Here is a 72,089-nt window from a genome sequence, read left to right as displayed (position 1 = left end):
TGATGGGGTTGTTTTGTGTTTTCATGTAAATTTGTTGGAGTTCATTGTAGATTCTGGATATTATCCCTTTCTCAGATGAGTAGGTTGCGAAAATTTTCTCCCATTTTGTAGGTTGCCTGTTCACTCTGATGGTAGTTTCCTTTGCTGTGCAGAAGCTCTTTAGTTTAATTAGATCCCATTTGTCAATTTTGGCTTTTGTGGCCATTGCTTTTGGTGTTTTAGACATGAAGTCCTTGCCCATGCCTATGTCCTGAATGGCATTGCCTAGGTTTTCTTCTAGGGTTTTTATGGTTTTAGGTCTAACGTTTAAGTCTTTAATCCATCTTGAGTTGATTTTTGTATAAGGTGTAAGGAAGGGATCCAGTTTCAGCTTTCTACATGTGGCTAGCCAGTTTTCCCAGCACCATTTATTAAATAGGGAATCTTTCTCCATTTCTTGTTTTTGTCAAGTTTGTCAAAGATCAGATTGTTGTAGATATGTGGCATTATTTCTGACGGCTCTGTTCTGTTCCATTGATCTATATCTCTGTTTGGTACCAGTACCATGCTGTTTTGGTTACTGTAGCCTTGTAGTATAGTTTGAAGTCAGGTAGCGTGATGCCTCCAGCTTTGTTCTTTTGGCTTAGGATTGACTTGGTGATGCGGGCTCTTTTTTGGTTCCATATGAACTTTAAAGTAGTTTTTTCCAATTCTGTGCAGAAAGTCATTGGTAACTTGATGGGGATGGCATTGAATCTGTAAATTACCTTGGGAAGGATGGCCATTTTCATGATATTGATTCTTCCTACCCATGAGCATGGAATGTTCTTCCATTTGTTTGTATCCTCTTTTATTTCCTTGAGCAGTGGTTTGTAGTTTTCTCCTTGAAGAGGTCCTTCACATCCCTTGGAAGTTGGATTCCTAGGTATTTTATTCTCTTTGAAGCAATTGTGAATGGGAGTTCACTCATGATTTGGCTCTCTGTTTGTCTGTTATTGATGTATAAGAATGCTTGTGAATTTTGTCCTTTGATTTTGTATCCTGAGACTTTGCTGAAGTTGCTTATCAGCTTAAGGAGATTTTCGGCTGAGACAATGGGGTTTTCTAGATATACTATCACGTCATCTGCAAACAGGGACAATTTGGCTTCCTTTTTTCCTAATTGAATACCCTTGATTTCCTTCTCTTGCCTAATTGCCCTGGCCAGAACTTCCAACACTATGTTGAATAGAAGTGGTGAGAGAGGGCATCCCTGTCTTGTGCCAGTTTTCAAAGTGAATGCTTCCAGTTTTTGCCCATTCAGTATGATATTGGCTGTGGGTTTGTCATAAATAGCTCTTATTATTTTGAGATACGACCCATCAATACCTAATTTATTGAGAGTTTTTAGCATGAAGGGTTGTTGAATTTTGTCAAAGGCCTTTTCTTCACGTATTGAGATAATCATGTGGTTTTTGACTTTGGTTCTGTTTATATGCTGGATTACATTTATTGATTTGCGTATATTGAACCAGCCTTGCATCTCAGGGATGAAGCCCACTTGATCATGGTGGATAAGCTGTCTGTTGTGCTGCTGGATTCGGTTTGCCAGTAATTTATTGAGGATTTTTGCATCAATATTCATCAAGGATATTGGTCTAAAATTCTCTTTTTTGGTTGTGTCTCTGCCCAGCTTTTGTAGCAGCATGATGCTGGCCTCATAAAATGAGTCAGGAAGGATTCCCTCTTTTTCTATTGATTGGAATAGTTTCTGAAGTAATGGTTCCAGTTCCCCCTTGGACCTCTGGTAGAATTCGGCTGTGAACCCATCTAATCCTGGACTCTTTTTGGTTGGTAAGCTATTGATTATTGCCACAATTTCAGCTCCTGTTATTAGTCTATTCAGAGATTCAACTTCTTCCTGGTTTAGTCATGGGAGAGTGTATGTGTCGATGAATTTATCCCTTTCTATTTTTCTTAATTTTTTTTCTTTTTCTCATTATTATTATTATTATTATTTTTATTATACTTTAGGCTCTATCGTACATGTGCGCAACTTGCAGGTAAGCTACATATGTATACATGTGCCATGCTGGTTCGCTGCACCCACCAACTCGTCATCTAGCATTAGGTATATCTCCCAATGCTGTCCCTCACCCCTCGCCCCACCCCACAACAGTCCCTGAAGTGTGATGTTCCCCTTCCTGTGTCCATGTGTTCTCATTGTTCAATTCTCACCTATGAGTGAGAATATGTGGTGTTTGGCTTTTCGTTCTTGCGATAGTTTACTGAGAACGAGGATTTCCAATTTCATCCATGTCCCTACAAAGGATACGAACTCATCATTTTTTATGGCTGCCTGGTATTCCATGGTGTATATGTGCCACCTTTTCTTAATCCAGTCTATCGTTGTTGGACATTTGGGTTGCTTCCAAGTCTTTGCTATTGGGTATAATGCCGCAATAAACATACGTGTGCATGTGTCTTTATAGCAGCATGATTCATAGTCCTTTGGGTATATACCCAGTAATGGGATGGCTGGGTCAAATGGAATTTCTAGTTCTAGATCCCTGAGGAATCGCCACAGTGACTTCCACAAGGGTTGAACTAGTTTACAGTCCCACCAACAGTGTAAAAGTGTTCCTATTTCTCCACATCCTCTCCAGCACCTGTTGTTTCCTGACTTTTTAATGATTGCCATTCTAACTGGTGTGAGATGGTATCTCATTGTGGTTTTGATTTGCATTTCTCTGATGGCCAGTGATGGTGAGCATTTTTTCATGTGTTTTTGGGTTGCATAAATGTCTTCTTTGGAGGAGTGTCTGTTCATGTCTTTCGCCCACTTTTTGATGGGGTTGTTTGGTGTTTTCTTGTAAATTTGTTGGAGTTCATTGTAGATTCTGGATATTATCCCTTTGTCAGATGAGTAGGTTGCGAAAATTTTCTCCCATTTTGTAGGTTGCCTGTTCACTCTGATGGTAGTTTCCTTTGCTGTGCAGAAGCTCTTTAGTTTAATTAGATCCCATTTGTCAATTTTGGCTTTTGTGGCCATTGCTTTTGGTGTTTTAGACATGAAGTCCTTGCCCATGCCTATGTCCTGAATGGCATTGCCTAGGTTTTCTTCTAGGGTTTTTATGGTTTTAGGTCTAACGTTTAAGTCTTTAATCCATCTTGAGTTGATTTTTGTATAAGGTGTAAGGAAGGGATCCAGTTTCAGCTTTCTACATGTGGCTAGCCAGTTTTCCCAGCACCATTTATTAAATAGGGAATCCTTTCTCCATTTCTTGTTTTTGTCAAGTTTGTCAAAGATCAGATTGTTGTAGACATGTGGCATTATTTCTGACGGCTCTGTTCTGTTCCATTGATCTAGATCTCTGTTTGGTACCAGTACCATGCTGTTTTGGTTACTGTAGCCTTGTAGTATAGTTTGAAGTCAGGTAGCGTGATGCCTCCAGCTTTGTTCTTTTGGCTTAGGATTGACTTGGTCATGCGGGCTCTTTTTTGGTTCCATATGAACTTTAAAGTAGTTTTTTCCAATTCTGTGCAGAAAGTCATTGGTAACTTGATGGGGATGGAATTGAATCTGTAAATTACCTTGGGAAGGATGGCCATTTTCATGATATTGATTCTTCCTTCCCATGAGCATGGAATGTTCTTCCATTTGTTTGTATCCTGTTTTATTTCCTTGAGCAGTGGTTTGTAGTTTTCTCCTTGAAGAGGTCCTTCACATCCCTTGTAAGTTGGATTCCTAGGTATTTTATTCTCTTTGAAGCAATTGTGAATGGGAGTTCACTCATGATTTGGCTCTCTGTTTGTCTGTTATTGATGTATAAGAATGCTTGTGATTTTTGTCCATTGATTTTGTATCCTGAGACTTGCTGAAGTTGCTTATCAGCTTAAGGAGATTTTGGGCTGAGACAATGGGGTTTTCTAGATATACTATCACGTCATCTGCAAACAGGGACAATTTGGCTTCCTTTTTTCCTAATTGAATACCCTTGATTTCCTTCTCTTGCCTAATTGCCCTGGCCAGAACTTCCAACACTATGTTGAATAGAAGTGGTGAGAGAGGGCATCCCTGTCTTGTGCCAGTTTTCAAAGTGAATGCTTCCAGTTTTTGCCCATTCAGTATGATATTGGCTGTGGGGTTGTCATAAATAGCTCTTATTATTTTGAGATACGACCCATCAATACCTAATTTATTGAGAGTTTTTAGCATGAATGGTTGTTGAATTTTGTCAAAGTCCTTTTCTTCACGTATTGAGATAATCATGTGGTTTTTGACTTTGGTTCTGTTTATATGCTGGATTACATTTATTGATTTGCGTATATTGAACCAGCCTTGCATCCCAGGGATGAAGCCCACTTGATCATGGTGGATAAGCTGTCTGATGTGCTGCTGGATTCGGTTTGCCAGTAATTTATTGAGGATATTTGCATCAATATTCATCAAGGATATTGGTCTAAAATTCTCTTTTTTGGTTGTGTCTCTGCCCAGCTTTGGTATCAGCATGATGCTGGCCTCATAAAATGAGTTAGGAAGGATTCCCTCTTTTTCTATTGATTGGAATAGTTTCTGAAGTAATGGTTCCAGTTCCTCCTTGGACCTCTGGTAGAATTCGGCTGTGAACCCATCTGATCCTGGACTCTTTTTGGTTGGTAAGCTATTGATTATTGCCACAACTTCAGCTCCTGTTATTAGTCTACTCAGAGATTCAATTTCTTCCTGGTTTAGGCATGGTAGAGTGTATGTGTCGAGGAATTTATCCCTTTCTTTTTTTTAATTTTTTTTCTTTTTATCATTATTATTATTATTATTATTATTATTATTATACTTTAGGCTCTATGGTACATGTGCGCAACTTGCAGGTAAGCTACATGTGTATACATGTGCCATGCTGGTGCGCTGCACCCACCAACTCGTCATCTAGCATTAGGTATATCTCCCAATGCTGTCCCTCGCCCCTCGCCCCACCCCACAACAGTCCCCGAAGTGTGATGTTCCCCTTCCTGTGTCCATGTGTTCTCATTGTTCAATTCTCACCTATGAGTGAGAATATGTGGTGTTTGGCTTTTCGTTCTTGCGATAGTTTACTGAGAATGATGATTTCCAATTTCATCCATGTCCCTACAAAGGATATGAACTCATCATTTTTTATGGCTGCCTGGTATTCCATGGTGTATATGTGCCACGTTTTCTTAATCCAGTCTATCGTTGTTGGACATTTGGGTTGCTTCCAAGTCTTTGCTATTGGGTATAATGCCGCAATAAACATACGTCTGCATGTGTCTTCATAGCAGCATGATTTATAGTCCTTTGGGTATATACCCAGTAATGGGATGGCTGGGTCAAATGGAATTTCTAGTTCTAGATCCCTGAGGAATCGCCACAGTGACTTCCAAAAGGGTTGAACTAGTTTACAGTCCCACCAACACTGTAAAAGTGTTCCTATTTCTCCACATCCTCTCCAGCACCTGTTGTTTCCTGACTTTTTAATGATTGCCATTCTAACTGGTGTGAGATGGTATCTCATTGTGGTTTTGATTTGCATTTCTCTGATGGCCAGTGATGGTGAGCATTTTTTCATGTGTTTTTTGGCTGCATAAATGTCTTCTTTGGAGGAGTGTCTGTTCATGTCCTTCGCCCACTTTTTGATGGGGTTGTTTGGTGTTTTCTTGTAAATTTGTTGGAGTTCTTTGTAGATTCTGGATATTATCCCTTTGTCAGACGAGTAGGTTGCGAAAATTTTCTCCCATTTTGTAGGTTGCCTGTTCACTCTGATGGTAGTTTCCTTTGCTGTGCAGAAGCTCTTTAGTTTAATCAGATCCCATTTGTCAATTTTGGCTTTTGTGGCCATTGCTTTTGGTGTTTTAGACATGAAGTCCTTGCCCATGCCTATGTCCTGAATGGTATTGCCTAGGTTTTCTTCTAGGGTTTTTATGGTTTTAGGTCTAACGTGTAAGTCTTTAATCCATCTTGAGTTGATTTTTGTATAAGGTGTAAGGAAGGGATCCAGTTTCAGCTTTCTACATGTGGCTAGCCAGTTTTCCCAGCACCATTTATTAAATAGGGAATCCTTTCTCCATTTCTTGTTTTTGTCAAGTTTGTCAAAGATCAGATTGTTGTAGACATGTGGCATTATTTCTGACGGCTCTGTTCTGTTCCATTGATCTAGATCTCTGTTTGGTACCAGTACCATGCTGTTTTGGTTACTGTAGACTTGTAGTATAGTTTGAAGTCAGGTAGCGTGATGCCTCCAGCTTTGTTCTTTTGGCTTAGGATTGACTTGGTGATGCGGGCTCTTTTTTGGTTCCATATGAACTTTAAAGTAGTTTTTTCCAATTCCGTGCAGAAAGTCATTGGTAACTTGATGGGGATGGCATTGAATCTGTAAATTACCTTGGGAAGGATGGCCATTTTCATGATATTGATTCTTCCTACCCATGAGCATGGAATGTTCTTCCATTTGTTTGTATCCTCTTTTATTTCCTTGAGCAGTGGTTTGTAGTTTTCTCCTTGAAGAGGTCCTTCACATCCCTTGTAAGTTGGATTCCTAGGTATTTTATTCTCTTTGAAGCAATTGTGAATGGGAGTTCACTCATGATTTGGCTCTCTGTTTGTCTGTTATTGATGTATAAGAATGCTTGTGATTTTTGTCCATTGATTTTGTATCCTGAGACTTTGCTGAAGTTGCTTATCAGCTTAAGGAGAGTTTGGGCTGAGACAATGGGGTTTTCTAGATATACTATCACGTCATCTGCAAAGAGGGACAATTTGGCTTCCTTTTTTCCTAATTGAATACCCTTGATTTCCTTCTCTTGCCTAATTGCCCTGGCCAGAACTTCCAACACTATGTTGAATAGAAGTGGTGAGAGAGGGCATCCCTGTCTTGTGCCAGTTTTCAAAGTGAATGCTTCCAGTTTTTGCCCATTCAGTATGATATTGGCTGTGGGTTTGTCATAAATAGCTCTTATTATTTTGAGATACGACCCATCAATACCTAATTTATTGAGAGTTTTTAGCATGAAGGGTTGTTGAATTTTGTCAAAGTCCTTTTATTCACGTATTGAGATAATCATGTGGTTTTTGACTTTGGTTCTGTTTATATGCTGGATTACATTTATTGATTTGCGTATATTGAACCAGCCTTGCATCTCAGGGATGAAGCCCACTTGATCATGGTGGATAAGCTGTCTGATGTGCTGCTGGATTCGGTTTGCTGGTAATTTATTGAGGATTTTTGCATCAATATTCATCAAGGATATTGGTCTAAAATTCTCTTTTTTGGCTGTGTCTCTGCCCAGCTTTGGTATCAGCATGATGCTGGCCTCATAAAATGAGTTAGGAAGGATTCCCTCTTTTTCTATTGATTGGAATAGTTTCTGAAGTAATGGTTCCAGTTCCTCCTTGGACCTCTGGTAGAATTCGGCTGTGAACCCATCTGATCCTGGACTCTTTTTGGTTGGTAAGCTATTGATTATTGCCACAACTTCAGCTCCTGTTATTAGTCTACTCAGAGATTCAATTTCTTCCTGGTTTAGGCATGGGAGAGTGTATGTGTCGAGGAATTTATCCCTTCCTTTTTTTTTTAATTTTTTTTCTTTTTATCATTATTATTATTATTATTATTATTATTATTATTATTATACTTTAGGCTCCATGGTACATGTGCGCAACTTGCAGGTAAGCTACATGTGTATACATGTGCCATGCTGGTGCGCTGCACCCACCAACTCGTCATCTAGCATTAGGTATATCTCCCAATGCTGTCCCTCGCCCCTCGCCCCACCCCACAACAGTCCCCGAAGTGTGATGTTCCCCTTCCTGTGTCCATGTGTTCTCATTGTTCAATTCTCACCTATGAGTGAGAATATGTGGTGTTTGGCTTTTCGTTCTTGCGATAGTTTACTGAGAACGATGATTTCCAATTTCATCCATGTCCCTACAAAGGATATGAACTCATCATTTTTTATGGCTGCCTGGTATTCCATGGTGTATATGTGCCACCTTTTCTTAATCCAGTCTATCGTTGTTGGACATTTGGGTTGCTTCCAAGTCTTTGCTATTGGGTATAATGCCGCAATAAACATACGTCTGCATGTGTCTTCATAGCAGCATGATTTATAGTCCTTTGGGTATATACCCAGTAATGGGATGGCTGGGTCAAATGGAATTTCTAGTTCTAGATCCCTGAGGAATCGCCACAGTGACTTCCACAAGGGTTGAACTAGTTTACAGTCCCACCAACAGTGTAAAAGTGTTCCTATTTCTCCACATCCTCTCCAGCACCTGTTGTTTCCTGACTTTTTAATGATTGCCATTCTAACTGGTGTGAGATGGTATCTCATTGTGGTTTTGATTTGCATTTCTCTGATGGCCAGTGATGGTGAGCATTTTTTCATGTGTTTTTTGGCTGCATAAATGTCTTCTTTGGAGGAGTGTCTGTTCATGTCCTTCGCCGTCTTTTTGATGGGGTTGTTTGGTGTTTTCTTGTAAATTTGTTGGAGTTCATTGTAGATTCTGGATATTATCCCTTTGTCAGATGAGTAGGTTGCGAAAATTTTCTCCCATTTTGTAGGTTGCCTGTTCACTCTGATGGTAGTTTCCTTTGCTGTGCAGAAGCTCTTTAGTTTAATTAGATCCCATTTGTCAATTTTGGCTTTTGTGGCCATTGCTTTTGGTGTTTTAGACATGAAGTCCTTGCCCATGCCTATGTCCTGAGTGGTATTGCCTAGGTTTTCTTCTATGGTTTTTATGGTTTTAGGTCTAACGTTTAAGTCTTTAATCCATCTTGAGTTGATTTTTGTATAAGGTGTAAGGAAGGGATCCAGTTTCAGCTTTCTACATGTGGCTAGCCAGTTTTCCCAGCACCATTTATTAAATAGGGAATCCTTTCTCCATTTCTTGTTTTTGTCAAGTTTGTCAAAGATCAGATTGTTGTAGATATGTGGCATTATTTCTGACGGCTCTGTTCTGTTCCATTGATCTAGATCTCTGTTTGGTACCAGTAACATGCTGTTTTGGTTACTGTAGCCTTGTAGTATAGTTTGAAGTCAGGTAGCGTGATGCCTCCAGCTTTGTTCTTTTGGCTTAGGATTGACTTGGTGATGCGGGCTCTTTTTTGGTTCCATATGAATTTTAAAGTAGTTTTTTCCAATTCCGTGAAGAAAGTCATTGGTAACTTGATGGGGATGGCATTGAATCTGTAAATTACCTTGGGAAGGATGGCCATTTTCATCATATTGATTCTTCCTACCCATGAGAATGGAATGTTCTTCCATTTGTTTGTATCCTCTTTTATTTCCTTGAGCAGTGGTTTGTAGTTTTCTCCTTGAAGAAGTCCTTCACATCCCTTGTAAGTTGGATTCCTAGGTATTTTATTCTCTTTGAAGCAATTGTGAATGGGAGTTCACTCATGATTTGGCTCTCTGTTTGTCTGTTATTGATGTATAAGAATGCTTGTGATTTTTGTCCATTGATTTTGTATCCTGAGACTTTGCTGAAGTTGCTTATCAGCTTAAGGAGATTTTGGGCTGAGACAATGGGGTTTTCTAGATATACTATCACGTCATCTGCAAACAGGGACAATTTGACTTCCTTTTTTCCTAATTGAATACCCTTGATTTCCTTCTCTTGCCTAATTGCCCTGGCCAGAACTTCCAACGCTATGTTGAATAGAAGTGGTGAGAGAGGGCATCCCTGTCTTGTGCCAGTTTTCAAAGTGAATGCTTCCAGTTTTTGCCCATTCAGTATGATATTGGCTGTGGGTTTGTCATAAATAGCTCTTATTATTTTGAGATACGACCCATCAATACCTAATTTATTGAGAGTTTTTAGCATGAAGGGTTGTTGAATTTTGTCAAAGTCCTTTTCTTCACTTATTGAGATAATCATGTGGTTTTTGACTTTGGTTCTGTTTATATGCTGGATTACATTTATTGATTTGCATACATTGAACCAGCCTTGCATCCCAGGGATGAAGCCCACTTGATCATGGTGGATAAGCTGTCTGATGTGCTGCTGGATTCGGTTTGCCAGTAATTAATTGAGGATTTTTGCATCAATATTCATCAAGGATATTGGTCTAAAATTCTCTTTTTTGGTTGTGTCTCTGCCAAGCTTTGGTAGCAGCATGATGCTGGCCTCATAAAATGAGTTAGGAAGGATTCCCTCTTTTTCTATTGATTGGAATAGTTTCTGAATTAATGGTTCCAGTTCCTCCTTGGACCTCTGGTAGAATTCGGCTGTGAACCCATCTGATCCTGGACTCTTTTTGGTTGGTAAGCTATTGATTATTGCCACAATTTCAGCTCCTGTTATTAGTCTACTCAGAGATTCAACTTCTTCCTGATTTAGGCATGGGAGAGTGTATGTGTCGAGGAATTTATCCCTTTCTTTTTTTTTAATTTTTTTTCTTTTTATCATTATTATTATTATTATTATTATTATTATTATTATACTTTAGGCTCCATGGTACATGTGCGCAACTTGCAGGTAAGCTACATGTGTATACATGTGCCATGCTGGTGCGCTGCACCCACCAACTCGTCATCTAGCATTAGGTATATCTCCCAATGCTGTCCCTCGCCCCTCGCCCCACCCCACAACAGTCCCCGAAGTGTGATGTTCCCCTTCCTGTGTCCATGTGTTCTCATTGTTCAATTCTCACCTATGAGTGAGAATATGTGGTGTTTGGCTTTTCGTTCTTGCGATAGTTTACTGAGAACGATGATTTCCAATTTCATCCATGTCCCTACAAAGGATATGAACTCATCATTTTTTATGGCTGCCTGGTATTCCATGGTGTATATGTGCCACCTTTTCTTAATCCAGTCTATCGTTGTTGGACATTTGGGTTGCTTCCAAGTCTTTGCTATTGGGTATAATGCCGCAATAAACATACGTGTGCATGTGTCTTCATAGCAGCATGATTTATAGTCCTTTGGGTATATACCCAGTAATGGGATGGCTGGGTCAAATGGAATTTCTAGTTCTAGATCCCTGAGGAATCGCCACAGTGACTTCCACAAGGGTTGAACTAGTTTACAGTCCCACCAACAGTGTAAAAGTGTTCCTATTTCTCCACATCCTCTCCAGCACCTGTTGTTTCCTGACTTTTTAATGATTGCCATTCTAACTGGTGTGAGATGGTATCTCATTGTGGTTTTGATTTGCATTTCTCTGATGGCCAGTGATGGTGAGCATTTTTTCATGTGTTTTTTGGCTGCATAAATGTCTTCTTTGGAGGGGTGTCTGTTCATGTCCTTCGCCCACTTTTTGATGGGGTTGTTTGCTGTTTTCTTGTAAATTTGTTGGAGTTCATTGTAGATTCTGGATATTATCCCTTTGTCAGATGAGTAGGTTGCGAAAATTTTCTCCCATTTTGTAGGTTGCCTGTTCACTCTGATGGTAGTTTCCTTTGCTGTGCAGAAGCTCTTTAGTTTAATTAGATCCCATTTGTCAATTTTGGCTTTTGTGGCCATTGCTTTTGGTGTTTTAGACATGAAGTCCTTGCCCATGCCTATGTCCTGAATGGTATTGCCTAGGTTTTCTTCTAGGGTTTTTATGGTTTTAGGTCTAACGTTTAAGTCTTTAATCCATCTTGAGTTGATTTTTGTATAAGGTGTAAGGAAGGGATCCAGTTTCAGCTTTCTACATGTGGCTAGCCAGTTTTCCCAGCACCATTTATTAAATAGGGAATCCTTTCTCCATTTCTTGTTTTTGTCAAGTTTGTCAAAGATCAGATTGTTGTAGATATGTGGCATTATTTCTGACGGCTCTGTTCTGTTCCATTGATCTAGATCTCTGTTTGGTACCAGTACCATGCTGTTTTGGTTACTGTAGCCTTGTAGTATAGTTTGAAGTCAGGTAGCGTGATGCCTCCAGCTTTGTTCTTTTGGCTTAGGATTGACTTGGTGATGCGGGCTCTTTTTTGGTTCCATATGAACTTTAAAGTAGTTTTTTCCAATTCCGTGAAGAAAGTCATTGGTAACTTGATGGGGATGGCATTGAATCTGTAAATTACCTTGGGAAGGATGGCCATTTTCATGATATTGATTCTTCCTACCCATGAGCATGGAATGTTCTTCCATTTGTTTGTATCCTCTTTTATTTCCTTGAGCAGTGGTTTGTAGTTTTCTCCTTGAAGAGGTCCTTCACATCCCTTGTTAGTTGCATTCCTGGGTATTTTATTCTCTTTGAAGCAATTGTGAATGGGAGTTCACTCATGATTTGGCTCTCTGTTTGTCTGTTATTGATGTATAAGAATGCTTGTGATTTTTGTCCATTGATTTTGTATCCTGAGACTTTGCTGAAGTTGCTTATCAGCTTAAGGAGATTTTGGGCTGAGACAATGGGGTTTTCTAGATATACTATCACGTCATCTGCAAACAGGGACAATTTGACTTCCTTTTTTCCTAATTGAATACCCTTGATTTCCTTCTCTTGCCTAATTGCCCTGGCCAGAACTTCCAACACTATGTTGAATAGAAGTGGTGAGAGAGGGCATCCCTGTCTTGTGCCAGTTTTCAAAGTGAATGCTTCCAGTTTTTCCCATTCAGTATGATATTGGCTGTGGGTTTGTCATAAATAGCTCTTATTATTTTGAGATACGACCCATCAATACCTAATTTATTGAGAGTTTTTAGCATGAAGGGTTGTTGAATTTTGTCAAAGTCCTTTTCTTCACGTATTGAGATAATCATGTGGTTTTTGACTTTGGTTCTGTTTATATGCTGGATTACATTTATTGATTTGCGTATATTGAACCAGCCTTGCATCTCAGGGATGAAGCCCACTTGATCATGGTGGATAAGCTGTCTGATGTGCTGCTGGATTCGGTTTGCTGGTAATTTATTGAGGATTTTTGCATCAATATTCATCAAGGATATTGGTCTAAAATTCTCTTTTTTGGTTGTGTCTCTGCCCAGCTTTGGTATCAGCATGATGCTGGCCTCATAAAATGAGTTAGGAAGGATTCCCTCTTTTTCTATTGATTGGAATAGTTTCTGAAGTAATGGTTCCAGTTCCTCCTTGGACCTCTGGTAGAATTCGGCTGTGAACCCATCTGATCCTGGACTCTTTTTGGTTGGTAAGCTATTGATTATTGCCACAACTTCAGCTCCTGTTATTAGTCTACTCAGAGATTCAATTTCTTCCTGGTTTAGGCATGGGAGAGTGTATGTGTCGAGGAATTTATCCCTTCCTTTTTTTTTTAATTTTTTTTCTTTTTATCATTATTATTATTATTATTATTATTATTATTATACTTTAGGCTCCATGGTACATGTGCGCAACTTGCAGGTAAGCTACATGTGTATACATGTGCCATGCTGGTGCGCTGCACCCACCAACTCGTCATCTAGCATTAGGTATATCTCCCAATGCTGTCCCTCGCCCCTCGCCCCACCCCACAACAGTCCCCGAAGTGTGATGTTCCCCTTCCTGTGTCCATGTGTTCTCATTGTTCAATTCTCACCTATGAGTGAGAATATGTGGTGTTTGGCTTTTCGTTCTTGCGATAGTTTACTGAGAACGATGATTTCCAATTTCATCCATGTCCCTACAAAGGATATGAACTCATCATTTTTTATGGCTGCCTGGTATTCCATGGTGTATATGTGCCACCTTTTCTTAATCCAGTCTATGGTTGTTGGACATTTGGGTTGCTTCCAAGTCTTTGCTATTGGGTATAATGCCGCAATAAACATACGTCTGCATGTGTCTTCATAGCAGCATGATTTATAGTCCTTTGGGTATATACCCAGTAATGGGATGGCTGGGTCAAATGGAATTTCTAGTTCTAGATCCCTGAGGAATCGCCACAGTGACTTCCACAAGGGTTGAACTAGTTTATAGTCCCACCAACAGTGTAAAAGTGTTCCTATTTCTCCACATCCTCTCCAGCACCTGTTGTTTCATGACTTTTTAATGATTGCCATTCTAACTGGTGTGAGATGGTATCTCATTGTGGTTTTGATTTGCATTTCTCTGATGGCCAGTGATGGTGAGCATTTTTTCATGTGTTTTTTGGCTGCATAAATGTCTTCTTTGGAGGAGTGTCTGTTCATGTCCTTCGCCCACTTTTTGATGGGGTTGTTTGGTGTTTTCTTGTAAATTTGTTGGAGTTCATTGTAGATTCTGGATATTATCCCTTTGTCAGATGAGTAGGTTGCGAAAATTTTCTCCCATTTTGTAGGTTGCCTGTTCACTCTGATGGTAGTTTCCTTTGCTGTGCAGAAGCTCTTTAGTTTAATTAGATCCCATTTGTCAATTTTGGCTTTTGTGGCCATTGCTTTTGGTGTTTTAGAGATGAAGTCCTTGCCCATGCCTATGTCCTGAGTGGTATTGCCTAGGTTTTCTTCTATGGTTTTTATGGTTTTAGGTCTAACGTTTAAGTCTTTAATCCATCTTGAGTTGATTTTTGTATAAGGTGTAAGGAAGGGATCCAGTTTCAGCTTTCTACATGTGGCTAGCCAGTTTTCCCAGCACCATTTATTAAATAGGGAATCCTTTCTCCATTTCTTGTTTTTGTCAAGTTTGTCAAAGATCAGATTGTTGTAGATATGTGGCATTATTTCTGACGGCTCTGTTCTGTTCCATTGATCTAGATCTCTGTTTGGTACCAGTAACATGCTGTTTTGGTTACTGTAGCCTTGTAGTATAGTTTGAAGTCAGGTAGCGTGATGCCTCCAGCTTTGTTCTTTTGGCTTAGGATTGACTTGGTGATGCGGGCTCTTTTTTGGTTCCATATGAATTTTAAAGTAGTTTTTTCCAATTCCGTGAAGAAAGTCATTGGTAACTTGATGGGGATGGCATTGAATCTGTAAATTACCTTGGGAAGGATGGCCATTTTCATGATATTGATTCTTCCTACCCATGAGCATGGAATGTTCTTCCATTTGTTTGTATCCTCTTTTATTTCCTTGAGCAGTTGTTTGTAGTTTTCTCCTTGAAGAGGTCCTTCACATCCCTTGTAAGTTGGATTCCTAGGTATTTTATTCTCTTTGAAGCAATTGTGAATGGGAGTTCACTCATGATTTGGCTCTCTGTTTGTCTGTTATTGATGTATAAGAATGCTTGTGATTTTTGTACATTGATTTTGTATCCTGAGACTTTGCTGAAGTTGCTTATCAGCTTAAGGAGATTTTGGGCTGAGACAATGGGGTTTTCTAGATATACTATCACGTCATCTGCAAACAGGGAGAATTTGACTTCCTTTTTTCCTAATTGAATACCCTTGATTTCCTTCTCTTGCCTAATTGCCCTGGCCAGAACTTCCAACACTATGTTGAATAGAAGTGGTGAGACAGGGCATCCCTCTCTTGTGCCAGTTTTCAAAGGGAATGCTTCCAGTTTTTGCCCATTCAGTATGATATTGGCTGTGGGTTTGTCATAAATAGCTCTTATTATTTTGAGATACGACCCATCAATACCTAATTTATTGAGAGTTTTTAGCATGAAGGGTTGTTGAATTTTGTCAAAGGCCTTTTCTTCATGTATTGAGATAATCATGTGGTTTTTGACTTTGGTTCTGTTTATATGCTGGATTACATTTATTGATTTGCGTATATTGAACCAGCCTTGCATCCCAAGGATGAAGCCCACTTGATCATGGTCGATAAGCTGTTTGATGTGCTGCTGGATTCGGTGAGCCAGTAATTTATTGAGGATTTTTGCATCAATATTCATCAAGGATATTGGTCTAAAATTCTCTTTTTTGGTTGTGTCTCTGCCCAGCTTTGGTATCAGCATGATGCTGGCCTCATAAAACGAGTTAGGAAGGATTCCCACTTCTTCTATTGATTGGAATACTTTCTGAAGTAATGGTTGCAGTTCCTCCTTGTACCTCTGGTAGAATTCGGCTGTGAACCCATCTGATCCTGGACTCTTTTTGGTTGGTAAGCTATTGATAATTGCCGCAATTTCAGCTCCTGTTATAAGTCTTTTCAGAGATTCAACTTCTTCCTGGTTTAGTCATGGGAGAGTGTATGTGTCGCGGAATTTATCCCTTTCTTTTTTTTTTTAATTTTTTTTCTTTTTATCATTATTATTATTATTATTATTATTATTCTACTTTAGGCTCTATGGTAGACGTGCGCAACGTGCAGGTAAGCTACATATGTATACATGTGCCATGCTGGTGCGCTGCACCCACCAACTTGTCATCTAGTATTAGGTATATCTCCCAATGCTGTCCCTCCCCCCTCCCCCCACCCCACAACAGTCCCCGAAGTGTGATGTTCCCCTTCCTGTGTCCATGTGTTCTCATTGTTCAATTCCCACCTATGAGTGAGAATATGTGGTGTTTGGTTTTTTGTTCTTGCGATAGTTTACTGAAAACCATGATTTCCATTTTCATCCATGTCCCTACAAAGGATATGAACTCATCATTTTTTATGGCTGCATAGTATTCCATGGTGTATATGTGCCACATTTTCTTAATGCAGTCTATCATTGTTGGACATTTGGGTTAGTTCCAAGTCTTTGCTATTGTTCATAATGCCGCAATAAACATACGTGTGCATGTGTCTTTATGGCAGCATGATTTATAGTCCTTTGGGTATATACCCAGTAATGGGATGGCTGGGTCAAATGGAATTTCTAGTTCTAGATCCCTGAGGAATCGCCACAGTGACTTCCACAAGGGTTGAACTAGTTTACAGTCCCACCAACAGTGTAAAAGTGTTCCTATTTCTCCACATCCTCTCCAGCACCTGTTGTTTCCTGACTTTTTAATGATTGCCATTCTAACTGGTGTGAGATGGTATCTCATTGTGTTTTTGATTTGCCTTTCTCTGATGGCCAGTGATGGTGAGCATTTTTTCACGTGTTTTTGTGCTGCATAAATGTCTTCTTTTGAGGAGTGTCTGTTCATGTCCTTCGCCCACTTTTTGATGGGGTTGTTTGGTGTTTTCTTGTAAATTTGTTGGAGTTCATTGTAGATTCTGGATATTAGCCCTTTGTCAGATGAGTAGGTTGCGAAAATTTTCTCCCATTTTGTAGGTTGCCTGTTCACTCTGATGGTAGTTTCCTTTGCTGTGCAGAAGCTCTTTAGTTTAATTAGATCCCATTTGTCAATTTTGGCTTTTGTTGCCATTGCTTTTGGTGTTTTAGACATGAAGTCCTTGCCCATGCCTATGTCCTGAATGGCATTGCCGAGGATTTCTTCTAGGGTTTTTATGGTTTTAGGTCTAACGTTTAAGTCTTTAATCCATCTTGAGTTGATTTTTGTATAAGGTGTAAGGAAGGGATCCAGTTTCAGCTTTCTACATGTGGCTAGCCAGTTTTCCCAGCACCATTTATTAAATAGGGAATCCTTTCTCCATTTCTTGTTTTTGTCAGGTTTGTCAAAGATCAGATAGTTGTAGATAGGTGGCATTATTTCTGACGGCTCTGTTCTGTTCCATTGATCTATATCTCTGTTTTGGTACCAGTACCATGCTGTTTTGGTTACTGTAGCCTTGTAGTATAGTTTGAAGTCAGGTAGCGTGATGCCTCCAGCTTTGTTCTTTTGGCTTAGGATTGACTTAGTGATGCGGGCTCTTTTTGGTTCCATATGAACTTTAAAGTAGTTTTTTCCAATTCTGTGAAGAAAGTCATTGGTAACTTGATGGGGATGGCATTGAATCTGTAAATTACCTTGGGAAGGATGGCCATTTTCATGATATTGATTCTTCCTACCCATGAGCATGGAATGTTCTTCCATTTGTTTGTCTCCTCTTTTATTTCCTTGAGCAGTGGGTTGTAGTTTTCTCCTTGAAGAGGTCCTTCACATCCCTTGGAAGTTGGATTCCTAGGTATTTTATTCTCTTTGAAGCAATTGTGAATGGCAGTTCACTCATGATTTGGCTCTCTGTTTGTCTGTTATTGATGTATAAGAATGCTTGTGATTTTTGTACGTTGATTTTGTATCCTGAGACTTTGCTGAAGTTGCTTATCAGCTTAAGGAGATTTTGGGCTGAGACAATGGGGTTTTCTAAATATCCTATCACGTCATCTGCAAAGAGGGACAATTTGACTTCCTTTTTTCCTAATTGAATATCCTTGATTTCCTTCTCTTGCCTAATTGCCCTGGCCAGAACTTCCAACACTATGTTGAAAACAAGTGGTGAGAGAGGGCATCCCTGTCTTGTGCAAGTTTTCAAAGTGAATGCTTCCAGTTTTTGCCCATTCAGTATGATATTGGCTGTGGGTTTGTCATAAATAGCTCTTATTATTTTGAGATACGACCCATCAATACCTAATTTATTGAGAGTTTTTAGCATGAAGGGTTGTTGAATTTTGTCAAAGGCCTTTTCTTCACGTATTGAGATAATCATGTGGTTTTTGACTTTGGTTCTGTTTATATGCTGGATTACATTTATTTATTTGCGTATATTGAACCAGCCTTGTATCCCAGGGATGAAGCCCACTTGATCATGGTGGATAAGCTGTCTGTTGTGCTGCTGGATTCGGTTTGCCAGTAATTTATTGAGGATTTTTGCATCAATATTCATCAAGGATATTGGTCTAAAATTCTTTTTTGGTTGTGTCTCTGCCCAGCTTTGGTATCAGCATGATGCTGGCCTCATAAAATGAGTTAGGAAGGATTCCCTCTTTTTCTATTGATTGGAATAGTTTCCGAAGTAATGGTTCCAGTTCCTCCTTGGACCTCTGGTAGAATTCGGCTGTGAACCCATCTGATCCTGGTCTCTTTTTGGTTGGTAAGCTATTGATTATTGCCACAATTTCAGCTCCTGTTATTAGTCTATTCAGAGATTCAACTTCTTCCTGGTTTAGTCATGGGAGAGTGTATGTGTCGAGGAATTTATCCCTTTCTTTTTTTTTAATTTTTTTTCTTTTTATCATTATTATTATTATTATTATTAATATTATACTTTAGGCTCTATGGTACATGTGCGCAACGTGCAGGTAAGCTACATGTGTATACATGTGCCATGCTGGTGCGCTGCACCCACCAACTCATCATCTAGCATTAGGTATATCTCCCCAATGCTGTCCCTCGCCCCTCCCCCCACCCCACAACAGTCCCCGAAGTGTGATTTTCCCCTTCTTGTGTCCACGTGTTCTCATTGTTCAATTCCCACCTATGAGTGAGAATATGTGGTGTTTGGTTTTTTGTTCTTGCGATAGTTTACTGAGATTCAACTTCTTCCTGGTTTAGTCATGGGAGAGTGTATGTGTCGAGGAATTTATACCTTTCTTTTTTTTTTTAATTTTTCTTCTTTTTATCATTATTATTATTATTATTATCATTATTATTATTATTATACTTTAGGCTCTATTGTACATGTCTGCAACGTGCAGGTAAGCTACATATGTCTACATGTGCCATGCTGGTGCGCTGCACCCACCAACTCGTCATCTAGCATTAGGTATATCTCCCAATGCTGTCCCTCCCCCCTCCCCCCACGCCACCACAGTCCCCGAAGTGTGATGTTCCCCTTCCTGTGTCCATGTGTTCTCATTGTTCAATGCCCACCTATGAGTGAGAATATGTGGTGTTTGGTTTTTTGTTCTTGCGATAGTTTACTGAGAACGATGATTTCCAATTTCATCCATGTCCCTACAAAGGATATGAACTCATCCTTTTTTATGGCTGCCTAGTATTCCATGTTGTATATGTGCCACATTTTCTTAATCCAGTCTATCACTGTTGGACATTTGGGTTGGTTCCAAGTCTTTGCTGTTGTGTATAATGCCGAAATAAACATACGTGTGCATGTGTCTTTATAGCAGCATGATTTATAGTCCTTTGGGTATATACCCAGTAATGGGATGGCTGGGTCAAATGGAATTTCTAGTTCTAGATCCCTGAGGAATCGCCACAGTGACCTCCACAAGGGTTGAACTAGTTTACAGTCCCACCAACAGTGTAAAAGTGTTCCTATTTCTCCACATCCTCTCCAGCACCTGTTGTTTCCTGACTTTTTAATGATTGCCATTCTATCTGGTGTGAGATGGTATCTCATTGTGGTTTTGATTTGCATTTCTCTCATGGCCAGTGATGGTGAGCATTTTTTCACGTGTTTTTTGGCTGCATAAATGTCTTCTTTGGAGGAGTGTCTGTTCATGTCCTTCGCCCACTTTTTGATGGGGTTGTTTGGTGTTTTCTTGTAAATTTGTTGGAGTGCATTGTAGATTCTGGATATTAGCCCTTTGTCAGATGAGTAGGTTGCGAAAATTTTCTCCCATTTTGTAGGTTGCCTGTTCACTCTGACGGTAGTTTCCTTTGCTGTGCAGAAGCTCTTTAGTTTAATTAGATCCCATTTGTCAATTTTGGCTTTTGTTGCCATTGCTTTTGGTGTTTTAGACATGAACTCCTTGCCCATGCCTATGTCCTGAATGGTATTGCCTAGGTTTTCTTCTAGGGTTTTTATGGTTTTAGGTCTAACGTTTAAGTCTTTAATCCATGTTGAGTTGATTTTTGTATAAGGTGTAAGGAAGGGATCCAGTTTCAGGTTTCTACATGTGGCTAGCCAGTTTTCCCAGCACCATTTATTAAATAGGGTTTCCTTTCTCCATTTCTTGTTTTTGTCAGGTTTGTCAAAGATCAGATAGTTGTAGATATGTGGCATTATTTCTGACGGCTCTGTTCTGTGCCATTGATCTATATCTCTGTTTTGGTACCAGTACCATGCTGTTTGGGTTACTGTAGCCTTGTAGTATAGTTTGAAGTCAGGTAGCGTGATGCCTCCAGCTTTGTTCTTTTGGCTGAGGATTGACTAGGTGATGCGGGCTCTTTTTTGGTTCCATATGAACTTTAAAGTAGTTTTTTCCAATTCTGTGAAGATAGTCATTGGTAACTTGGTGGGGATGGCATTGAATCTGTAAATTACCTTGGGAAGGATGGCCGTTTTCATGATATTGATTCTTCCTACCCATGAGCATGGAATGTTCTTCCATTTGTTTGTATCCTATTTTATTTCTTTGAGCAGTGGTTTGTAGTTTTCTCCTTGAAGAGGTCCTTCACATCCCTTGGAAGTTGGATTCCTAGGTATTTTATTCTCCTTGAAGCAATTGTGAATGGGAGTTCACTCATCATTTGGCTCTCTGTTTGTCTGTTATTGATGTTTAAGAATGCTTGTGATTTTTGTACATTGATGTTGTATCCTGAGACTTTGCTGAAGTTGCTTATCAGCTTAAGGAGATTTTGGGCTGAGACAATGGGGTTTTCTAGATATACTATCACGTCATCTGCAAACAGGGACAATTTGACTTCCTTTTCTCCTAATTGAATACCCTTGATTTCCTTCTCTTGCCTAATTGCCCTGGCCAGAACTTCCAACACTATGTTGAATAGAAGTGGTGAGAGAGGGCATCCCTGTCTTGTGCCAGTTTTCAAAGTGAATGCTTCCAGTTTTGGCCCATTCAGTATGATATTGGCTGTGGGTTTGTCATAAATAGCTCCTATTATTTTGAGATACGACCCATCAATACCTAATTTATTGAGAGTTTTTAGCATGAAGGGTTGTTGAATTTTGTCAAAGGCCTTTACTTCATGTATTGAGATAATCATGTGGTTTTTGACTTTGGTTCTGTTTATATGCTGGATTACATTTATTGATTTGCGTATATTGAACCAGCCTTGCATCCCAGGGATGAAGCCCACTTGATCATGGTGGATAAGCTGTTTGATGTGCTGCTGGATTCGGTTTGCCAGTAATTTATTGAGGATTTTTGCATCAATATTCATCAAGGATATTGGTCTAAAATTCTCTTTTTTGGTTGTGTCTCTGCCCAGCTTTGGTATCAGCATGATGCTGGCCTCATAAAATGAGTTAGGAAGGATTCCCTCTTTTTCTATTGATTGGAATAGTTTCTGAAGTAATTGTTCCAGTTCCTCCTTGTACCTCCGGTAGAATTCGGCTGTGAACCCATGTGATCCTGGACTCTTTTTGGTTGGTAAGCTATTGATTATTGCCGCAATTTCAGCTCCTGTTTTTAGTCTTTTCAGAGATTCAGCTTCTTCCTGGTTTAGTCATGGGAGAGTGTATGTGTCGAGGAATTTATACCATTCTTTTTTTTTTTAATTTTTCTTCTTTTTATCATTATTATTACTATTATTATCATTATTATTATTATTATACTTTAGGCTCTATGGTACATGTGCGCAACGTGCAGGTAAGCTACATATGTATACATGTGCCATTCTGGTGTGCTGCACACACCAACTCGTCATCTAGCATTAGGTATATCTCCCAATGCTGTCCCTCCCCCCTCCACCCATGCCACCACAGTCCCCGAAGTGTGATGTTCCCCTTCCTGTGTCCATGTGTTCTCATTGTTCAATTCCCACCTATGAGTGAGAATATGTGGTGTTTGGTTTTTTGTTCTTTTGATAATTTACTGAGAACGATGATTTCCAATTTCATCCATGTCCCTACAAAGGATATGAACTCATCCATCATTTTTTATGGCTGCCTGGTATTCCATGGTGTATATGTGCCACATTTTCTTAATCCAGTCTATCACTGTTGGACATTTGGGTTGGTTCCAAGTCTTTGCTGTTGTGTATAATGCCGAAATAAACATACGTGTGCATGTGTCTTTATAGCAGCATGATTTATAGTCCTTTGGGTATATACCCAGTAATGGGATGGCTGGGTCAAATGGAATTTCTAGTTCTAAATCCCTGAGGAATCGCCACAGTGACCTCCACAAGGGTTGAACTAGTTTACAGTCCCACCAACAGTGTAAAAGTGTTCCTATTTCTCCACATCCTCTCCAGCACCGGTTGTTTCCTGACTTTTTAATGATTGCCATTCTATCTGGTGTGAGATGGTATCTCATTGTGGTTTTGATTTGCATTTCTCTCATGGCCAGTGATGGTGAGCATTTTTTCACGTGTTTTTTGGCTGCATAAATGTCTTCTTTTGAGGAGTGTCTGTTCATGTCCTTCGCCCACTTTTTGATGGGGTTGTTTGGTGTTTTCTTGTAAATTTGTTGGAGTGCATTGTAGATTCTGGATATTAGCCCTTTGTCAGATGAGTAGGTTGCGAAAATTTTCTCCCATTTTGTAGGTTGCCTGTTCACTCTGACGGTAGTTTCCTTTGCTGTGCAGAAGCTCTTTAGTTTAATTAGATCCCATTTGTCAATTTTGGCTTCTGTTGCCATTGCTTTTGGTGTTTTAGACATGAACTCCTTGCCCATGCCTATGTCCTGAATGGCATTGCCTAGGTTTTCTTCTAGGGTTTTTATGGTTTTAGGTCTAACGTTTAAGTCTTTAATCCATGTTGAGTTGATTTTTGTATAAGGTGTAAGGAAGGGATCCAGTTTCAGCTTTCTACATGTGGCTAGCCAGTTTTCCCAGCACCATTTATTAAATAGGGATTCCTTTCTCCATTTCTTGTTTTTGTCAGGTTTGTCAAAGATCAGATAGTTGTAGATATGTGGCATTATTTCTGACGGCTCTGTTCTGTTCCATTGATCTATATCTCTGTTTTGGTACCAGTACCATGCTGTTTGGGTTTCTGTAGCCTTGTAGTATAGTTTGAAGTCAGGTAGCGTGATGCCTCCAGCTTTGTTCTTTTGGCTGAGGATTGACTTGGTGATGCGGGCTCTTTTTTGGTTCCATATGAACTTTAAAGTAGTTTTTTCCAATTCTGTGAAGAAAGTCATTGGTAACTTGGTGGGGATGGCATTGAATCTGTAAATTACCTTGGGAAGGATGGCCATTTTCATGATATTGATTCTTCCTACCCATGAGCATGGAATGTTCTTCCATTTGTTTGTATCCTCTTTTATTTCCTTGAGCAGTGGTTTGTGGTTTTCTCCTTGAAGAGGTCCTTCACATCCCTTGTAAGTTGGATTCCTAGGTATTTTATTCTCTTTGAAGCAATTGTGAATGGGAGCTCACTCATGATTTGGCTCTCTGTTTGTCTGTTATTGATGTATAAGAATGCTTGTGATTTTTGTACATTGATGTTGTATCCTGAGACTTTGCTGAAGTTGCTTATCAGCTTAAGGAGATTTTGGGCTGAGACAATGGGGTTTTCTAGATATACTATCACGTCATCTGCAAACAGGGACAATTTGACTTCCTTTTCTCCTAATTGAATACCCTTGATTTCCTTCTTTTGCCTAATTGCCCTGGCCAGAACTTCCAACACTATGTTGAATAGAAGTGGTGAGAGAGGGCATCCCTGTCTTGTGCCAGTTTTCAAAGTGAATGCTTCCAGTTTTTGCCCATTCAGTATGATATTGGCTGTGGGTTTGTCATAAATAGCTCTTATTATTTTGAGATACGACCCATCAATACCTAATTTATTGAGAGTTTTTAGCATGAAGGGTTGTTGAATTTTGTCAAAGGCCTTTACTTCATGTATTGAGATAATCATGTGGTTTTTGACTTTGGTTCTGTTTATATGCTGGATTACATTTATTGATTTGTGTATATTGAACCAGCCTTGCATCCCAGGGATGAAGCCCACTTGATCACGGTGGATAAGCTGTTTGATGTGCTGCTGGATTCGGTTTCCCAGTAATTTATTGAGGATTTTTGCCTCAATATCCATCAAGGATATTGCTCTAAAATTCTCTTTATTGGTTGTGTCTCTGCCCAGATTTGGTATCAGCATGACGCTGGCCTCATAAAATGAGTTAGGAAGGATTCCCTCTTTTTCTATTGATTGGAATAGTTTCTGAAGTAATGGTTCCAGTTCCTCCTTGTACCTCCGGTAGAATTCGGCTGTGAACCCATCTGATCCTGGACTCTTTTTGGTTGGTAAGCCATTGATTATTGCCACAATTTCAGCTCCTGTATTAGTCTATTCAGAGATTCAACTTCTTCCTGGTTTAGTCATGGGAGAGTGTATGTGTCGAGGAATTTATACCTTTCTTTTTTTTTTTAATTTTTCTTCTTTTTATCATTATTATTATTATTATTATCATTATTATTATTATTATACTTTAGGCTCTATGGTACATGTGCGCAACGTGCAGGTAAGCTACATATGTATACATGTGCCATGCTGGTGCGCTGCACCCACCAACTCGTCATCTAGCATTAGGTATATCTCCCAATGCTGTCCCTCCCCCCTCCCCCCACGCCACCACAGTCCCCGAAGTGTGATGTTCCCCTTCCTGTGTCCATGTGTTCTCATTGTTCAATTCCCACCTATGAGTGAGAATATGTGGTGTTTGGTTTTTTGTTCTTGCGATAGTTTACTGAGAACGATGATTTCCAATTTCATCCGTGTCCCTAAAAAGGATATGAACTCATCATTTTTTATGGCTGCCTAGTATTCCATGGTGTATATGTGCCACATTTTCTTAATCCCGTCTATCACTGTAGGACATTTGGGTTGGTTCCAAGTCTTTGCTGTTGTGTATAATGCCGCAATAAACATACGTGTGCATGTGTCTTTATAGCAGCATGATTTATAGTCCTTTGGGTATATACCCAGTAATGGGATGGCTGGGTCAAATGGAATTTCTAGTTCTAGATCCCTGAGGAATCGCCACAGTGACCTCCACAAGGGTTGAACTAGTTTACAGTCCCACCAACAGTGTAAAAGTGTTCCTATTTCTCCACATCCTCTCCAGCACCTGTTGTTTCCTGACTTTTTAATGATTGCCATTCTATCTGGTGTGAGATGGTATCTCATTGTGGTTTTGATTTGCATTTCTCTCATGGCCAGTGATGGTGAGCATTTTTTCACGTGTTTTTTGGCTGCATAAATGTCTTCTTTTGAGGAGTGTCTGTTCATGTCCTTCGCCCACTTTTTGATGGGGTTGTTTGGTGTTTTCTTGTAAATTTGTTGGAGTGCATTGTAGATTCTGGATATTAGCCCTTTGTCAGATGAGTAGGTTGCGAAAATTTTCTCCCATTTTGTAGGTTGCCTGTTCACTCTGACGGTAGTTTCCTTTGCTGTGCAGAAGCTCTTTAGTTTAATTAGATCCCATTTGTCAATTTTGGCTTTTGTTGCCATTGCTTTTGGTGTTTTAGACATGAACTCCTTGCCCATGCCTATGTCCTGAATGGCATTGCCTAGGTTTTCTTCTAGGGTTTTTATGGTTTTAGGTCTAACGTTTAAGTCTTTAATCCATGTTGAGTTGATTTTTGTATAAGGTGTAAGGAAGGGATCCAGTTTCAGCTTTCTACATGTGGCTAGCCAGTTTTCCCAGCACCATTTATTAAATAGGGATTCCTTTCTCCATTTCTTGTTTTTGTCAGGTTTGTCAAAGATCAGATAGTTGTAGATATGTGGCATTATTTCTGACGGCTCTGTTCTGTTCCATTGATCTATATCTCTGTTTTGGTACCAGTACCATGCTGTTTGGGTTACTGTAGCCTTGTAGTATAGTTTGAAGTCAGGTAGCGTGATGCCTCCAGCTTTGTTCTTTTGGCTGAGGATTGACTTGGTGATGCGGGCTCTTTTTTGGTTCCATATGAACTTTAAAGTAGTTTTTTCCAATTCTGTGAAGAAAGTCATTCGTAACTTGGTGGGGATGGCATTGAATCTGTAAATTACCTTGGGAAGGATGGCCATTTTCATGATATTGATTCTTCCTACCCATGAGCATGGAATGTTCTTCCATTTGTTTGTATCCTCTTTTATTTCCTTGAGCAGTGGTTTGTAGTTTTCTCCTTGAAGAGCTCCTTCACATCCCTTGTAAGTTGGATTCCTAGGTATTTTATTCTCTTTGAAGCAATTGTGAATGGGAGCTCACTCATGATTTGGCTCTCTGTTTGTCTGTTATTGATGTATAAGAATGCTTGTGATTTTTGTACATTGATGTTGTATCCTGAGACTTTGCTGAAGTTGCTTATCAGCTTAAGGAAATTTTGGGCTGAGACAATGGGGTTTTCTAGATATACTATCACGTCATCTGCAAACAGGGACAATTTGACTTCCTTTTCTCCTAATTGAATACCCTTGATTTCCTTCTCTTGCCTAATTGCCCTGGCCAGAACTTCCAACACTATGTTGAATAGAAGTGGTGAGAGAGGGCATCCCTGTCTTGTGCCAGTTTTCAAAGTGAATGCTTCCAGTTTTGGCCCATTCAGTAAGATATTGGCTGTGGGTTTGTCATAAATAGCTCTTATTATTTTGAGATACGACCCATCAATACCTAATTTATTGAGAGTTTTTAGCATGAAGGGTTGTTGAATTTTGTCAAAGGCCTTTACTTCATGTATTGAGATAATCATGTGGTTTTTGACTTTGGTTCTGTTTATATGCTGGATTACATTTATTGATTTGCGTATATTGAACCAGCCTTGCATCCCAGGGATGAAGCCCACTTGATCATGGTGGATAAGCTGTTTGATGTGCTGCTGGATTCGGTTTGCCAGTAATTTATTGAGGATTTTTGCATCAATATTCATCAAGGATATTGGTCTAAAATTCTCTTTTTTGGTTGTGTCTCTGCCCAGCTTTGGTATCAGCATGATGCTGGCCTCATAAAATGAGTTAGGAAGGATTCCCTCTTTTTCTATTGATTGGAATAGTTTCTGAAGTAATGGTTCCAGTTCCTCCTTGTACCTCCGGTAGAATTCGGCTGTGAACCCATCTGATCCTGGACTCTTTTTGGTTGGTAAGCCATTGATTATTGCCGCAATTTCAGCTCCTGTTATTAGTCTACTCAGAGATTCAACTTCTTCCTGGTTTAGTCATGGGAGAGTGTATGTGTCGAGGAATTTATACCTTTCTTTTTTTTTTTAATTTTTCTTCTTTTTAATATTATTATTATTATTAATATCATTATTATTATTATTATACTTTAGGCTCTATGGTACATGTGCGCTACGTGCAGGTAAGCTACATATGTATACATGTGCCATGCTGGTGCGCTGCACCCACCAACTCGTCATCTAGCATTAGGTATATCTCCCAATGCAGTCCCTCCCCCCTCCCCCCACGCCACCACAGTCCCCGAAGTGTGATGTTCCCCTTCCTGTGTCCATGTGTTCTCATTGTTCAATTCCCACCTATGAGTGAGAATATGTGGTGTTTGGTTTTTTGTTCTTGCGATAGTTTACTGAGAACGATGATTTCCAATTTCATCCATGTCCCTACAAAGGATATCAACTCTTCCTTTTTTATGGCTGCCAGGTATTCCATGGTGTATATGTGCCACATTTTCTTAATCCAGTCTATCACTGTTGGACATTTGGGTTGGTTCCAAGTCTTTGCTGTTGTGTATAATGCCGCAATAAACATACGTGTGCATGTGTCTTTATAGCAGCATGATTTATAGTCCTTTGGGTATATACCCAGTAATGGGATGGCTGGGTCAAATGGAATTTCTAGTTCTAGATCCCTGAGGAATCGCCACAATGACCTCCACAAGGGTTGAACTAGTTTACAGTCCCACCAACAGTGTAAAAGTGTTCCTATTTCTCCACATCCTCTCCAGCACCTGTTGTTTCCTGACTTTTTAATGATTGCCATTCTATCTGGTGTGAGATGGTATCTCATTGTGGTTTTGATTTGCATTTCTCTCATGGCCAGTGATGGTGAGCATTTTTTCACGTGTTTTTTGGCTGCATAAATGTCTTCTTTTGAGGAGTGTCTGTTCATGTCCTTCGCCCACTTTTTGATGGGGTTGTTTGGTGTTTTCTTGTAAATTTGTTGGAGTGCATTGTAGATTCTGGATATTAGCCCTTTGTCAGATGAGTAGGTTGCGAAAACTTTCTCCCATTTTGTAGGTTGCCTGTTCACTCTGACGGTAGTTTCCTTTGCTGTGCAGAAGCTCTTTAGTTTAATTAGATCCCATTTGAAATTTTGGCTTTTGTTGCCATTGCTTTTGGTGTTTTAGACATGAAATCCTTGCCCATGCCTATGTCCTGAATGGTATTGCCTAGGTTTTCTTCTAGGGTTTTTATGGTTTTAGGTCTAACGTTTAAGTCTTTAATCCATGTTGAGTTGATTTTTGTATAAGGTGTAAGGAAGGGATCCAGTTTCAGCTTTCTACATGTGGCTAGCCAGTTTTCCCAGCACCATTTATTAAATAGGGATTCCTTTCTCCATTTCTTGTTTTTGTCAGATTTGTCAAAGATCAGATAGTTGTAGATATGTGGCATTATTTCTGACGGCTCTGTTCTGTTCCATTGATCTATATCTCTGTTTTGGTACCAGTACCATGCTGTTTGGGTTACTGTAGCCTTGTAGTATAGTTTGAAGTCAGGTAGCGTGATGCCTCCAGCTTTGTTCTTTTGGCTTAGGATTGACTTGGTGATGCGGGCTCTTTTTTGGTTCCATATGAACTTTAAAGTAGTTTTTTCCAATTCTGTGAAGAAAGTCATTGGTAACTTGGTGGGGATGGCATTGAATCTGTAAATTACCTTGGGAAGGATGGCCATTTTCATGATATTGATTCTTCCTACCCATGAGCATGGAATGTTCTTCCATTTGTTTGTATCCTCTTTTATTTCCTTGAGCAGTGGTTTGTAGTTTTCTCCTTGAAGTGGTCCTTCACATCCCTTGTAAGTTGGAATCCTAGGTATTTTATTCTCTTTGAAGCAATTGTGAATGGGAGCTCACTCATGATTTGGCTCTCTGTTTGTCTGTTATTGATGTATAAGAATGCTTGTGATTTTTGTACATTGATGTTGTATCCTGAGACTTTGCTGAAGTTGCTTATCAGCTTAAGGAGATTTTGGGCTGAGACAATGGGGTTTTCTAGATATACTATCACGTCATCTGCAAACAGGGACAATTTGACTTCCTTTTCTCCTAATTGAATACCCTTGATTTCCTTCTCTTGCCTAATTGCCCTGGCCAGAACTTCCAACACTATGTTGAATAGAAGTGGTGAGAGAGGGCATCCCTGTCTTGTGCCAGTTTTCAAAGTGAATGCTTCCAGTTTTTGCCCATTCAGTATGATATTGGCTGTGGGTTTGTCATAAATAGCTCTTATTATTTTGAGATACGACCCATCAATACCTAATTTATTGAGAGTTTTTAGCATGAAGGGTTGTTGAATTTTGTCAAAGGCCTTTACTTCATGTATTGAGATAATCATGTGGTTTTTGACTTTGGTTCTGTTTATATGCTGGATTACATTTATTGATTTGCGTATATTGAACCAGCCTTGCATCCCAGGGATGAAGCCCACTTGATCATGGTGGATAAGCTGTTTGATGTGCTGCTGGATTCGGTTTGCCAGTAATTTATTGAGGATTTTTGCATCAATATTCATCAAGGATATTGGTCTAAAATTCTCTTTTTTGGTTGTGTCTCTGCCCAGCTTTGGTATCAGCATGATGCTGGCCTCATAAAATGAGTTAGGAAGGATTCCCTCTTTTTCTATTGATTGGAATAGTTTCTGAAGTAATGGTTCCAGTTCCTCCTTGTACCTCCGGTAGAATTCGGCTGTGAACCCATCTGATCCTGGACTCTTTTTGGTTGGTAAGCCATTGATTATTGCCGCAATTTCAGCTCCTGTTATTAGTCTATTCAGAGATTCAACTTCTTCCTGGTTTAGTCATGGGAGAGTGTATGTGTCGAGGAATTTATACCTTTCTTTTTTTTTTTAATTTTTCTTCTTTTTATCATTATTATTATTATTATTATCATTATTATTATTATTATACTTTAGGCTCTATGGTACATGTGCGCAACGTGCAGGTAAGCTACATATGTCTACATGTGCCATGCTGGTGCGCTGCACCCACCAACTCGTCATCTATCATTAGGTATATCTCCCAATGCTGTCCCTCCCCCCTCCCCCCACGCCACCACAGTCCCCGAAGTGTGATGTTCCCCTTCCTGTGTCCATGTGTTCTCATTGTTCAATTCCCACCTATGAGTGAGAATATGTGGTGTTTGGTTTTTTGTTCTTGCGATAGTTTACTGAGAACGATGATTTCCAATTTCATCCGTGTCCCTAAAAAGGATATGAACTCATCCTTTTTTATGGCTGCCTAGTATTCCATGGTGTATATGTGCCACATTTTCTTAATCCCGTCTATCACTGTTGGACATTTGGGTTGGTTCCAAGTCTTTGCTGTTGTGTATAATGCCGCAATAAACATACGTGTGCATGTGTCTTTATAGCAGCATGATTTATAGTCCTTTGGGTATATACCCAGTAATGGGATGGCTGGGTCAAATGGAATTTCTAGTTCTAGATCCCTGAGGAATCGCCACAGTGACCTCCACAAGGGTTGAACTAGTTTACAGTCCCACCAACAGTGTAAAAGTGTTCCTATTTCTCCACATCCTCTCCAGCACCTGTTGTTTCCTGACTTTTGAATGATTGCCATTCTATCTGGTGTGAGATGGTATCTCATTGTGGTTTTGATTTGCATTTCTCTCATGGCCAGTGATGGTGAGCATTTTTTCACGTGTTTTTTGGCTGCATAAATGTCTTCTTTTGAGGAGTGTCTGTTCATGTCCTTCGCCCACTTTTTGATGGGGTTGTTTGGTGTTTTCTTGTAAATTTGTTGGAGTGCATTGTAGATTCTGGATATTAGCCCTTTGTCAGATGAGTAGGTTGCGAAAATTTTCTCCCATTTTGTAGGTTGCCTGTTCACTCTGACGGTAGTTTCCTTTGCTGTGCAGAAGCTCTTTAGTTTAATTAGATCCCATTTGTCAATTTTGGCTTTTGTTGCCATTGCTTTTGGTGTTTTAGACATGAACTCCTTGCCCATGCCTATGTCCTGAATGGCATTGCCTAGGTTTTCTTCTAGGGTTTTTATGGTTTTAGGTCTAACGTTTAAGTCTTTAATCCATGTTGAGTTGATTTTTGTATAAGGTGTAAGGAAGGGATCCAGTTTCAGCTTTCTACATGTGGCTAGCCAGTTTTCCCAGCACCATTTATTAAATAGGGATTCCTTTCTCCATTTCTTGTTTTTGTCAGGTTTGTCAAAGGTCAGATAGTTGTAGATATGTGGCATTATTTCTGACGGCTCTGTTCTGTTCCATTGATCTATATCTCTGTTTTGGTACCAGTACCATGCTGTTTGGGTTTCTGTAGCCTTGTAGTATAGTTTGAAGTCAGGTAGCGTGATGCCTCCAGCTTTGTTCTTTTGGCTTAGGATTGACTTGGTGATGCGGGCTCTTTTTTGGTTCCATATGAACTTTAAAGTAGTTTTTTCCAATTCTGTGAAGAAAGTCATTGGTAACTTGGTGGGGATGGCATTGAATCTGTAAATTACCTTGGGAAGGATGGCCATTTTCATGATATTGATTCTTCCTACCCATGAGCATGGAATGTTCTTCCATTTGTTTGTATCCTCTTTTATTTCCTTGAGCAGTGGTTTGTAGTTTTCTCCTTGAAGAGGTCCTTCACATCCCTTGTAAGTTGGATTCCTAGGTATTTTATTCTCTTTGAAGCAATTGTGAATGGGAGCTCACTTATGATTTGGCTCTCTGTTTGTCTGTTATTGGTGTATAAGAATGCTTGTGATTTTTGTACATTGATGTTGTATCCTGAGACTTTGCTGAAGTTGCTTATCAGCTTAAGGAGATTTTGGGCTGAGACAATGGGGTTTTCTAGATATACTATCACGTCATCTGCAAACAGGGACAATTTGACTTCCTTTTCTCCTAATTGAATACCCTTGATTTCCTTCTCTTGCCTAATTGCCCTGGCCAGAACTTCCAACACTATGTTGAATAGAAGTGGTGAGAGAGGGCATCCCTGTCTTGTGCCAGTTTTCAAAGTGAATGCTTCCAGTTTTGGCCCATTCAGTATGATATTGGCTGTGGGTTTGTCATAAATAGCTCTTATTATTTTGAGATACGACCCATCAATACCTAATTTATTGAGAGTTTTTAGCATGAAGGGTTGTTGAATTTTGTCAAAGGCCTTTACTTCATGTATTGAGATAATCATGTGGTTTTTGACTTTGGTTCTGTTTATATGCTGGATTACATTTATTGATTTGCGTATATTGAACCAGCCTTGCATCCCAGGGATGAAGCCCACTTGATCATGGTGGATAAGCTGTTTGATGTGCTGCTGGATTCGGTTTGCCAGTAATTTATTGAGGATTTTTGCATCAATATTCATCAAGGATATTGGTCTAAAATTCTCTTTTTTGGTTGTGTCTCTGCCCAGCTTTGGTATCAGCATGATGCTGGCCTCATAAAATGAGTTAGGAAGGATTCCCTCTTTTTCTATTGATTGGAATAGTTTCTGAAGTAATGGTTCCAGTTCCTCCTTGTACCTCCGGTAGGATTCGGCTGTGAACCCATCTGATCCTGGACTCTTTTTGGTTGGTAAGCCATTGATTATTGCCGCAATTTCAGCTCCTGTTATTAGTCTATTCAGAGATTCAACTTCTTCCTGGTTTAGTCATGGGAGAGTGTATGTGTCGAGGAATTTATACCTTTCTTTTTTTTTTTAATTTTTCTTCTTTTTATCATTATTATTATTATTATTATCATTATTATTATTATTATACTTTAGGCTCTATGGTACATGTACGCAACGTGCAGGTAAGCTACATATGTCTACATGTGCCATGCTGGTGCGCTGCACCCACCAACTCGTCATCTAGCATTAGGTATATCTCCCAATGCTGTCCCTCCTCCCTCCCCCCACGCCACCACAGTCCCCGAAGTGTGATGTTCCCCTTCCTGTGTCCATGTGTTCTCATTGTTCAATTCCCACCTATGAGTGAGAATATGTGGTGTTTGGTTTTTTGTTTTTGCGATAGTTTACTGAGAACCATGATTTCCAATTTCATCCATGTCCCTACAAAGGATATGAACTCATCCTTTTTTATGGCTGCCTAGTATTCCATGGTGTATATGTGCCACATTTTCTTAATCCCGTCTATCACTGTTGGACATTTGGGTTGGTTCCAAGTCTTTGCTGTTGTGTATAATGCCACAATAAACATACGTGTGCATGTGTCTTTATAGCAGCATGATTTATAGTCCTTTGGGTATATACCCAGTAATGGGATGGCTGGGTCAAATGGAATTTCTAGTTCTAGATCCCTGAGGAATCGCCACAGTGACCTCCACAAGGGTTGAACTAGTTTACAGTCCCACCAACAGTGTAAAAGTGTTCCTATTTCTCCACATCCTCTCCAGCACCTGTTGTTTCCTGACTTTTGAATGATTGCCATTCTATCTGGTGTGAGATGGTATCTCATTGTGGTTTTGATTTGCATTTCTCTCATGGCCAGTGATGGTGAGCATTTTTTCACGTGTTTTTTGGCTGCATAAATGTCTTCTTTTGAGGAGTGTCTGTTCATGTCCTTCGCCCACTTTTTGATGGGGTTGTTTGGTGTTTTCTTGTAAATTTGTTGGAGTGCATTGTAGATTCTGGATATTAGCCCTTTGTCAGATGAGTAGGTTGCGAAAATTTTCTCCCATTTTGTAGGTTGCCTGTTCACTCTGACGGTAGTTTCCTTTGCTGTGCAGAAGCTCTTTAGTTTAATTAGATCCCATTTGTCAATTTTGGCTTTTGTTGCCATTGCTTTTGGTGTTTTAGACATGAACTCCTTGCCCATGCCTATGTCCTGAATGGCATTGCCTAGGTTTTCTTCTAGGGTTTTTATGGTTTTAGGTCTAACGTTTAAGTCTTTAATCCATGTTGAGTTGATTTTTGTATAAGGTGTAAGGAAGGGATCCAGTTTCAGCTTTCTACATGTGGCTAGCCAGTTTTCCCAGCACCATTTATTAAATAGGGATTCCTTTCTCCATTTCTTGTTTTTGTCAGGTTTGTCAAAGATCAGATAGTTGTAGATATGTGGCATTATTTCTGACGGCTCTGTTCTGTTCCATTGATCTAGATCTCTGTTTTGGTACCAGTACCATGCTGTTTGGGTTACTGTAGCCTTGTAGTATAGTTTGAAGTCAGGTAGCGTGATGCCTCCAGCTTTGTTCTTTTGGCTGAGGATTGACTTGGTGATGCGGGCTCTTTTTTGGTTCCATATGAACTTTAAAGTAGTTTTTTCCAATTCTGTGAAGAAAGTCATTGGTAACTTGGTGGGGATGGCATTGAATCTGTAAATTACCTTGGGAAGGATGGCCATTTTCATGATATTGATTCTTCCTACCCATGAGCATGGAATGTTCTTCCATTTGTTTGTATCCTCTTTTATTTCCTTGAGCAGTGGTTTGTAGTTTTCTCCTTGAAGAGCTCCTTCACATCCCTTGTAAGTTGGATTCCTAGGTATTTTATTCTCTTTGAAGCAATTGTGAATGGGAGCTCACTCATTATTTGGCTCTCTGTTTGTCTGTTATTGATGTATAAGAATGCTTGTGATTTTTGTACATTGATGTTGTATCCTGAGACTTTGCTGAAGTTGCTTATCAGCTTAAGGAGATTTTGGGCTGAGACAATGGGGTTTTCTAGATATACTATCACGTCATCTGCAAACAGGGACAATTTGACTTCCTTTTCTCCTAATTGAATACCCTTGATTTCCTTCTCTTGCCTAATTGCCCTGGCCAGAACTTCCAACACTATGTTGAATAGAAGTGGTGAGAGAGGGCATCCCTGTCTTGTGCCAGTTTTCAAAGTGAATGCTTCCAGTTTTTGCCCATTCAGTATGATATTGGCTGTGGGTTTGTCATAAATAGCTCTTATTATTTTGAGATACGACCCATCAATACCTAATTTATTGAGAGTTTTTAGCATGAAGGGTTGTTGAATTTTGTCAAAGGCCTTTACTTCATGTATTGAGATAATCATGTGGTTTTTGACTTTGGTTCTGTTTATATGCTGGATTACATTTATTGATTTGCGTATATTGAACCAGCCTTGCATCCCAGGGATGAAGCCCACTTGATCATGGTGGATAAGCTGTTTGATGTGCTGCTGGATTCGGTTTGCCAGTAATTTATTGAGGATTTTTGCATCAATATTCATCAAGGATATTGGTCTAAAATTCTCTTTTTTGGTTGTGTCTCTGCCCAGCTTTGGTATCAGCATGATGCTGGCCTCATAAAATGAGTTAGGAAGGATTCCCTCTTTTTCTATTGATTGGAATAGTTTCTGAAGTAATGGTTCCAGTTCCTCCTTGTACCTCCGGTAGAATTCGGCTGTGAACCCATCTGATCCTGGACTCTTTTTGGTTGGTAAGCCATTGATTATTGCCGCAATTTCAGCTCCTGTTATTAGTCTATTCAGAGATTCAACTTCTTCCTGGTTTAGTCATGGGAGAGTGTATGTGTCGAGGAATTTATACCTTTCTTTTTTCTTTTTAATTTTTCTTCTTTTCATCATTATTATTATTATTATTATCATTATTATTATTATTATACTTTAGGCTCTATGGTACATGTGCGCAACGTGCAGGTAAGCTACATATGTCTACATGTGCCATGCTGGTGCGCTGCACCCACCAACTCGTCATCTAGCATTAGGTATATCTCCCAATGCTGTCCCTCCCCCCTCCCCCCACGCCACCACAGTCCCCGAAGTGTGATGTTCCCCTTCCTGTGTCTATGTGTTCTCATTGTTCAATTCCCGCCTATGAGTGAGAATATGTGGTGTTTGGTTTTTTGTTTTTGCGATAGTTTACTGAGAACGATGATTTCCAATTTCATCCATGTCCCTACAAAGGATATGAACTCATCCTTTTTTATGGCTGCCTAGTATTCCATGGTGTATATGTGCCACATTTTCTTAATCCCGTCTATCACTGTTGGACATTTGGGTTGGTTCCAAGTCTTTGCTGTTGTGTATAATGCCGCAATAAACATACGTGTGCATGTGTCTTTATAGCAGCATGATTTATAGTCCTTTGGGTATATACCCAGTAATGGGATGGCTGGGTCAAATGGAATTTCTACTTCTAGATCCCTGAGGAATCGCCACAGTGACCTCCACAAGGGTTGAACTAGTTTACAGTCCCACCAACAGTGTAAAAGTGTTCCTATTTCTCCACATCCTCTCCAGCACCTGTTGTTTCCTGACTTTTGAATGATTGCCATTCTATCTGGTGTGAGATGGTATCTCATTGTGGTTTTGATTTGCATTTCTCTCATGGCCAGTGATGGTGAGCATTTTTTCACGTGTTTTTTGGCTGCATAAATGTCTTCTTTTGAGGAGTGTCTGTTCATGTCCTTCGCCCACTTTTTGATGGGGTTGTTTGGTGTTTTCTTGTAAATTTGTTGGAGTGCATTGTAGATTCTGGATATTAGCCCTTTGTCAGATGAGTAGGTTGCGAAAATTTTCTCCCATTTTGTAGGTTGCCTGTTCACTCTGACGGTAGTTTCCTTTGCTGTGCAGAAGCTCTTTAGTTTAATTAGATCCCATTTGTCAATTTTGGCTTTTGTTGCCATTGCTTTTGGTGTTTTAGACATGAACTCCTTGCCCATGCCTATGTCCTGAATGGCATTGCCTAGGTTTTCTTCTAGGGTTTTTATGGTTTTAGGTCTAACGTTTAAGTCTTTAATCCATGTTGAGTTGATTTTTGTATAAGGTGTAAGGAAGGGATCCAGTTTCAGCTTTCTACATGTGGCTAGCCAGTTTTCCCAGCACCATTTATTAAATAGGGATTCCTTTCTCCATTTCTTGTTTTTGTCAGGTTTGTCAAAGATCAGATAGTTGTAGATATGTGGCATTATTTCTGACGGCTCTGTTCTGTTCCATTGATCTATATCTCTGATTTGGTACCAGTACCATGCTGTTTGGGTTACTGTAGCCTTGTAGTATAGTTTGAAGTCAGGTAGCGTGATGCCTCCAGCTTTGTTCTTTTGGCTTAGGATTGACTTGGTGATGCGGGCTCTTTTTTGGTTCCATATGAACTTTAAAGTAGTTTTTTCCAATTCTGTGAAGAAAGTCATTGGTAACTTGGTGGGGATGGCATTGAATCTGTAAATTACCTTAGGAAGGATGGCCATTTTCATGATATTGATTCTTCCTACCCATGAGCATGGAATGTTCTTCCATTTGTTTGTATCCTCTTTTATTTCCTTGAGCAGTGGTTTGTAGTTTTCTCCTTGAAGAGGTCCTTCACATCCCTTGTAAGTTGGATTCCTAGGTATTTTATTCTCTTTGAAGCAATTGTGAATGGGAGCTCACTCATGATTTGGCTCTCTGTTTGTCTGTTATTGATGTATAAGAATGCTTGTGATTTTTGTACATTGATGTTGTATCCTGAGACTTTGCTGAAGTTGCTTATCAGCTTAAGGAGATTTTGGGCTGAGACAATGGGGTTTTCTAGATATACTATCACGTCATCTGCAAACAGGGACAATTTGACTTCCTTTTCTCCTAATTGAATACCCTTGATTTCCTTCTCTTGCCTAATTGCCCTGGCCAGAACTTCCAACACTATGTTGAATAGAAGTGGTGAGAGAGGGCATCCCTGTCTTGTGCCAGTTTTCAAAGTGAATGCTTCCAGTTTTTGCCCATTCAGTATGATATTGGCTGTGGGTTTGTCATAAATAGCTCTTATTATTTTGAGATACGACCCATCAATACCTAATTTATTGAGAGTTTTTAGCATGAAGGGTTGTTGAATTTTGTCAAAGGCCTTTACTTCATGTATTGAGATAATCATGTGGTTTTTGACTTTGGTTCTGTTTATATGCTGGATTACATTTATTGATTTGCGTATATTGAACCAGCCTTGCATCCCAGGGATGAAGCCCACTTGATCATGGTGGATAAGCTGTTTGATGTGCTGCTGGATTCGGTTTGCCAGTAATTTATTGAGGATTTTTGCATCAATATTCATCAAGGATATTGGTCTAAAATTCTCTTTTTTGGTTGTGTCTCTGCCCAGCTTTGGTATCAGCATGATGCTGGCCTCATAAAATGAGTTAGGAAGGATTCCCTCTTTCTCTATTGATTGGAATAGTTTCTGAAGTAATGGTTCCAGTTCCTCCTTGTTCCTCCGGTAGAATTCGGCTGTGAACCCATCTGATCCTGGACTCTTTTTGTTTGGTAAGCCATTGATTATTGCCGCAATTTCAGCTCCTGTTATTAGTCTATTCAGAGATTCAACTTCTTCCTGGTTTAGTCATGGGAGAGTGTATGTGTCGAGGAATTTATACCTTTCTTTTTTTTTAATTTTTCTTCTTTTTATCATTATTATTATTATTATTATTATCATTATTATTATTATTATACTTTAGGCTCTATGGTACATGTGCGCAACGTGCAGGTAAGCTACATATGTCTACATGTACCATGCAGGTGCGCTGCACCCACCAACTCGTCATCTAGCATTAGGTATATCTCCCAATGCTGTCCCTCCCCCCTCCCCCCACGCCACCACAGTCCCCGAAGTGTGATGTTCCCCTTCCTGTGTCCATGTGTTCTCATTGTTCAATTCCCACCTATGAGTGAGAATATGTGGTGTTTGGTTTTTTGTTCTTGCGATAGTTTACTGAGAACGATGATTTCCAATTTCATCCATGTCCCTACAAAGGATATGAACTCATCCTTTTTTATGGGTGCCTGGTATTCCATGGTGTATATGTGCCACATTTTCTTAATCCAGTCTATCACTGTTGGACATTTGGGTTGGTTCCAAGTCTTTGCTGTTGTGTATAATGCCGCAATAAACATACGTGTGCATGTGTCTTTATAGCAGCATGATTTATAGTCCTCTGGGTATATACCCAGTAATGGGATGGCTGGGTCAAATGGAATTTCTACTTCTAGATCCCTGAGGAATCGCCACAGTGACCTCCACAAGGGTTGAACTAGTTTACAGTCCCACCAACAGTGTAAAAGTGTTCCTATTTCTCCACATCCTCTCCAGCACCTGTTGTTTCCTGACTTTTTAATGATTGCCATTCTATCTGGTGTGAGATGGTATCTCATTGTGGTTTTGATTTGCATTTCTCTCATGGCCAGTGATGGTGAGCTTTTTTTCACGTGTTTTTTGGCTGCATAAATGTCTTCTTTTGAGGAGTGTCTGTTCATGTCCTTCGCCCACTTTTTGATGGGGTTGTTTGGTGTTTTCTTGTAAATTTGTTGGAGTGCATTGTAGATTCTGGATATTAGCCCTTTGTCAGATGAGTAGGTTGCGAAAATTTTCTCCCATTTTGTAGGTTGCCTGTTCACTCTGACGGTAGTTTCCTTTGCTGTGCAGAAGCTCTTTAGTTTAATTAGATCCCATTTGTCAATTTTGGCTTTTGTTGCCATTGCTTTTGGTGTTTTAGACATGAACTCCTTGCCCATGCCTATGTCCTGAATGGCATTGCCTAGGTTTTCTTCTAGGGTTTTTATGGTTTTAGGTCTAACGTTTAAGTCTTTAATCCATGTTGAGTTGATTTTTGTATAAGGTGTAAGGAAGGGATCCAGTTTCAGCTTTCTACATGTGGCTAGCCAGTTTTCCCAGCACCATTTATTAAATAGGGATTCCTTTCTCCATTTCTTGTTTTTGTCAGGTTTGTCAAAGATCAGATAGTTGTAGATATGTGGCATTATTTCTGACGGCTCTGTTCTGTTCCCTTGATCTATATGTCTGTTTTGGTACCAGTACCATGCTGTTTGGGTTACTGTAGCCTTGTAGTATAGTTTGAAGTCAGGTAGCGTGATGCCTCCAGCTTTGTTCTTTTGGCTGAGGATTGACTTGGTGATGCGGGCCCTTTTTTGGTTCCATATGAACTTTAAAGTAGTTTTTTCCAATTCTGTGAAGAAAGTCATTGGTAACTTGGTGGGGATGGCATTGAATCTGTAAATTACCTTGGGAAGGATGGCCATTTTCATGATATTGATTCTTCCTACCCATGAGCATGGAATGTTCTTCCATTTGTTTGTATCCTCTTTTATTTCCTTGAGCAGTGGTTTGTAGTTTTCTCCTTGAAGAGGTCCTTCACATCCCTTGTAAGTTGGATTCCTAGGTATTTTATTCTCTTTGAAGCAATTGTGAATGGGAGTTCACTCATGATTTGGCTCTCTGTTTGTCTGTTATTGATGTATAAGAATGCTTGTGATTTTTGTACATTGATGTTGTATCCTGAGACTTTGCTGAAGTTGCTTATCAGCTTAAGGAGATTTTGGGCTGAGACAATGGGGTTTTCTAGGTATACTATCACGTCATCTGCAAACAGGGACAATTTGACTTCCTTTTCTCCTAATTGAATACCCTTGATTTCCTTCTCTTGCCTAATTGCCCTGGCCATAACTTCCAACACTATGTTGAATAGAAGTGGTGAGAGAGGGCATCCCTGTCTTGTGCCAGTTTTCAAAGTGAATGCTTCCAGTTTTTGCCCATTCAGTATGATATTGGCTGTGGGTTTGTCATAAATAGCTCTTATTATTTTGAGATACGACCCATCAATACCTAATTTATTGAGAGTTTTTAGCATGAAGGGTTGTTGAATTTTGTCAAAGGCCTTTACTTCATGTATTGAGATAATCATGTGGTTTTTGACTTTGGTTCTGTTTATATGCTGGATTACATTTATTGATTTGCGTATATTGAACCAGCCTTGCATCCCAGGGATGAAGCCCACTTGATCATGGTGGATAAGCTGTTTGATGTGCTGCTGGATTCGGTTTGCCAGTAATTTATTGAGGATTTTTGCATCAATATTCATCAAGGATATTGGTCTAAAATTCTCTTTTTTGGTTGTGTCTCTGCCCAGCTTTGGTATCAGCATGATGCTGGCCTCATAAAATGAGTTAGGAAGGATTCCCTCTTTCTCTATTGATTGGAATAGTTTCTGAAGTAATGGTTCCAGTTCCTCCTGGTACCTCCGGTAGAATTCGGCTGTGAACCCATCTGATCCTGGACTCTTTTTGGTTGGTAAGCCATTGATTATTGCCGCAATTTCAGCTCCTGTTATTAGTCTATTCAGAGATTCAACTTCTTCCTGGTTTAGTCATGGGAGAGTGTATGTGTCGAGGAATTTATACCTTTCTTTTTTTTTAATTTTTCTTCTTTTTATCATTATTATTATTATTATTATTATCATTATTATTATTATTATACTTTAGGCTCTATGGTACATGTGCGCAACGTGCAGGTAAGCTACATATGTCTACATGTGCCATGCAGGTGCGCTGCACCCACCAACTCGTCATCTAGCATTAGGTATATCTCCCAATGCTGTCCCTCCCCCCTCCCCCCACGCCACCACAGTCCCCGAAGTGTGATGTTCCCCTTCCTGTGTCCATGTGTTCTCATTGTTCAATTCCCACCTATGAGTGAGAATATGTGGTGTTTGGTTTTTTGTTCTTGCGATAGTTTACTGAGAACGATGATTTCCAATTTCATCCATGTCCCTACAAAGGATATGAACTCATCCTTTTTTATGGGTGCCTGGTATTCCATGGTGTATATGTGCCACATTTTCTTAATCCAGTCTATCACTGTTGGACATTTGGGTTGGTTCCAAGTCTTTGCTGTTGTGTATAATGCCGCAATAAACATACGTGTGCATGTGTCTTTATAGCAGCATGATTTATAGTCCTCTGGGTATATACCCAGTAATGGGATGGCTGGGTCAAATGGAATTTCTACTTCTAGATCCCTGAGGAATCGCCACAGTGACCTCCACAAGGGTTGAACTAGTTTACAGTCCCACCAACAGTGTAAAAGTGTTCCTATTTCTCCACATCCTCTCCAGCACCTGTTGTTTCCTGACTTTTTAATGATTGCCATTCTATCTGGTGTGAGATGGTATCTCATTGTGGTTTTGATTTGCATTTCTCTCATGGCCAGTGATGGTGAGCTTTTTTTCACGTGTTTTTTGGCTGCATAAATGTCTTCTTTTGAGGAGTGTCTGTTCATGTCCTTCGCCCACTTTTTGATGGGGTTGTTTGGTGTTTTCTTGTAAATTTGTTGGAGTGCATTGTAGATTCTGGATATTAGCCCTTTGTCAGATGAGTAGGTTGCGAAAATTTTCTCCCATTTTGTAGGTTGCCTGTTCACTCTGACGGTAGTTTCCTTTGCTGTGCAGAAGCTCTTTAGTTTAATTAGATCCCATTTGTCAATTTTGGCTTTTGTTGCCATTGCTTTTGGTGTTTTAGACATGAACTCCTTGCCCATGCCTATGTCCTGAATGGCATTGCCTAGGTTTTCTTCTAGGGTTTTTATGGTTTTAGGTCTAACGTTTAAGTCTTTAATCCATGTTGAGTTGATTTTTGTATAAGGTGTAAGGAAGGGATCCAGTTTCAGCTTTCTACATGTGGCTAGCCAGTTTTCCCAGCACCATTTATTAAATAGGGATTCCTTTCTCCATTTCTTGTTTTTGTCAGGTTTGTCAAAGATCAGATAGTTGTAGATATGTGGCATTATTTCTGACGGCTCTGTTCTGTTCCCTTGATCTATATGTCTGTTTTGGTACCAGTACCATGCTGTTTGGGTTACTGTAGCCTTGTAGTATAGTTTGAAGTCAGGTAGCGTGATGCCTCCAGCTTTGTTCTTTTGGCTGAGGATTGACTTGGTGATGCGGGCCCTTTTTTGGTTCCATATGAACTTTAAAGTAGTTTTTTCCAATTCTGTGAAGAAAGTCATTGGTAACTTGGTGGGGATGGCATTGAATCTGTAAATTACCTTGGGAAGGATGGCCATTTTCATGATATTGATTCTTCCTACCCATGAGCATGGAATGTTCTTCCATTTGTTTGTATCCTCTTTTATTTCCTTGAGCAGTGGTTTGTAGTTTTCTCCTTGAAGAGGTCCTTCACATCCCTTGTAAGTTGGATTCCTAGGTATTTTATTCTCTTTGAAGCAATTGTGAATGGGAGTTCACTCATGATTTGGCTCTCTGTTTGTCTGTTATTGATGTATAAGAATGCTTGTGATTTTTGTACATTGATGTTGTATCCTGAGACTTTGCTGAAGTTGCTTATCAGCTTAAGGAGATTTTGGGCTGAGACAATGGGGTTTTCTAGGTATACTATCACGTCATCTGCAAACAGGGACAATTTGACTTCCTTTTCTCCTAATTGAATACCCTTGATTTCCTTCTCTTGCCTAATTGCCCTGGCCATAACTTCCAACACTATGTTGAATAGAAGTGGTGAGAGAGGGCATCCCTGTCTTGTGCCAGTTTTCAAAGTGAATGCTTCCAGTTTTTGCCCATTCAGTATGATATTGGCTGTGGGTTTGTCATAAATAGCTCTTATTATTTTGAGATACGACCCATCAATACCTAATTTATTGAGAGTTTTTAGCATGAAGGGTTGTTGAATTTTGTCAAAGGCCTTTACTTCATGTATTGAGATAATCATGTGGTTTTTGACTTTGGTTCTGTTTATATGCTGGATTACATTTATTGATTTGCGTATATTGAACCAGCCTTGCATCCCAGGGATGAAGCCCACTTGATCATGGTGGATAAGCTGTTTGATGTGCTGCTGGATTCGGTTTGCCAGTAATTTATTGAGGATTTTTGCATCAATATTCATCAAGGATATTGGTCTAAAATTCTCTTTTTTGGTTGTGTCTCTGCCCAGCTTTGGTATCAGCATGATGCTGGCCTCATAAAATGAGTTAGGAAGGATTCCCTCTTTCTCTATTGATTGGAATAGTTTCTGAAGTAATGGTTCCAGTTCCTCCTGGTACCTCCGGTAGAATTCGGCTGTGAACCCATCTGATCCTGGACTCTTTTTGGTTGGTAAGCCATTGATTATTGCCGCAATTTCAGCTCCTGTTATTAGTCTATTCAGAGATTCAACTTCTTCCTGGTTTAGTCATGGGAGAGTGTATGTGTCGAGGAATTTATACCTTTCTTTTTTTTTTTAATTTTTCTTCTTTTTATCATTATTATTATTATTATTATCATTATTATTATTATTATACTTTAGGCTCTATGGTACATGTGCGCAACGTGCAGGTAAGCTACATATGTCTACATGTGCCATGCAGGTGCGCTGCACCCACCAACTCGTCATCTAGCATTAGGTATATCTCCCAATGCTGTCCCTCCCCCCTCCCCCCACGCCACCACAGTCCCCGAAGTGTGATGTTCCCCTTCCTGTGTCCATGTGTTCTCATTGTTCAATTCCCACCTATGAGTGAGAATATGTGGTGTTTGGTTTTTTGTTCTTGCGATAGTTTACTGAGAACGATGATTTCCAATTTCATCCATGTCCCTACAAAGGATATGAACTCATCCTTTTTTATGGGTGCCTGGTATTCCATGGTGTATATGTGCCACATTTTCTTAATCCAGTCTATCACTGTTGGACATTTGGGTTGGTTCCAAGTCTTTGCTGTTGTGTATAATGCCGCAATAAACATACGTGTGCATGTGTCTTTATAGCAGCATGATTTATAGTCCTTTGGGTATATACCCAGTAATGGGATGGCTGGGTCAAATGGAATTTCTAGTTCTAGATCCCTGAGGAATCGCCACAGTGACCTCCACAAGGGTTGAACTAGTTTACAGTCCCACCAACAGTGTAAAAGTGTTCCTATTTCTCCACATCCTCTCCAGCACCTGTTGTTTCCTGACTTTTGAATGATTGCCATTCTATCTGGTGTGAGATGGTATCTCATTGTGGTTTTGATTTGCATTTCTCTCATGGCCAGTGATGGTGAGCATTTTTTCACGTGTTTTTTGGCTGCATAAATGTCTTCTTTTGAGGAGTGTCTGTTCATGTCCTTCGCCCACTTTTTGATGGGGTTGTTTGGTGTTTTCTTGTAAATTTGTTGGAGTGCATTGTAGATTCTGGATATTAGCCCTTTGTCAGATGAGTAGGTTGCGAAAATTTTCTCCCATTTTGTAGGTTGCCTGTTCACTCTGACGGTAGTTTCCTTTGCTGTGCAGAAGCTCTTTAGTTTAATTAGATCCCATTTGTCAATTTTGGCTTTTGTTGCCATTGCTTTTGGTGTTTTAGACATGAACTCCTTGCCCATGCCTATGTCCTGAATGGCATTGCCTAGGTTTTCTTCTAGGGTTTTTATGGTTTTAGGTCTAACGTTTAAGTCTTTAATCCATGTTGAGTTGATTTTTGTATAAGGTGTAAGGAAGGGATCCAGTTTCAGCTTTCTACATGTGGCTAGCCAGTTTTCCCAGCACCATTTATTAAATAGGGATTCCTTTCTCCATTTCTTGTTTTTGTCAGGTTTGTCAAAGGTCAGATAGTTGTAGATATGTGGCATTATTTCTGACGGCTCTGTTCTGTTCCATTGATCTATATCTCTGTTTTGGTACCAGTACCATGCTGTTTGGGTTTCTGTAGCCTTGTAGTATAGTTTGAAGTCAGGTAGCGTGATGCCTCCAGCTTTGTTCTTTTGGCTTAGGATTGACTTGGTGATGCGGGCTCTTTTTTGGTTCCATATGAACTTTAAAGTAGTTTTTTCCAATTCTGTGAAGAAAGTCATTGGTAACTTGGTGGGGATGGCATTGAATCTGTAAATTACCTTGGGAAGGATGGCCATTTTCATGATATTGATTCTTCCTACCCATGAGCATGGAATGTTCTTCCATTTGTTTGTATCCTCTTTTATTTCCTTGAGCAGTGGTTTGTAGTTTTCTCCTTGAAGAGGTCCTTCACATCCCTTGTAAGTTGGATTCCTAGGTATTTTATTCTCTTTGAAGCAATTGTGAATGGGAGCTCACTCATGATTTGGCTCTCTGTTTGTCTGTTATTGGTGTATAAGAATGCTTGTGATTTTTGTACATTGATGTTGTATCCTGAGACTTTGCTGAAGTTGCTTATCAGCTTAAGGAGATTTTGGGCTGAGACAATGGGGTTTTCTAGATATACTATCACGTCATCTGCAAACAGGGACAATTTGACTTCCTTTTCTCCTAATTGAATACCCTTGATTTCCTTCTCTTGCCTAATTGCCCTGGCCAGAACTTCCAACACTATGTTGAATAGAAGTGGTGAGAGAGGGCATCCCTGTCTTGTGCCAGTTTTCAAAGTGAATGCTTCCAGTTTTGGCCCATTCAGTATGATATTGGCTGTGGGTTTGTCATAAATAGCTCTTATTATTTTGAGATACGACCCATCAATACCTAATTTATTGAGAGTTTTTAGCATGAAGGGTTGTTGAATTTTGTCAAAGGCCTTTACTTCATGTATTGAGATAATCATGTGGTTTTTGACTTTGGTTCTGTTTATATGCTGGATTACATTTATTGATTTGCGTATATTGAACCAGCCTTGCATCCCAGGGATGAAGCCCACTTGATCATGGTGGATAAGCTGTTTGATGTGCTGCTGGATTCGGTTTGCCAGTAATTTATTGAGGATTTTTGCATCAATATTCATCAAGGATATTGGTCTAAAATTCTCTTTTTTGGTTGTGTCTCTGCCCAGCTTTGGTATCAGCATGATGCTGGCCTCATAAAATGAGTTAGGAAGGATTCCCTCTTTTTCTATTGATTGGAATAGTTTCTGAAGTAATGGTTCCAGTTCCTCCTTGTACCTCCGGTAGGATTCGGCTGTGAACCCATCTGATCCTGGACTCTTTTTGGTTGGTAAGCCATTGATTATTGCCGCAATTTCAGCTCCTGTTATTAGTCTATTCAGAGATTCAACTTCTTCCTGGTTTAGTCATGGGAGAGTGTATGTGTCGAGGAATTTATACCTTTCTTTTTTTTTTTAATTTTTCTTCTTTTTATCATTATTATTATTATTATTATCATTATTATTATTATTATACTTTAGGCTCTATGGTACATGTACGCAACGTGCAGGTAAGCTACATATGTCTACATGTGCCATGCTGGTGCGCTGCACCCACCAACTCGTCATCTAGCATTAGGTATATCTCCCAATGCTGTCCCTCCTCCCTCCCCCCACGCCACCACAGTCCCCGAAGTGTGATGTTCCCCTTCCTGTGTCCATGTGTTCTCATTGTTCAATTCCCACCTATGAGTGAGAATATGTGGTGTTTGGTTTTTTGTTTTTGCGATAGTTTACTGAGAACCATGATTTCCAATTTCATCCATGTCCCTACAAAGGATATGAACTCATCCTTTTTTATGGCTGCCTAGTATTCCATGGTGTATATGTGCCACATTTTCTTAATCCCGTCTATCACTGTTGGACATTTGGGTTGGTTCCAAGTCTTTGCTGTTGTGTATAATGCCACAATAAACATACGTGTGCATGTGTCTTTATAGCAGCATGATTTATAGTCCTTTGGGTATATACCCAGTAATGGGATGGCTGGGTCAAATGGAATTTCTAGTTCTAGATCCCTGAGGAATCGCCACAGTGACCTCCACAAGGGTTGAACTAGTTTACAGTCCCACCAACAGTGTAAAAGTGTTCCTATTTCTCCACATCCTCTCCAGCACCTGTTGTTTCCTGACTTTTGAATGATTGCCATTCTATCTGGTGTGAGATGGTATCTCATTGTGGTTTTGATTTGCATTTCTCTCATGGCCAGTGATGGTGAGCATTTTTTCACGTGTTTTTTGGCTGCATAAATGTCTTCTTTTGAGGAGTGTCTGTTCATGTCCTTCGCCCACTTTTTGATGGGGTTGTTTGGTGTTTTCTTGTAAATTTGTTGGAGTGCATTGTAGATTCTGGATATTAGCCCTTTGTCAGATGAGTAGGTTGCGAAAATTTTCTCCCATTTTGTAGGTTGCCTGTTCACTCTGACGGTAGTTTCCTTTGCTGTGCAGAAGCTCTTTAGTTTAATTAGATCCCATTTGTCAATTTTGGCTTTTGTTGCCATTGCTTTTGGTGTTTTAGACATGAACTCCTTGCCCATGCCTATGTCCTGAATGGCATTGCCTAGGTTTTCTTCTAGGGTTTTTATGGTTTTAGGTCTAACGTTTAAGTCTTTAATCCATGTTGAGTTGATTTTTGTATAAGGTGTAAGGAAGGGATCCAGTTTCAGCTTTCTACATGTGGCTAGCCAGTTTTCCCAGCACCATTTATTAAATAGGGATTCCTTTCTCCATTTCTTGTTTTTGTCAGGTTTGTCAAAGATCAGATAGTTGTAGATATGTGGCATTATTTCTGACGGCTCTGTTCTGTTCCATTGATCTAGATCTCTGTTTTGGTACCAGTACCATGCTGTTTGGGTTACTGTAGCCTTGTAGTATAGTTTGAAGTCAGGTAGCGTGATGCCTCCAGCTTTGTTCTTTTGGCTGAGGATTGACTTGGTGATGCGGGCTCTTTTTTGGTTCCATATGAACTTTAAAGTAGTTTTTTCCAATTCTGTGAAGAAAGTCATTGGTAACTTGGTGGGGATGGCATTGAATCTGTAAATTACCTTGGGAAGGATGGCCATTTTCATGATATTGATTCTTCCTACCCATGAGCATGGAATGTTCTTCCATTTGTTTGTATCCTCTTTTATTTCCTTGAGCAGTGGTTTGTAGTTTTCTCCTTGAAGAGCTCCTTCACATCCCTTGTAAGTTGGATTCCTAGGTATTTTATTCTCTTTGAAGCAATTGTGAATGGGAGCTCACTCATTATTTGGCTCTCTGTTTGTCTGTTATTGATGTATAAGAATGCTTGTGATTTTTGTACATTGATGTTGTATCCTGAGACTTTGCTGAAGTTGCTTATCAGCTTAAGGAGATTTTGGGCTGAGACAATGGGGTTTTCTAGATATACTATCACGTCATCTGCAAACAGGGACAATTTGACTTCCTTTTCTCCTAATTGAATACCCTTGATTTCCTTCTCTTGCCTAATTGCCCTGGCCAGAACTTCCAACACTATGTTGAATAGAAGTGGTGAGAGAGGGCATCCCTGTCTTGTGCCAGTTTTCAAAGTGAATGCTTCCAGTTTTTGCCCATTCAGTATGATATTGGCTGTGGGTTTGTCATAAATAGCTCTTATTATTTTGAGATACGACCCATCAATACCTAATTTATTGAGAGTTTTTAGCATGAAGGGTTGTTGAATTTTGTCAAAGGCCTTTACTTCATGTATTGAGATAATCATGTGGTTTTTGACTTTGGTTCTGTTTATATGCTGGATTACATTTATTGATTTGCGTATATTGAACCAGCCTTGCATCCCAGGGATGAAGCCCACTTGATCATGGTGGATAAGCTGTTTGATGTGCTGCTGGATTCGGTTTGCCAGTAATTTATTGAGGATTTTTGCATCAATATTCATCAAGGATATTGGTCTAAAATTCTCTTTTTTGGTTGTGTCTCTGCCCAGCTTTGGTATCAGCATGATGCTGGCCTCATAAAATGAGTTAGGAAGGATTCCCTCTTTTTCTATTGATTGGAATAGTTTCTGAAGTAATGGTTCCAGTTCCTCCTTGTACCTCCGGTAGAATTCGGCTGTGAACCCATCTGATCCTGGACTCTTTTTGGTTGGTAAGCCATTGATTATTGCCGCAATTTCAGCTCCTGTTATTAGTCTATTCAGAGATTCAACTTCTTCCTGGTTTAGTCATGGGAGAGTGTATGTGTCGAGGAATTTATACCTTTCTTTTTTCTTTTTAATTTTTCTTCTTTTCATCATTATTATTATTATTATTATCATTATTATTATTATTATACTTTAGGCTCTATGGTACATGTGCGCAACGTGCAGGTAAGCTACATATGTCTACATGTGCCATGCTGGTGCGCTGCACCCACCAACTCGTCATCTAGCATTAGGTATATCTCCCAATGCTGTCCCTCCCCCCTCCCCCCACGCCACCACAGTCCCCGAAGTGTGATGTTCCCCTTCCTGTGTCTATGTGTTCTCATTGTTCAATTCCCACCTATGAGTGAGAATATGTGGTGTTTGGTTTTTTGTTTTTGCGATAGTTTACTGAGAACGATGATTTCCAATTTCATCCATGTCCCTACAAAGGATATGAACTCATCCTTTTTTATGGCTGCCTAGTATTCCATGGTGTATATGTGCCACATTTTCTTAATCCCGTCTATCACTGTTGGACATTTGGGTTGGTTCCAAGTCTTTGCTGTTGTGTATAATGCCGCAATAAACATACGTGTGCATGTGTCTTTATAGCAGCATGATTTATAGTCCTTTGGGTATATACCCAGTAATGGGATGGCTGGGTCAAATGGAATTTCTACTTCTAGATCCCTGAGGAATCGCCACAGTGACCTCCACAAGGGTTGAACTAGTTTACAGTCCCACCAACAGTGTAAAAGTGTTCCTATTTCTCCACATCCTCTCCAGCACCTGTTGTTTCCTGACTTTTGAATGATTGCCATTCTATCTGGTGTGAGATGGTATCTCATTGTGGTTTTGATTTGCATTTCTCTCATGGCCAGTGATGGTGAGCATTTTTTCACGTGTTTTTTGGCTGCATAAATGTCTTCTTTTGAGGAGTGTCTGTTCATGTCCTTCGCCCACTTTTTGATGGGGTTGTTTGGTGTTTTCTTGTAAATTTGTTGGAGTGCATTGTAGATTCTGGATATTAGCCCTTTGTCAGATGAGTAGGTTGCGAAAATTTTCTCCCATTTTGTAGGTTGCCTGTTCACTCTGACGGTAGTTTCCTTTGCTGTGCAGAAGCTCTTTAGTTTAATTAGATCCCATTTGTCAATTTTGGCTTTTGTTGCCATTGCTTTTGGTGTTTTAGACATGAACTCCTTGCCCATGCCTATGTCCTGAATGGCATTGCCTAGGTTTTCTTCTAGGGTTTTTATGGTTTTAGGTCTAACGTTTAAGTCTTTAATCCATGTTGAGTTGATTTTTGTATAAGGTGTAAGGAAGGGATCCAGTTTCAGCTTTCTACATGTGGCTAGCCAGTTTTCCCAGCACCATTTATTAAATAGGGATTCCTTTCTCCATTTCTTGTTTTTGTCAGGTTTGTCAAAGATCAGATAGTTGTAGATATGTGGCATTATTTCTGACGGCTCTGTTCTGTTCCATTGATCTATATCTCTGATTTGGTACCAGTACCATGCTGTTTGGGTTACTGTAGCCTTGTAGTATAGTTTGAAGTCAGGTAGCGTGATGCCTCCAGCTTTGTTCTTTTGGCTTAGGATTGACTTGGTGATGCGGGCTCTTTTTTGGTTCCATATGAACTTTAAAGTAGTTTTTTCCAATTCTGTGAAGAAAGTCATTGGTAACTTGGTGGGGATGGCATTGAATCTGTAAATTACCTTAGGAAGGATGGCCATTTTCATGATATTGATTCTTCCTACCCATGAGCATGGAATGTTCTTCCATTTGTTTGTATCCTCTTTTATTTCCTTGAGCAGTGGTTTGTAGTTTTCTCCTTGAAGAGGTCCTTCACATCCCTTGTAAGTTGGATTCCTAGGTATTTTATTCTCTTTGAAGCAATTGTGAATGGGAGCTCACTCATGATTTGGCTCTCTGTTTGTCTGTTATTGATGTATAAGAATGCTTGTGATTTTTGTACATTGATGTTGTATCCTGAGACTTTGCTGAAGTTGCTTATCAGCTTAAGGAGATTTTGGGCTGAGACAATGGGGTTTTCTAGATATACTATCACGTCATCTGCAAACAGGGACAATTTGACTTCCTTTTCTCCTAATTGAATACCCTTGATTTCCTTCTCTTGCCTAATTGCCCTGGCCAGAACTTCCAACACTATGTTGAATAGAAGTGGTGAGAGAGGGCATCCCTGTCTTGTGCCAGTTTTCAAAGTGAATGCTTCCAGTTTTTGCCCATTCAGTATGATATTGGCTGTGGGTTTGTCATAAATAGCTCTTATTATTTTGAGATACGACCCATCAATACCTAATTTATTGAGAGTTTTTAGCATGAAGGGTTGTTGAATTTTGTCAAAGGCCTTTACTTCATGTATTGAGATAATCATGTGGTTTTTGACTTTGGTTCTGTTTATATGCTGGATTACATTTATTGATTTGCGTATATTGAACCAGCCTTGCATCCCAGGGATGAAGCCCACTTGATCATGGTGGATAAGCTGTTTGATGTGCTGCTGGATTCGGTTTGCCAGTAATTTATTGAGGATTTTTGCATCAATATTCATCAAGGATATTGGTCTAAAATTCTCTTTTTTGGTTGTGTCTCTGCCCAGCTTTGGTATCAGCATGATGCTGGCCTCATAAAATGAGTTAGGAAGGATTCCCTCTTTCTCTATTGATTGGAATAGTTTCTGAAGTAATGGTTCCAGTTCCTCCTTGTTCCTCCGGTAGAATTCGGCTGTGAACCCATCTGATCCTGGACTCTTTTTGTTTGGTAAGCCATTGATTATTGCCGCAATTTCAGCTCCTGTTATTAGTCTATTCAGAGATTCAACTTCTTCCTGGTTTAGTCATGGGAGAGTGTATGTGTCGAGGAATTTATACCTTTCTTTTTTTTTAATTTTTCTTCTTTTTATCATTATTATTATTATTATTATTATCATTATTATTATTATTATACTTTAGGCTCTATGGTACATGTGCGCAACGTGCAGGTAAGCTACATATGTCTACATGTGCCATGCAGGTGCGCTGCACCCACCAACTCGTCATCTAGCATTAGGTATATCTCCCAATGCTGTCCCTCCCCCCTCCCCCCACGCCACCACAGTCCCCGAAGTGTGATGTTCCCCTTCCTGTGTCCATGTGTTCTCATTGTTCAATTCCCACCTATGAGTGAGAATATGTGGTGTTTGGTTTTTTGTTCTTGCGATAGTTTACTGAGAACGATGATTTCCAATTTCATCCATGTCCCTACAAAGGATATGAACTCATCCTTTTTTATGGGTGCCTGGTATTCCATGGTGTATATGTGCCACATTTTCTTAATCCAGTCTATCACTGTTGGACATTTGGGTTGGTTCCAAGTCTTTGCTGTTGTGTATAATGCCGCAATAAACATACGTGTGCATGTGTCTTTATAGCAGCATGATTTATAGTCCTCTGGGTATATACCCAGTAATGGGATGGCTGGGTCAAATGGAATTTCTACTTCTAGATCCCTGAGGAATCGCCACAGTGACCTCCACAAGGGTTGAACTAGTTTACAGTCCCACCAACAGTGTAAAAGTGTTCCTATTTCTCCACATCCTCTCCAGCACCTGTTGTTTCCTGACTTTTTAATGATTGCCATTCTATCTGGTGTGAGATGGTATCTCATTGTGGTTTTGATTTGCATTTCTCTCATGGCCAGTGATGGTGAGCTTTTTTTCACGTGTTTTTTGGCTGCATAAATGTCTTCTTTTGAGGAGTGTCTGTTCATGTCCTTCGCCCACTTTTTGATGGGGTTGTTTGGTGTTTTCTTGTAAATTTGTTGGAGTGCATTGTAGATTCTGGATATTAGCCCTTTGTCAGATGAGTAGGTTGCGAAAATTTTCTCCCATTTTGTAGGTTGCCTGTTCACTCTGACGGTAGTTTCCTTTGCTGTGCAGAAGCTCTTTAGTTTAATTAGATCCCATTTGTCAATTTTGGCTTTTGTTGCCATTGCTTTTGGTGTTTTAGACATGAACTCCTTGCCCATGCCTATGTCCTGAATGGCATTGCCTAGGTTTTCTTCTAGGGTTTTTATGGTTTTAGGTCTAACGTTTAAGTCTTTAATCCATGTTGAGTTGATTTTTGTATAAGGTGTAAGGAAGGGATCCAGTTTCAGCTTTCTACATGTGGCTAGCCAGTTTTCCCAGCACCATTTATTAAATAGGGATTCCTTTCTCCATTTCTTGTTTTTGTCAGGTTTGTCAAAGATCAGATAGTTGTAGATATGTGGCATTATTTCTGACGGCTCTGTTCTGTTCCCTTGATCTATATGTCTGTTTTGGTACCAGTACCATGCTGTTTGGGTTACTGTAGCCTTGTAGTATAGTTTGAAGTCAGGTAGCGTGATGCCTCCAGCTTTGTTCTTTTGGCTGAGGATTGACTTGGTGATGCGGGCCCTTTTTTGGTTCCATATGAACTTTAAAGTAGTTTTTTCCAATTCTGTGAAGAAAGTCATTGGTAACTTGGTGGGGATGGCATTGAATCTGTAAATTACCTTGGGAAGGATGGCCATTTTCATGATATTGATTCTTCCTACCCATGAGCATGGAATGTTCTTCCATTTGTTTGTATCCTCTTTTATTTCCTTGAGCAGTGGTTTGTAGTTTTCTCCTTGAAGAGGTCCTTCACATCCCTTGTAAGTTGGATTCCTAGGTATTTTATTCTCTTTGAAGCAATTGTGAATGGGAGTTCACTCATGATTTGGCTCTCTGTTTGTCTGTTATTGATGTATAAGAATGCTTGTGATTTTTGTACATTGATGTTGTATCCTGAGACTTTGCTGAAGTTGCTTATCAGCTTAAGGAGATTTTGGGCTGAGACAATGGGGTTTTCTAGGTATACTATCACGTCATCTGCAAACAGGGACAATTTGACTTCCTTTTCTCCTAATTGAATACCCTTGATTTCCTTCTCTTGCCTAATTGCCCTGGCCATAACTTCCAACACTATGTTGAATAGAAGTGGTGAGAGAGGGCATCCCTGTCTTGTGCCAGTTTTCAAAGTGAATGCTTCCAGTTTTTGCCCATTCAGTATGATATTGGCTGTGGGTTTGTCATAAATAGCTCTTATTATTTTGAGATACGACCCATCAATACCTAATTTATTGAGAGTTTTTAGCATGAAGGGTTGTTGAATTTTGTCAAAGGCCTTTACTTCATGTATTGAGATAATCATGTGGTTTTTGACTTTGGTTCTGTTTATATGCTGGATTACATTTATTGATTTGCGTATATTGAACCAGCCTTGCATCCCAGGGATGAAGCCCACTTGATCATGGTGGATAAGCTGTTTGATGTGCTGCTGGATTCGGTTTGCCAGTAATTTATTGAGGATTTTTGCATCAATATTCATCAAGGATATTGGTCTAAAATTCTCTTTTTTGGTTGTGTCTCTGCCCAGCTTTGGTATCAGCATGATGCTGGCCTCATAAAATGAGTTAGGAAGGATTCCCTCTTTCTCTATTGATTGGAATAGTTTCTGAAGTAATGGTTCCAGTTCCTCCTGGTACCTCCGGTAGAATTCGGCTGTGAACCCATCTGATCCTGGACTCTTTTTGGTTGGTAAGCCATTGATTATTGCCGCAATTTCAGCTCCTGTTATTAGTCTATTCAGAGATTCAACTTCTTCCTGGTTTAGTCATGGGAGAGTGTATGTGTCGAGGAATTTATACCTTTCTTTTTTTTTTTAATTTTTCTTCTTTTTATCATTATTATTATTATTATTATCATTATTATTATTATTATACTTTAGGCTCTATGGTACATGTGCGCAACGTGCAGGTAAGCTACATATGTCTACATGTGCCATGCAGGTGCGCTGCACCCACCAACTCGTCATCTAGCATTAGGTATATCTCCCAATGCTGTCCCTCCCCCCTCCCCCCACGCCACCACAGTCCCCGAAGTGTGATGTTCCCCTTCCTGTGTCCATGTGTTCTCATTGTTCAATTCCCACCTATGAGTGAGAATATGTGGTGTTTGGTTTTTTGTTCTTGCGATAGTTTACTGAGAACGATGATTTCCAATTTCATCCATGTCCCTACAAAGGATATGAACTCATCCTTTTTTATGGGTGCCTGGTATTCCATGGTGTATATGTGCCACATTTTCTTAATCCAGTCTATCACTGTTGGACATTTGGGTTGGTTCCAAGTCTTTGCTGTTGTGTATAATGCCGCAATAAACATACGTGTGCATGTGTCTTTATAGCAGCATGATTTATAGTCCTTTGGGTATATACCCAGTAATGGGATGGCTGGGTCAAATGGAATTTCTACTTCTAGATCCCTGAGGAATCGCCACAGTGACCTCCACAAGGGTTGAACTAGTTTACAGTCCCACCAACAGTGTAAAAGTGTTCCTATTTCTCCACATCCTCTCCAGCACCTGTTGTTTCCTGACTTTTGAATGATTGCCATTCTATCTGGTGTGAGATGGTATCTCATTGTGGTTTTGATTTGCATTTCTCTCATGGCCAGTGATGGTGAGCTTTTTTTCACGTGTTTTTTGGCTGCATAAATGTCTTCTTTTGAGGAGTGTCTGTTCATGTCCTTCGCCCACTTTTTGATGGGGTTGTTTGGTGTTTTCTTGTAAATTTGTTGGAGTGCATTGTAGATTCTGGATATTAGCCCTTTGTCAGATGAGTAGGTTGCGAAAATTTTCTCCCATTTTGTAGGTTGCCTGTTCACTCTGACGGTAGTTTCCTTTGCTGTGCAGAAGCTCTTTAGTTTAATTAGATCCCATTTGTCAATTTTGGCTTTTGTTGCCATTGCTTTTGGTGTTTTAGACATGAACTCCTTGCCCATGCCTATGTCCTGAATGGTATTGCCGAGGTTTTCTTCTAGGGTTTTTATGGTTTTAGGTCTAACGTTTAAGTCTTTAATCTATGTTGAGTTGATTTTTGTATAAGGTGTAAGGAAGGGATCCAGTTTCAGCTTTCTACATGTGGCTAGCCAGTTTTCCCAGCACCATTTATTAAATAGGGATTCCTTTATCCATTTCTTGTTTTTGTCAGGTTTGTCAAAGATCAGATAGTTGTAGATATGTGGCATTATTTCTGACGGCTCTGTTCTGCTCCTTTGATCTATATCTCTGTTTTGGTACCAGTACCATGCTGTTTGGGTTACTGTAGCCTTGTAGTATAGTTTGAAGTCAGGTAGCGTGATGCCTCCAGCTTTGTTCTTTTGGCTGAGGATTGACTTGGTGATGCGGGCTCTTTTTTGCTTCCATATGAACTTTAAAGTAGTTTTTTCCAATTCTGTGAAGAAAGTCATTGGTAACTTGGTGGGGATGGCATTGAATCTGTAAATTACTTTGGGAAGGATGGCCATTTTCATGATATTGATTCTTCCTACCCATGAGCATGGAATGTTCTTCCATTTGTTTGTATCCTCTTTTATTTCCTTGAGCAGTGGTTTGTAGTTTTCTCCTTGAAGAGGTCCTTCACATCCCTTGTAAGTTGGATTCCTAGGTATTTTATTCTCTTTGAAGCAATTGTGAATGGGAGTTCACTCATGATTTGGCTCTCTGTTTGTCTGTTATTGATGTATAAGAATGCTTGTGATTTTTGTACATTGATGTTGTATCCTGAGACTTTGCTGAAGTTGCTTATCAGCTTAAGGAGATTTTGGGCTGAGACAATGGGGTTTTCTAGATATACTATCACGTCATCTGCAAACAGGGACAATTTGACTTCCTTTTCTCCTAATTGAATACCCTTGATTTCCTTCTCTTGCCTAATTGCCCTGGCCAGAACTTCCAACACTATGTTGAATAGAAGTGGTGAGAGAGGGCATCCCTGTCTTGTGCCAGTTTTCAAAGTGAATGCTTCCAGTTTTTGCCCATTCAGTATGATATTGGCTGTGGGTTTGTCATAAATAGCTCTTATTATTTTGAGATACGACCCATCAATACCTAATTTATTGAGAGTTTTTAGCATGAAGGGTTGTTGAATTTTGTCAAAGGCCTTTACTTCATGTATTGAGATAATCATGTGGTTTGTGACTTTGGTTCTGTTTATATGCTGGATTACATTTATTGATTTGCGTATATTGAACCAGCCTTGCATCCCAGGGATGAAGCCCACTTGATCATGGTGGATAAGCTGTTTGATGTGCTGCTGGATTCGGTTTGCCAGTAATTTATTGAGGATTTTTGCATCAATATTCATCAAGGATATTGGTCTAAAATTCTCTTTTTTGGTTGTGTCTCTGCCCAGCTTTGGTATCAGCATGATGCTGGCCTCATAAAATGAGTTAGGAAGGATTCCCTCTTTCTCTATTGATTGGAATAGTTTCTGAAGTAATGGTTCCAGTTCCTCCTGGTACCTCCGGTAGAATTCGGCTGTGAACCCATCTGATCCTGGACTCTTTTTGGTTGGTAAGCCATTGATTATTGCCGCAATTTCAGCTCCTGTTATTAGTCTATTCAGAGATTCAACTTCTTCCTGGTTTAGTCATGGGAGAGTGTATGTGTCGAGGAATTTATACCTTTCTTTTTTTTTTTAATTTTTCTTCTTTTTATCATTATTATTATTATTATTATCATTATTATTATTATTATACTTTAGGCTCTATGGTACATGTGCGCAACGTGCAGGTAAGCTACATATGTCTACATGTGCCATGCAGGTGCGCTGCACCCACCAACTCGTCATCTAGCATTAGGTATATCTCCCAATGCTGTCCCTCCCCCCTCCCCCCACGCCACCACAGTCCCCGAAGTGTGATGTTCCCCTTCCTGTGTCCATGTGTTCTCATTGTTCAATTCCCACCTATGAGTGAGAATATGTGGTGTTTGGTTTTTTGTTCTTGCGATAGTTTACTGAGAACGATGATTTCCAATTTCATCCATGTCCCTACAAAGGATATGAACTCATCCTTTTTTATGGGTGCCTGGTATTCCATGGTGTATATGTGCCACATTTTCTTAATCCAGTCTATCACTGTTGGACATTTGGGTTGGTTCCAAGTCTTTGCTGTTGTGTATAATGCCGCAATAAACATACGTGTGCATGTGTCTTTATAGCAGCATGATTTATAGTCCTTTGGGTATATACCCAGTAATGGGATGGCTGGGTCAAATGGAATTTCTACTTCTAGATCCCTGAGGAATCGCCACAGTGACCTCCACAAGGGTTGAACTAGTTTACAGTCCCACCAACAGTGTAAAAGTGTTCCTATTTCTCCACATCCTCTCCAGCACCTGTTGTTTCCTGACTTTTGAATGATTGCCATTCTATCTGGTGTGAGATGGTATCTCATTGTGGTTTTGATTTGCATTTCTCTCATGGCCAGTGATGGTGAGCTTTTTTTCACGTGTTTTTTGGCTGCATAAATGTCTTCTTTTGAGGAGTGTCTGTTCATGTCCTTCGCCCACTTTTTGATGGGGTTGTTTGGTGTTTTCTTGTAAATTTGTTGGAGTGCATTGTAGATTCTGGATATTAGCCCTTTGTCAGATGAGTAGGTTGCGAAAATTTTCTCCCATTTTGTAGGTTGCCTGTTCACTCTGACGGTAGTTTCCTTTGCTGTGCAGAAGCTCTTTAGTTTAATTAGATCCCATTTGTCAATTTTGGCTTTTGTTGCCATTGCTTTTGGTGTTTTAGACATGAACTCCTTGCCCATGCCTATGTCCTGAATGGTATTGCCGAGGTTTTCTTCTAGGGTTTTTATGGTTTTAGGTCTAACGTTTAAGTCTTTAATCTATGTTGAGTTGATTTTTGTATAAGGTGTAAGGAAGGGATCCAGTTTCAGCTTTCTACATGTGGCTAGCCAGTTTTCCCAGCACCATTTATTAAATAGGGATTCCTTTATCCATTTCTTGTTTTTGTCAGGTTTGTCAAAGATCAGATAGTTGTAGATATGTGGCATTATTTCTGACGGCTCTGTTCTGCTCCTTTGATCTATATCTCTGTTTTGGTACCAGTACCATGCTGTTTGGGTTACTGTAGCCTTGTAGTATAGTTTGAAGTCAGGTAGCGTGATGCCTCCAGCTTTGTTCTTTTGGCTGAGGATTGACTTGGTGATGCGGGCTCTTTTTTGCTTCCATATGAACTTTAAAGTAGTTTTTTCCAATTCTGTGAAGAAAGTCATTGGTAACTTGGTGGGGATGGCATTGAATCTGTAAATTACTTTGGGAAGGATGGCCATTTTCATGATATTGATTCTTCCTACCCATGAGCATGGAATGTTCTTCCATTTGTTTGTATCCTCTTTTATTTCCTTGAGCAGTGGTTTGTAGTTTTCTCCTTGAAGAGGTCCTTCACATCCCTTGTAAGTTGGATTCCTAGGTATTTTATTCTCTTTGAAGCAATTGTGAATGGGAGTTCACTCATGATTTGGCTCTCTGTTTGTCTGTTATTGATGTATAAGAATGCTTGTGATTTTTGTACATTGATGTTGTATCCTGAGACTTTGCTGAAGTTGCTTATCAGCTTAAGGAGATTTTGGGCTGAGACAATGGGGTTTTCTAGATATACTATCACGTCATCTGCAAACAGGGACAATTTGACTTCCTTTTCTCCTAATTGAATACCCTTGATTTCCTTCTCTTGCCTAATTGCCCTGGCCAGAACTTCCAACACTATGTTGAATAGAAGTGGTGAGAGAGGGCATCCCTGTCTTGTGCCAGTTTTCAAAGTGAATGCTTCCAGTTTTTGCCCATTCAGTATGATATTGGCTGTGGGTTTGTCATAAATAGCTCTTATTATTTTGAGATACGACCCATCAATACCTAATTTATTGAGAGTTTTTAGCATGAAGGGTTGTTGAATTTTGTCAAAGGCCTTTACTTCATGTATTGAGATAATCATGTGGTTTGTGACTTTGGTTCTGTTTATATGCTGGATTACATTTATTGATTTGCGTATATTGAACCAGCCTTGCATCCCAGGGATGAAGCCCACTTGATCATGGTGGATAAGCTGTTTGATGTGCTGCTGGATTCGGTTTGCCAGTAATTTATTGAGGATTTTTGCATCAATATTCATCAAGGATATTGGTCTAAAATTCTCTTTTTTGGTTGTGTCTCTGCCCAGCTTTGGTATCAGCATGATGCTGGCCTCATAAAATGAGTTAGGAAGGATTCCCTCTTTTTCTATTGATTGGAATAGTTTCTGAAGTAATGGTTCCAGTTCCTCCTTGTAAATCCGGTAGAATTCGGCTGTGAACCCATCTGATCCTGGACTCTTTTTGGTTGGTAAGCCATTGATTATTGCCGCAATTTCAGCTCCTGTTATTAGTCTATTCAGAGATTCAACTTCTTCCTGGTTTAGTCATGGGAGAGTGTATGTGTCGAGGAATTTATACCTTTCTTTTTTTTTTTAATTTTTCTTCTTTTTATCATTATTATTATTATTATTATCATTATTATTATTATTATACTTTAGGCTCTATGGTACATGTGCGCAACGTGCAGGTAAGCTACATATGTCTACATGTGCCATGCTGGTGCGCTGCACCCACCAACTCGTCATCTAGCATTAGGTATATCTCCCAATGCTGTCCCTCCCCCCTCCCCCCACGCCACCACAGTCCCCGAAGTGTGATGTTCCCCTTCCTGTGTCCATGTGTTCTCATTGTTCAATTCCCACCTATGAGTGAGAATATGTGGTGTTTGGTTTTTTGTTTTTGCGATAGTTTACTGAGAACGATGATTTCCAATTTTATCCATGTCCCTACAAAGGATATGAACTCATCCTTTTTTATGGCTGCCTGGTATTCCATGGTGTATATGTGCCACATTTTCTTAATCCCGTCTATCACTGTTGGACATTTGGGTTGGTTCCAAGTCTTTGCTGTTGTGTATAATGCCGCAATAAACATACGTGTGCATGTGTCTTTATAGCAGCATGATTTATAGTCCTTTGGGTATATACCCAGTAATGGGATGGCTGGGTCAAATGGAATTTCTACTTCTAGATCCCTGAGGAATCGCCACAGTGACCTCCACAAGGGTTGAACTAGTTTACAGTCCCACCAACAGTGTAAAAGTGTTCCTATTTCTCCACATCCTCTCCAGCACCTGTTGTTTCCTGACTTTTTAATGATTGCCGTTCTATCTGGTGTGACATGGTATCTCATTGTGGTTTTGATTTGCATTTCTCTCATGGCCAGTGATGGTGAGCATTTTTTCACGTGTTTTTTGGCTGCATAAATGTCTTCTTTTGAGGAGTGTCTGTTCATGTCCTTCGCCCACTTTTTGATGGGGTTGTTTGGTGTTTTCTTGTAAATTTGTTGGAGTGCATTGTAGATTCTGGATATTAGCCCTTTGTCAGATGAGTAGGTTGCGAAAATTTTCTCCCATTTTGTAGGTTGCCTGTTCACTCTGACGGTAGTTTCCTTTGCTGTGCAGAAGCTCTTTAGTTTAATTAGATCCCATTTGTCAATTTTGGCTTTTGTTGCCATTGCTTTTGGTGTTTTAGACATGAACTCCTTGCCCATGCCTATGTCCTGAATGGCATTGCCTAGGTTTTCTTCTAGGGTTTTTATGGTTTTAGGTCTAACGTTTAAGTCTTTAATCCATGTTGAGTTGATTTTTGTATAAGGTGTAAGGAAGGGATCCAGTTTCAGCTTTCTACATGTGGCTAGCCAGTTTTCCCAGCACCATTTATTAAATAGGGATTCCTTTCTCCATTTCTTGTTTTTGTCAGGTTTGTCAAAGATCAGATAGTTGTAGATATGTGGCATTATTTCTGACGGCTCTGTTCTGTTCCATTGATCTAGATCTCTGTTTTGGTACCAGTACCATGCTGTTTGGGTTACTGTAGCCTTGTAGTATAGTTTGAAGTCAGGTAGCGTGATGCCTCCAGCTTTGTTCTTTTGGCTGAGGATTGACTTGGTGATGCGGGCTCTTTTTTGGTTCCATATGAACTTTAAAGTAGTTTTTTCCAATTCTGTGAAGAAAGTCATTGGTAACTTGGTGGGGATGGCATTGAATCTGTAAATTACCTTGGGAAGGATGGCCATTTTCATGATATTGATTCTTCCTACCCATGAGCATGGAATGTTCTTCCATTTGTTTGTATCCTCTTTTATTTCCTTGAGCAGTGGTTTGTAGTTTTCTCCTTGAAGAGGTCCTTCACATCCCTTGTAAGTTGGATTCCTAGGTATTTTATTCTCTTTGAAGCAATTGTGAATGGGAGCTCACTCATGATTTGGCTCTCTGTTTGTCTGTTATTGATGTATAAGAATGCTTGTGATTTTTGTACATTGATGTTGTATCCTGAGACTTTGCTGAAGTTGCTTATCAGCTTAAGGAGATTTTGGGCTGAGACAATGGGGTTTTCTAGATATACTATCACGTCATCTGCAAACAGGGACAATTTGACTTCCTTTTCTCCTAATTGAATACCCTTGATTTCCTTCTCTTGCCTAATTGCCCTGGCCAGAACTTCCAACACTATGTTGAATAGAAGTGGTGAGAGAGGGCATCCCTGTCTTGTGCCAGTTTTCAAAGTGAATGCTTCCAGTTTTTGCCCATTCAGTATGATATTGGCTGTGGGTTTGTCATAAATAGCTCTTATTATTTTGAGATACGACCCATCAATACCTAATTTATTGAGAGTATTTAGCATGAAGGGTTGTTGAATTTTGTCAAAGGCCTTTACTTCATGTATTGAGATAATCATGTGGTTTTTGACTTTGGTTCTGTTTATATGCTGGATTACATTTATTGATTTGCGTATATTGAACCAGCCTTGCATCCCAGGGATGAAGCCCACTTGATCATGCTGGATAAGCTGTTTGATGTGCTGCTGGATTCGGTTTGCCAGTAATTTATTGAGGATTTTTGCATCAATATTCATCAAGGATATTGGTCTAAAATTCTCTTTTTTGGTTGTGTCTCTGCCCAGCTTTGGTATCAGCATGATGCTGGCCTCATAAAATGAGTTAGGAAGGATTCCCTCTTTTTCTATTGATTGGAATAGTTTCTGAAGTAATGGTTCCAGTTCCTCCTTGTACCTCCGGTAGAATTCGGCTGTGAACCCATCTGATCCTGGACTCTTTTTGGTTGGTAAGCCATTGATTATTGCCGCAATTTCAGCTCCTGTTATTAGTCTATTCAGAGATTCAACTTCTTCCTGGTTTAGTCATGGGAGAGTGTATGTGTCGAGGAATTTATACCATTCTTTTTTTTTTTTAATTTTTCTTCTTTTTATCATTATTATTATTATTATTATCATTATTATTATTATTATACTTTAGGCTCTATGGTACATGTGCGCAACGTGCAGGTAAGCTACATATGTCTACATGTGCCATGCTGGTGCGCTGCACCCACCAACTCGTCATCTAGCATTAGGTATATCTCCCAATGCTGTCCCTCCCCCCTCCCCCCACGCCACCACAGTCCCCGAAGTGTGATGTTCCCCTTCCTGTGTCCATGTGTTCTCATTGTTCAATTCCCACGTATGAGTGAGAATATGTGGTGTTTGGTTTTTTGTTTTTGCGATAGTTTACTGAGAACGATGATTTCCAATTTCATCCATGTCCCTACAAAGTATATGAACTCATCCTTTTTTATGGGTGCCTGGTATTCCATGGTGTATATGTGCCACATTTTCTTAATCCAGTCTATCACTGTTGGACATTTGGGATGGTTCCAAGTCTTTGCTGTTGTGTATAATGCCGCAATAAACATACGTGTGCATGTGTCTTTATAGCAGCATGATTTATAGTCCTTTGGGTATATACCCAGTAATGGGATGGCTGGGTCAAATGGAATTTCTACTTCTAGATCCCTGAGGAATCGCCACAGTGACCTCCACAAGGGTTGAACTAGTTTACAGTCCCACCAACAGTGTAAAAGTGTTCCTATTTCTCCACATCCTCTCCAGCACCTGTTGTTTCCTGACTTTTTAATGATTGCCATTCTATCTGGTGTGAGATGGTATCTCATTGTGGTTTTGATTTGCATTTCTCTCATGGCCAGTGATGGTGAGCATTTTTTCACGTGTTTTTTGGCTGCATAAATGTCTTCTTTTGAGGAGTGTCTGTTCATGTCCTTCGCCCACTTTTTGATGGGGTTGTTTGGTGTTTTCTTGTAAATTTGTTGGAGTGCATTGTAGATTCTGGATATTAGCCCTTTGTCAGATGAGTAGGTTGCGAAAATTTTCTCCCATTTTGTAGGTTGCCTGTTCACTCTGACGGTAGTTTCCTTTGCTGTGCAGAAGCTCTTTAGTTTAATTAGATCCCATTTGTCAATTTTGGCTTTTGTTGCCATTGCTTTTGGTGTTTTAGACATGAACTCCTTGCCCATGCCTATGTCCTGAATGGTATTGCCTAGGTTTTCTTCTAGGGTTTTTATGGTTTTAGGTCTAACGTTTAAGTCTTTAATCCATGTTGAGTTGATTTTTGTATAAGGTGTAAGGAAGGGATCCAGTTTCAGCTTTCTACATGTGGCTAGCCAGTTTTCCCAGCACCATTTATTAAATAGGGATTCCTTTCTCCATTTCTTGTTTTTGTCAGGTTTGTCAAAGATCAGATAGTTGTAGATATGTGGCATTATTTCTGACGGCTCTGTTCTGTTCCATTGATCTATATCTCTGTTTTGGTACCAGTACCATGCTGTTTGGGTTACTGTAGCCTTGTAGTATAGTTTGAAGTCAGGTAGCGTGATGCCTCCAGCTTTGTTCTTTTGGCTGAGGATTGACTTGGTGATGCGGGCTCTTTTTTGGTTCCATATGAACTTTAAAGTAGTTTTTTCCAATTCTGTGAAGAAAGTCATTGGTAACTTGGTGGGGATGGCATTGAATCTGTAAATTACCTTGGGAAGGATGGCCATTTTCATGATATTGATTCTTCCTACCCATGAGCATGGAATGTTCTTCCATTTGTTTGTATCCTCTTTTATTTCCTTGAGCAGTGGTTTGTAGTTTTCTCCTTGAAGAGGTCCTTCACATCCCTTGTAAGTTGGATTCCTAGGTATTTTATTCTCTTTGAAGCAATTGTGAATGGGAGTTCACTCATGATTTGGCTCTCTGTTTGTCTGTTATTGATGTATAAGAATGCTTGTGATTTTTGTACATTGATGTTGTATCCTGAGACTTTGCTGAAGTTGCTTATCAGCTTAAGGAGATTTTGGGCTGAGACAATGGGGTTTTCTAGATATACTATCACGTCATCTGCAAACAGGGACAATTTGACTTCCTTTTCTCCTAATTGAATACCCTTGATTTCCTTCTCTTGCCTAATTGCCCTGGCCAGAACTTCCAACACTATGTTGAATAGAAGTGGTGAGAGAGGGCATCCCTGTCTTGTGCCAGTTTTCAAAGTGAATGCTTCCAGTTTTTGCCCATTCAGTATGATATTGGCTGTGGGTTTGTCATAAATAGCTCTTATTATTTTGAGATACGACCCATCAATACCTAATTTATTGAGAGTTTTTAGCATGAAGGGTTGTTGAATTTTGTCAAAGGCCTTTACTTCATGTATTGAGATAATCATGTGTTTTGTGACTTTGGTTCTGTTTATATGCTGGATTACATTTATTGATTTGCGTATATTGAACCAGCCTTGCATCCCAGGGATGAAGCCCACTTGATCATGGTGGATAAGCTGTTTGATGTGCTGCTGGATTCGGTTTGCCAGTAATTTATTGAGGATTTTTGCATCAATATTCATCAAGGATATTGGTCTAAAATTCTCTTTTTTGGTTGTGTCTCTGCCCAGCTTTGGTATCAGCATGATGCTGGCCTCATAAAATGAGTTAGGAAGGATTCCCTCTTTTTCTATTGATTGGAATAGTTTCTGAAGTAATGGTTCCAGTTCCTCCTTGTACCTCCGGTAGAATTCGGCTGTGAACCCATCTGATCCTGGACTCTTTTTGGTTGGTAAGCCATTGATTATTGCCGCAATTTCAGCTCCTGTTATTAGTCTATTCAGAGATTCAACTTCTTCCTGGTTTAGTCATGGGAGAGTGTATGTGTCGAGGAATTTATACCTTTCTTTTTTTTTTTAATTTTTCTTCTTTTTATCATTATTATTATTATTATTATCATTATTATTATTATTATACTTTAGGCTCTATGGTACATGTGCGCAACGTGCAGGTAAGCTACATATGTCTACATGTGCCATGCTGGTGCGCTGCACCCACCAACTCGTCATCTAGCATTAGGTATATCTCCCAATGCTGTCCCTCCCCCCTCCCCCCACGCCACCACAGTCCCCGAAGTGTGATGTTCCCCTTCCTGTGTCCATGTGTTCTCATTGTTCAATTCCCAACTATGAGTGAGAAGATGTAGTGTTTGGTTTTTTGTTCTTGCGATAGTTTACTGAGAACGATGATTTCCAATTTCATCCATGTCCCTACAAAGGATATGAACTCATCCTTTTTTATGGCTGCCTCGTATTCCATGGTGTATATGTGCCACATTTTCTTAATCCAGTCTATCACTGTTGGACATTTGGGTTGGTTCCAAGTCTTTGATGTTGTGTATAATGCCGCAATAAACATACGTGTGCATGTGTCTTTATAGCAGCATGATTTATAGTCCTTTGGGTATATACCCAGTAATGGGATGGCTGGGTCAAATGGAATTTCTAGTTCTAGATCCCTGAGGAATCGCCACAGTGACCTCCACAAGGGTTGAACTAGTTTACAGTCCCACCAACAGTGTAAAAGTGTTCCTATTTCTCCACATCCTCTCCAGCACCTGTTGTTTCCTGACTTTTGAATGATTGCCTTTCTATCTGGTGTGAGATGGTATCTCATTGTGGTTTTGATTTGCATTTCTCTCATGGCCAGTGATGGTGAGCATTTTTTCACGTGTTTTTTGGCTGCATAAATGTCTTCTTTTGAGGAGTGTCTGTTCATGTCCTTTGCCCACTTTTTGATGGGGTTGTTTGGTGTTTTCTTGTAAATTTGTTGGAGTGCATTGTAGATTCTGGATATTAGCCCTTTGTCAGATGAGTAGGTTGCGAAAATTTGCTCCCATTTTGTAGGTTGCCTGTTCACTCTGACGGTAGTTTCCTTTGCTGTGCAGAAGCTCTTTAGTTTAATTAGATCCCATTTGTCAATTTTGGCTTGTGTTGCCATTGCTTTTGGTGGTTTAGACATGAACTCCTTGCCCATGCCTATGTCCTGAATGGCATTGCCTAGGTTTTCTTCTAGGGTTTTTATGGTTTTAGGTCTAACGTTTAAGTCTTTAATCCATGTTGAGTTGATTTTTGTATAAGGTGTAAGGAAGGGATCCAGTTTCAGCTTTCTACATGTGGCTAGCCAGTTTTCCCAGCACCATTTATTAAATAGGGATTCCTTTCTCCATTTCTTGTTTTTGTCAGGTTTGTCAAAGATCAGATAGTTGTAGATATGTGGCATTATTTCTGACGGCTCTGTTCTGTTCCATTGATCTATATCTCTGTTTTGGTACCAGTACCATGCTGTTTGGGTTACTGTAGCCTTGTAGTATAGTTTGAAGTCAGGTAGCGTGATGCCTCCAGCTTTGTTCTTTTGGCTTAGGATTGACTTGGTGATGCGGGCTCTTTTTTGGTTCCATATGAACTTTAAAGTAGTTTTTTCCAATTCTGTGAAGAAAGTCATTGGTAACTTGGTGGGGATGGCATTGAATCTGTAAATTACCTTGGGAAGGATGGCCATTTTCATGATATTGATTATTCCTACCCATGAGCATGGAATCTTCTTCGGTTTGTTTGTATCCTCTTTTATTTCCTTGAGCAGTGGTTTGTAGTTTTCTCCTTGAAGAGGTCCTTCACATCCCTTGTAAGTTGGATTCCTAGGTATTTTATTCTCTTTGAAGCAATTGTGAATGGGAGCTCACTCATGATTTGGCTCTCTGTTTGTCTGTTATTGATGTATAAGAATGCTTGTGATTTTTGTACATTGATGTTGTATCCTGAGACTTTGCTGAAGTTGCTTATCAGCTTAAGGAGATTTTGGGCTGAGACAATGGGGTTTTCTAGATATACTATCACGTCATCTGCAAACAGGGACAATTTGACTTCCTTTTCTCCTAATTGAATACCCTTGATTTCCTTCTCTTGCCTAATTGCCCTGGCCAGAACTTCCAACACTATGTTGAATAGAAGTGGTGAGAGAGGGCATCCCTGTCTTGTGCCAGTTTTCAAAGTGAATGCTTCCAGTTTTTGCCCATTCAGTATGATATTGGCTGTGGGTTTGTCATAAATAGCTCTTATTATTTTGAGATACGACCCATCAATACCTAATTTATTGAGAGATTTTAGCATGAAGGGTTGTTGAATTTTGTCAAAGGCCTTTACTTCATGTATTGAGATAATCATGTGGTTTTTGACTTTTGTTCTGTTTATATGCTGGATTACATTTATTGATTTGCGTATATTGAACCAGCCTTGCATCCCAGGGTGAAGCCCACTTGATCATGGTGGATAAGCTGTTTGATGTGCTGCTGGATTCGGTTTGCCAGTAATTTATTGAGGATTTTTGCATCAATATTCATCAAGGATATTGGTCTAAAATTCTCTTTTTTGGTTGTGTCTCTGCCCGGCTTTGGTATCAGCATGATGCTGGCCTCATAAAATGAGTTAGGAAGGATTCCCTCTTTTTCTATTGATTGGAATAGTTTCTGAAGTAATGGTTCCAGTTCCTCCTTGTACCTCCGGTAGAATTCGGCTGTGAAACCATCTGATCCTAGACTCTTTTTGGTTGGTAAGCCATTGATTATTGCCGCAATTTCAGCTCCTGTTATTAGTCTATTCAGAAATTCAACTTCTTCCTGGTTTAGTCATGGGAGAGTGTATGTGTCGAGGAATTTATACCTTTCTTTTTTTTTTAATTTTTCTTCTTTTTATCATTATTATTATTATTATTATCATTATTATTATTATTATACTTTAGGCTCTATGGTACATGTGCGCAACGTGCAGGTAAGCTACATATGTCTACATGTGCCATGCTGGTGCGCTGCACCCACCAACTCGTCATCTAGCATTAGGTATATCTCCCAATGCTGTCCCTCCCCCCTCCCCCCACGCCACCACAGTCCCCGAAGTGTGATGTTCCCCTTCCTGTGTCCATGTGTTCTCATTGTTCAATTCCCACCTATGAGTGAGAATATGTGGTGTTTGGTTTTTTGATCTTGCGATAGTTTACTGAGAACGATGATTTCCAATTTCATCCATGTCCCTACAAAGGATATGAACTCATCCTTTTTTATGGCTGCCTAGTATTCCATGGTGTATATGTGCCACATTTTCTTAATCCCGTCTATCACTGTTGGACATTTGGGTTGGTTCCAAGTCTTTGCTGTTGTGTATAATGCCGCAATAAACATACGTGTGCATGTGTCTTTATAGCAGCATGATTTATAGTCCTTTGGGTATATACCCAGTAATGGGATGGCTGGGTCAAATGGAATTTCTAGTTCTAGATCCCTGAGGAATCGCCACAGTGACCTCCACAAGGGTTGAACTAGTTTACAGTCCCACCAACAGTGTAAAAGTGTTCCTATTTCTCCACATCCTCTCCAGCACCTGTTGTTTCCTGACATTTTAATGATTACCATTCTATCTGGTGTGAGATGGTATCTCATTGTGGTTTTGATTTGCATTTCTCTCATGGCCAGTGATGGTGAGCATTTTTTCACGTGTTTTTTGGCTGCATAAATGTCTTCTTTTGAGGAGTGTCTGTTCATGTCCTTCGCCCACTTTTTGATGGGGTTGTTTGGTGTTTTCTTGTAAATTTGTTGGAGTGCATTGTAGATTCTGGATATTAGCCCTTTGTCAGATGAGTAGGTTGTGAAAATTTTCTCCCATTTTGTAGGTTGCCTGTTCACTCTGACGGTAGTTTCCTTTGCTGTGCAGAAGCTCTTTAGTTTAATTAGATCCCATTTGTCAATTTTGGCTTTTGTTGCCATTGCTTTTGGTGTTTTAGACATGAACTCCTTGCCCATGCCTATGTCCTGAATGGTATTGCCTAGGTTTTCTTCCAGGGTTTTTATGGTTTTAGGTCTAACGTTTAAGTCTTTAATCCATGTTGAGTTGATTTTTGTATAAGGTGTAAGGAAGGGATCCAGTTTCAGCTTTCTACATGTGGCTAGCCAGTTTTCCCAGCACCATTTATTAAATAGGGATTCCTTTCTCCATTTCTTGTTTTTGTCAGGTTTGTCAAAGATCAGATAGTTGTAGATATGTGGCATTATTTCTGACGGCTCTGTTCTGTTCCATTGATCTATATCTCTGTTTTGGTACCAGTACCATGCTGTTTGGGTTACTGTAGCCTTGTAGTATAGTTTGAAGTCAGGTAGCGTGATTCCTCCAGCTTTGTTCTTTTGGCTGAGGATTGACTTGGTGATGCGGGCTCTTTTTTGGTTCCATATGAACTTTAAAGTAGTTTTTTCCAATTCTGTGAAGACAGTCATTGGTAACTTGGTGGGGATGGCATTGAATCTGTAAATTACCTTGGGAAGGATGGCCATTTTCATGATATTGAATCTTCCTACCCATGAGCATGGAATGTTCTTCCATTTGTTTGTATCCTCTTTTATTTCCTTGAGCAGTGGTTTGTAGTTTTCTCCTTGAAGAGGTCCTTCACATCCCTTGTAAGTTGGATTCCTAGGTATTTTATTCTCTTTGAAGCAATTGTGAATGGGAGTTCACTCATGATTTGGCTCTCTGTTTGTCTGTTATTGATGTATAAGATTGCTTGTGATTTTTGTACATTGATGTTGTATCCTGAGACTTTGCTGAAGTTGCTTATCAGCTAAGGAGATTTTGGGCTGAGACAATGGGGTTTTCTAGATATACTATCACGTCTTCTGCAAACAGGGAAAATTTGACTTCCTTTTCTCCTAATTGAATACCCTGGATTTCCTTCTCTTGCCTAATTGCCCTGGCCAGAACTTCCAACACTATGTTGAATAGAAGTGGTGAGAGAGGGCATCCCTGTCTTGTGCCAGTTTTCAAAGTGAATGCTTCCAGTTTTTGCCCATTCAGTATGATATTGGCTGTGGGTTTGTCATAAATAGCTCTTATTATT

This window comes from Pongo abelii, chromosome 11 (assembly GCF_028885655.2).
Source record: "Pongo abelii isolate AG06213 chromosome 11, NHGRI_mPonAbe1-v2.0_pri, whole genome shotgun sequence".
Lineage (NCBI taxonomy): Eukaryota > Metazoa > Chordata > Mammalia > Primates > Hominidae > Pongo > Pongo abelii.
This window is presented reverse-complemented; position numbering follows the sequence as displayed.